This window comes from Lutra lutra, chromosome 1, assembly GCF_902655055.1.
Source record: "Lutra lutra chromosome 1, mLutLut1.2, whole genome shotgun sequence".
Taxonomy (NCBI): Eukaryota; Metazoa; Chordata; class Mammalia; order Carnivora; family Mustelidae; genus Lutra; species Lutra lutra.
In genome coordinates, this window is record NC_062278.1 from 47,303,357 (window position 1) to 47,375,445 (window position 72,089).

At 37.9% G+C, this 72,089-nt stretch overlaps 2 protein-coding genes across 2 annotated transcripts; one reads left to right on the forward strand and one right to left on the reverse strand.

Moving 5' to 3' along the window:
- Positions 1 to 29,192: 29,192 nt before the first annotated feature.
- LOC125096054 (olfactory receptor 5K1-like) lies at positions 29,193 to 30,122 on the reverse strand. The gene has a single exon (XM_047722684.1). The coding sequence runs from the start codon at positions 30,120 to 30,122 to the stop codon at positions 29,193 to 29,195; it is 930 nt and encodes a 309-aa protein (XP_047578640.1).
- Positions 30,123 to 58,355: 28,233 nt separating this feature from the next.
- LOC125095447 (olfactory receptor 5K1-like) lies at positions 58,356 to 59,825 on the forward strand. Its single transcript, XM_047721894.1, is given in 4 exon segments — positions 58,356 to 58,894; positions 58,897 to 59,212; positions 59,214 to 59,270; positions 59,801 to 59,825. Coding segments are annotated over 4 exon segments (912 nt in total). The 5' UTR covers positions 58,356 to 58,380.
- Positions 59,826 to 72,089: the final 12,264 nt, after the last annotated feature.

The window sequence follows — 72,089 nt, forward strand, 5'->3', positions numbered from 1 at the left end:
CTCAGGTAATAGTCCAAACTGATCTGAGACTCTCCTCGGCTCATTTTATATTTTATGCACAGGATAAAGAACAGAGTTCTAAAAATGATGTCAGTTACATAAGAATCAGCAAGATGATCATCAAATCATGATTTGACTTTAGCAAAGGTCATTTACTTTAACCTCATTGTCTCACAGGTCATCTTTAATTTATGTCACAGAGTTAATATGTTTTGGGAACTGAATCTCCCCATAGAAATACACTGATGTAATCATAGGAAAGTCCCATAAGCATTTAATGGAAAGTTTAATTTTGCATTGAAAGAAACATAATTATTGACACTGACTTATTAGTTGTCTCCCAGATTTTCATTCTTTTAAATCCCAAATGTTTCTGAGAAAAAAATTATATCCTGAAATTATATGAGACTTCGCACCACACAGACACACACAAAACCAATATGTTGTTATAAAACTCTTCTCACAGCATTCAGGTAAAGGAAGTATTCAGATTTATCTTTACCTTACTATTAGTGTCCATAAGTATTGTTTATCTGAATTAGTTAGCATTTTTTAATATTCTCAGGTCTCAACTTCTCATCTTTCTAGGTCTTCCCACAGCTGAAGGCAATGGCAAATCAGCATGAGATTTGAACTCAGTTCATATCAACCTTTTCTGATTATAAGGTAGATCTTCAAACCATACAGGTAAGGATTCAGCTTAATTATGTTACATAATTCAGGCAAGTACATTGAAAGCTAATTCTAACATAGCTGAATAATTAAATGACTTATCTTTAGTACTTTAAACAAGAAAGTGAAACGTTCAGCCTGTGATTTTATTTTGATGTTTTGAGTATGGAAAAAGAAACCCATTTTAACCACAGAATTTACATAATTAGACACACTGGTCAAAATATCCTAAGGGAATCCCTAAGTAGTAATAGAAGATAGCCTTTGAGGTAAAACAAAATTTGTTCTCAAAAATCATATTTATTTTTAAGATTTTTTTTCATTTATTCATTTGAGAGAGAGAGCCAGAGAGAACTCAAGCAGAGGGGGAGGCAGAGGAGAGGAACAAGGAGAATTCCCACTGAGTTGGGATCCAGATATGGGGCTCAGTCCCAGGACCTGGAGAATCATGACCTGAACCAAGGGAAGATGCTTAGATAATTTAGCCACCTAGGCAACCCATCTCAAAAATCATATTAAGATTTAAGATTTTTCTCTTTCTCTAAGTGTTATAAAACTAAAATATACAGGCAAGCTTATGTTTATTAGCTTTCAAACTACTGCGATATACTTCAGAAAATATTACATAAGTTTCTTAGGAAGCAGGAAAATAGTAGCTGGGTGACTTCCAGTAAAAGAATGATGCATAAGATTTTTCATGATAAATTTCCTAGAATTTCCTTTGTAGCCTGTTCTTCAAAACTAGCAGTCTCAATTTGTGGAGACTAAAGAGGTCACTAAGGATCAGTGATAGTAGTATACTGACAACAAGTTCACCTGTCTCAGGTCTTTATTCTTTGAAGCTAGGACTGGAATCAATATCCCCCCCGTCTATAGCATTAAATAACTCTTATGAGAAGTAGAAGTCATAGCTGAAGTCAAATGACTACAATTCTAATAAAGAAACTATACATGCATACTTTAAAAAAAAGCCATGTGTATTTTACATAAACAACTCTAGATTGTGTTCAGTATATAGGGTATGCTTGAGAATGCAAGAAGTGAAAATCAGTGTGGTCTAGAGCATTTAGTTAAAGCTTTCTTAAGTAGCATAATATGTAAACTATGCTTTACATAAGGGTGGAAAGGGTGTAGATATTGGGGAAAAAGCAACAGGAATGATGGCATGGACAAAATCAGTTTTTATGGAAATGGGTCTAATACCGGGAACAGGGATGAGAGAGGTGAAAATACATAGATATTTATTTCCTTGGATATCCCAAGAATTTCATTTAAAGATTAAAGTCCTATTCTTAAATCTTTGTGATTTTCATACAATTCCTAAGGTATAAATTTAAGATATCTGTTGTATGCTCTTTTCAAGCATTCATTCCACTGGAAGAGTATATGAAAACTTTTTGTTCAGTTAAAAAAAATGTGTATACATGAAAATTGATAAATCTTTGTGTCAGACATCATGTAAAATATCCCACCATATCTATTTTTGTGATGTTTCCTCATGAGTAGATTAGGTTAAATAATTCAGCTATCACAAGTGTGCTGTTTTAAGGTGAGGCCTATGAAATTAGCTTGCCTTGTTAACTGAAGCCATTTACTGATTACTTCATTAAGGTAGTACCATCACCATCTGCTCTACAATAAAGATAACATATTTCTGGGGCGCCTGGGTGGCTCAGTGGGTTAAGCCGCTGCCTTCGGCTCAGGTCATGATCCCAGGTCCTGGGTTTGAGCCCCACATCGGGCTTTCTGCTCAGCAGGGAGCCTGCTTCTTCCTCTCTCTCTGCCTGCCTCTCTGCCTACTTGTGATTTCTGTCAAATAAATAAATAAAATCTTTAAAAAAAAAAAGATAACATATTTCCTTCCTATGAAAATCTAATCTGTAGGGTGGTACCTGGACACCAAGTGAATTTCTTGTTCCCTAATAATTTTTCATTAACAGTTTTAGCATCCAATGATAATAATTTTTTGAATAAATTATTATCATTGGAAGCATAAAACTGGTGATTGTTTTTCTCCAAGTGCTCTCTGGCTGCATTCTGAGAAAGACATTTAAAAAAATTTTTTTTTGAACAGTTTTGGATTTATAGAAAATAATATAGTATAGAGAATTCCCATATCTGACACACCCATTTTCCTATGTGATTAATATCCTACATTGGTATGATACTTTTGTTATAATTAGTGAGCCCATATTGATACATTGTGATGAAGTGAAATTCATACTTGATTCAGACTTGCATAGTTTAATCTAGTGTCCTTCCATCCAGAATCCCATTCAGCATATCACTTTATATTTAGTCATCACGTCCCTTTAGACATTAGTTGTCTGCGATAGCTTTTCAACATTCCTTGTTTTTGAAGTCCTTGGTAAGTTTTGAGACGTTCTAATCAGACATTTTGTAGAAAGTCCCTCAACTGGGATCCTTCTGATGTTTTTCTCATGATTAGACTGAGGGGATAGCTTTTGAGGAGAAAGGGCCCGGGGGTAAATCACCATTTTCATTACATCCTGTCAGTGGAAACTACTGTCCTCATCACTTGTAACTCTTGATGTTGACCTTGACCACCTGGTTGAGGTAGTGTTGTTAGGTTCCTCTGCAGTGAAGCTGCTTTTTCTCCACCCCTCTCTTCCTGTGTTCTGTGTAAGGAAGTAACTATCCACAGTCCACACTTACAGAGAAGAAAGAAATGGACCACCTCCCTGGGGCAAAATATCTATATAAACTGGAATTCTTCTGAATGGAAGATTTATCTAGTCACCTCACTTATTTATATTTTCCATCCTCTATTTACATAAGTATGGGATCATGGATATTTATTTTATACTTCAATAAGATTACACAGTACTTTATTAATTTTGCTGCTCAAATCATAGGAGTTTTGGACACAGGGAGCTGTTTCCATTGGCTCCTTTGTCCCTTTGACATACACACATCATTGTGTATACAGGGTGGTTTTGTGTTTGTTTGTTATTTAGCTTTTGTGTTTTGTTGTTGTTGTTGTTGTTTTCTGGCATTTCAAGATGTTCCAGGCTCATCTTGCATATTTACCTCATGCCCTAGTCACTCTATCAGCTACTTCTACAAATAGATCTAATTCCTTTGCCTGGAAAATGATATTAAGAACCAAAATCTGGGGGGTTGAGTCAAAATGGCAGAGGAGTAGCATGTTGAGATGACATCAGGTAGCAAGAGATCAACTAGATAGTTTATCAAACCATTCTGAACACCTACAAATCCAAGAGGAGATTGAAGAGTAGAAGCAGCAATTCTAGAAACAGATAATCAACCACTTTCTGAAAGGCGGGACCTGCCAAGAAGTGAATCCAAAGCCACAGGAAGATAGACCATGAGGGAGTTGCTGTCTCCTGGCAAGTAGCAGAGCCATGGAGCACAAAATTAGAACTTTTTAAAGCCTGCTCCACTGATGGGCATCACATGAGAGGCTAAGCCGGGGTGAAGCCAACGTGGGGACATCATGTTCTCACGTCCCACGGGGTCAGAGAAGGATCAGGGGTGTCTGAGTGTCTCAGAGCTCACAGGTATTAGAGTGGGGAAGCCGGCTACAGAGACGAATCCTAGGAGTGAGCTCTCAACTCAGGGGTACTTTAAACTGTGGTCTATGGCATGATCAGGCCATTGCTCTGTGAACAGGGACTTCACAAGATCTGGGAAGTAGAAGAAGAGCAAAGCGATCTGCTGGGTTTGGAGACTCCAGGCTGGTAGTGTGCCAGAGACAGATGCTTGGTCACAGGCTAGGTGAGCTCGGTGTGCGGATGGAGGCTGGGGAAACTGGAGTGATTGAGTGTTTTTCTTCTAGGGCACACTGAGAAGGGGGGCCCTGAGCTCTCGGCTCTTCCAGGCCAGCTATGTGGAGGCCACCATTTCCATTCCCATCCTCCAGAACTCTTCGGAATGCGTTCAGGAAACAAAAGCTCCCGCAAGCAAACATGAGCATATTGCTTAGCTGGCCCCTGGTAAGGGTGGTGCAATTCCGCCTCAGGCAAAGACACTTCAGAATCACTAGAACAGGCCCCTCCCCCAGAAGATGAGCAAGAAATCAGGCCAAGACCAAGTTTACTTACCAAGGAGAAAAGCGGAATTCCAAAGGAGGAGAAAGCAAAGCATGGAATTCATAGCTTTCTCCCAATGATTCCTTAGTGTTTCAAAGTTAAATACTTTTTTTCATTTTTTTCTTATGCTTCTTTTTTTTAACTTTTACTCTTCCCTCTTTTAAAGTTTTTTCACTAGTTTATCTTAACAATACCTTTCATAAAAAAAAATCTTTTTGAACATTCATTTTTATAGTCATATATTATCCTTCATTGTATCTAATGTGTTTTGGTTTGGTTTGGTTTGGTTTTGTACGCATATAGGGTTTTTTCTTCTAAAAAAATTTGGAATACAACTTCTTCTAACAGATCAAAATATACCCTAAATCTGGCACACGGCTTTGTTCTAGTCTTGAGCCTGAGCAAATTCTCTCCACTTTCTTTTTCTTTATTCTCCCAACTAACTTATCAACTCCATTTTTAGAAATATTTTTTAAAAATTTTCAACTGTACAGTCATATTCCACCCCTTTCTTGTGTTTAACTTAATTTCATGTGTATAAGTGTGTGTGTGTGTGTGTGTGTGTGTGTGTATAGAGAGAGAGAGAGGGAGAGACAGAGATAGAAATATAGAAGTTTTTCATTCTTTAAAATATTAGAAGTTAATTTCTCCTAAGAGACCAAAATACTCCCAAAATAAAGTGGGTGACTCTGTTCTATTCACCGTCGAATATATATATTTTCTTTTTTATATTTCTTCTTTATTTTTTCTTTTTTAATTTTTTTTCTTAACTTCTTTTTACCCCCTTTCTACTACCTCATGATTTGGGGTCTCTTCTGATTTGGTTAAGGTACATTTTCCAGGGTCTTTCACAGGCTTTTAGTATTTTATTTGCTCCTTCATATATTCTTATCTGGATAAAATGACAAGGCAGAAAAAATCACCACAGAACAAAGAACAAGAGGAAGTACCTAAGGCTAAGAAACTGATCAATACAGACATTGGTAATATGTCAGATCTAGAGTTCAGAATGACAATTCTCAAGGTGCTAGCTGGGCTTGAAAAAGGCATGGGAGATATTAGAGAAACACTGTCTGGAGAAATAAAAGCCCTTTCTGGAGAAATAAAAGAACTAAACTCTATCCAAGATGAAATTTAAAAAGCTATTAAGGAGGTGCAATAAAAAACAAAGGCTCTTTCCATAGTTTGGCTATTGTAGACATTGCTGCTATAAACATTCGGGTGCATGTGCCCCTTCGGATCACTAAGTTTGTATCTTTAGGGTAAATACCCAGCAGTGCAATTGCAGGGTCATAGGGTAGTTCTATTTTCAACATTTTGAGGAACCTCCATGCTGTTTTCCAGAGTGGTTGCACCAGCTTGGATTCCCACCAACAGTGTAGGAGGGTTCCCCTTTCTCCGCATCCTCGCTAGCATCTGTCATTTCCTGACTTGTTAATTTTAGCCATTCTGACTGGTGTGAGGTGATATCTCATGGTGGTTTTGATTTGTATTTCCCTGATGCCGAGTGATATGGAGCACTTTTTCATGTGTCTGTTGGCCATCTGGATGTCTTCTTTGCAGAAATGTCTGTTCATGTCCTCTGCCCATTTCTTGATTGGATTCTTTGTTCTTTGGGTGTTGAGTTTGCTAAGTTCTTTATAGATTTTGGACACTAGCCCTTTATCTGATATGTCATTTGCAAATATCTTCTCCCATTCTGTCAGTTGTCTTTTGGTTTTGTTAACTGTTTCCCTTGCTGTGCAAAAGCTTTTGATCTTGATAAAATCCCAAAAGTTCATTTTTGCCCTTGCTTCCCTTGCCTTTGGTGATGTTCCTAGGAAGATGTTGCTGCGGCTGACGTCGAAGAGGTTGCTGCCTGTGTTCTCCTCGAGGATTTTGATGGATTCCTTTCTCACATTGAGATCCTTCATCCATTTTGAGTCTATTTTCGTGTGTGGTGTAAGGAAATGATCCAAGATGTCCATCTACAGACGAATGGATAAAGAAGATGTGGTATATATACACAATGGAATACTATGCAGCCATCAAAAGAAATGAAATCTTGCCACTTGCGACGACGTGGATGGAACTAGAGGGTATCATACTTAGCGAAATAAGTCAATCGGAGAAAGACAACTATCATATGATCTCCCTGATATGAGGGAGAGGAGATGCAACATGGGGGGTTGAGGGGGTAGGAGAAGAGTAAATGAAACAAGATGGGATTGGGAGGGAGACAAACCATAAGTGACTCTTAATCTCACAAAACAAACTGAGGGTTGATGGGAGGAGGGGGTTGGGAGAGGGGGTGGGGTTATGGATATCGGGGAGGGTATGTGCTATGGTGAGTGCTGTGAAGTGTGTAAACCTGGCGATTCGCAGACCTGTACCCCTGGGGATAAAAATATATGTTTATAAAGCTGTAAAAAAAAAAAAGAAAGAAAAAAGAAAGGATGAATCCCCAAGTTTTGTAGCAACATGGACAGGACTGGAAGAGATTATGCTGAGTGAAATAAGTCAAGCAAAGAGTGTCAATTATCATATGGTTTCACTTATTTGTGGAGCATAACAAATAGCATGGAGGACAAGGGGAGAAGGAAAGGAGAAGGGAGTTGAGGGAAATTGGAAGGGGAGGTGAACCATGAGAGACTATGGACTCTGAAAAACGATCTGAGAATTTTGAAGGGGTGGGGGGTGGGAGGTTGGGGGCACCAGGTGGTGGGTATTGTAGAGGGCACGGATTGCATGGAGCACTGGGTGTGGTGCAAAAATAATGAATACTGTTATGCTGAAAAAATAAAAAAATTAAAAAAAAATAAAAAATAATAAAAAAAAAACAGAGGCTCTTACTGCTAGGATAAATGAGGTAACAGAATTACTGATATAGAAGACCAAATGACAGAGAATAAAGAAGCTGAGCAAAAGAGAGACAAACAACTACTGGACCACAAGGGAAGAATTCAAGAGATAAATTATACCATAAGATGAAACAACATTAGAATGATCGGGATTCCAGAAGAAGAAGAAAGAGAGAGGGGAGCAGAAGGTATATGGAGAGAATTATTGTAGAGAATTTCCCTAATATGACAAAGGGATCAAGCATCAAAATCAAGGAGGCACAGAGAAACCCCCTCAAAATCAATAAGAGTAGGTCCACACCTCATAATCTAATAGTAAAATTTACAAGTCTTAGTAACAAAGAGAAAATCCTGAAAGCAGCCTGGGACAAGAAGTCAGTAACATACCATGGTAAAATTATTACATTGGCAGCAGACTTACCCACAGAGACATAGCAGGCCAGAAAGAACTGGCATGATATATTCAGAGCACTAAATGAGAAAAACATGCATCCAAGAATACTGTATCTAGCTAGGCTATCATTGAAAATAGAAAGGGAGATTAAAAGCTTCCAGGACAAACAAAAACTGAAAGAATTTGCAAACACCAAACCTGCTCTACAGGAACTATTGAAAGGGGTCCTCTAAGCAAAGAGAGAGCCTAAAAGTAGTAGATCAGAAAGGAACAGAGACAATATATAGTAACAGTCACCGTACAGACAATACAAATGGCACTAAATTGATATGTCTCAATAGTTACCCTGAATGTAAATGGGTTAAATGCCTCAATCAAGAGACACAGGGTAGCAGAATGGATAAAAAAGAAACCCCATCAATATGCTGTCTACAAGAAACTCATTTTGGACCCAAAGGCAAATCCAGATTTAAAGTGAGGAGGTGGAAAACAATTTACCATGTTAAAATGGACATCAAAAGAAAGCAGGGGTGGCAATCCTTATATCAGATTAATTAGATTTTAAGCCAAAGACTCTAATAAAAGATGAGGAAGGACATTATATCATACTCAAAGGGTCTGTCCAACAAGAAGATCTGACAATTTTAAATATCTATACCCCTAATGTGGAAGCAGCCAACTAAATAAACCAATTAATAACAAAATCAAAGAAACACATCAACAATAACACAATAATAGTGGGGGACTTTAACACTCACCTTGCTGAAATGGAAAGATCATCTAAGGAAAAGATCAGCAAAGAAAAAAAAGACCTTAAATGACACACTGGACCAGATGAACATCACAGATCTGCTCAGAAATTCCATCCCAAAGCAACAGAATACACATTCTTCTCTAGCGCACATGGAACACTTTCCAGTATAGATCACATCTTGGGTCATAAATCAGGTCTCAACCAGTATCAAAAGATTGGGATCATTCCCTGTATATTTTCAGACCACAATGCTCTGAAGCTCGAACTCAATCACAAGAGGAAATTTGGAAAGAACCCAAATTCATGGAGACTAAAGAGCATCCTTCTGAAGAACCAATGGGTCAACCAGGAAATTAAAGAAGAATTGAAAAATTTCATGGAAACAAATAATAATGAAAAGAACAATGGTTCAAAATCTGTGGGACACAGCAAAGGCAGTCCTGAGAGGAAAATATATAGTGATACAAGCCTTTCTCAAGAAACAAGAAAGGTCTCAAATATACAGCCTAACCCTACACCTAAAGGACCTGGACAAATAACAACAAAGAAAACCTAAACCCAGCAGGAGAAGAGAAATAATAAAGAGTAGAGCAGAAATCAATAAAATAGAAACTCAAAAAAACAATAGAACAAATCAACAAAACTAGGAGCTGGTTCTTTGAAAGTTTTAATAAGATTGATAAAATCCTGGCCACTTATCAAAAAGAAAAGAGAAAGGACCCAAATAAATAAAATCATGAATGAAGGAGGAGAGATCACAACCAACACCTATGAAATACACACAATTATAAGAACATATTATGAGCAAATATACACAAGCAAATTTGACAGTCTGGTGGAAATGGATGCATTCCTAGAGACACATAAACCACTACAACTGAACCAGGAAGAAATAGAAAACCTGAACAGAACCATAACCAGTAAGGAGATTGAAGCAGTCATCAAAAATCTAACAGGGCCACCTGGATGGCTCAGTGGTTTAAAGTCTCTGCCTTCAGCTCAGGTCATGATCCCAGGGTCCTGGGATCGAGCCCTACGTTTGGCGCTCTGCTTAGCGGGGAGCCTGCTTACCTCTCTCTCTCTCTCTGCCTGCCTCTCTGCATACTTGTGATCTCTGTCTGTCAAATAAATAAATAAATAAAATCTTTTAAAAAAATCTCCTAACAAACAAGAGCCCAGGGCCAGATGGCTTCCCAGGGGAATTTTACCAAACATTTAAAGAAGAATTAATTCCTATTCTCCTGAAACTATTCCAAAAACAGAAAGGGAAGGAAAACTTCCAAACTCATTTCATGAGGCCAGAATTACATTGATCCCAAAACCAGAATAAGATCCCATCAAATTATAGACCAATATCCTTGATGAACACAGATGCAAAAATTTTCACCAAAATACTAGCCAATAGGATCCAGCAGTACATTAAAAGGATTACTCACCATGACTAAGTGGAATTTAGTCCAGGGCTGCAAGGATGGCTCAACATTTGCAAATCAATCAATGTGATACAATACATTAATAAAAGAAAGATCAAGAACCATATGATCCTCTCAATAGATGCTGAAAAAGCATTTGACAAAGTACAGCATTCTTTCCTGAACAAAACTCTTCAAAGTGTAGTGATAGAGGGTACCTAACTCAATATCATGAAAGCCTTCATGGAAAACCCACTGCAAATATCATTCTCAATGGAGAAAAACTAAGAGCTTTTCCGCTAAGGTCAGGAATACGGCAGTGATGTCCATTATCACCACTGCTATTCAACATAGGACTAGAAGTCCTCGCCTCAGCAATCAGACAACAAAAAGAAATTAAAGGCATCTAAATCGGCAAAGAAGACATCAACTATCACTCTTTGCAGATGATATGATACTATATGTGGAAAACTTGAAAGACTCCACTCCAAATCTGCTAGAACTTGCACAGGAATTCAGTAAAGCGTCATTGATATAAAATATAATATAAAATCAATGCACAGAAATCAGTTGTATTTCTTTACACCAACAACAGGACTGAAGAAAGAGAAATTAAGGAGTCAATCCCATTTACAATTGCCCTTAAAACCATAAGATACCAAGGAATAAACCTAACCAAAAGGCAAAGAATCTATACTCAGAAAACTATAAAGTACTCATGAAATTAATTCAGGAAGACACAAAGAAATGGAAAAATGTTCCATGCTCCTGGATTGGAAGAATGAATATTGTGAAAGTGCCTAAGCCACCTAAAGCAATCTACACGTTTAATGCAATCCCTATCAAAATCCAATCCATTTTTTCAAGGAAATGGAACAAATCATACAAAAATTTATATGGAACCAGAAAAGACCTCAAATATTGGAGGAATATTGAAAAAGAAAGCCAAAGCTGGTGGCATCACAATTCCAGATTTCAAGCCCTATTACAAAGCTGTCATCATCAAAACAGTATGGTACTGGCACAAAAACAGACACATAGATCAGTGGAACAGAATAGAGAACTCAGAAATAGACCCTCAATGCTATGGTCAACTAATCTTTGACAAAGGAGGAAAGAATGTCCAATGGAAAAAGGACAGTGTCTTCAACAAATGGTGTTGGGAAAATTGGACAGCCACATGCTGAAAAATGAAATTGGATCATTTCCTTACACCACACACAAAAATAGACTCAAAATGGATGAAGGACCTCAATGTGAGAAAGGAATCCATCAAAATCCTTTCCACGAGCACAGACAGAAACCTCTTTGACCTCAGCCACAGCAACTTCTTCCTAGGAACATCACCAAAGGCAAGGAAAGCAAAGGCAAAATGAACTATGAGGACTTCATCAAGATCAAAAACTTTTGCACAGCAAAGGAAACAGTTAACAAAACCAAAAGACAACTGACCCAATGGGAGAAGATATTTGCAAATGACATATCAGATAAAGGGCTACTATCCAAAATCTGTAAAGAACTTATCAAACTCAACACCCAAAGAACAAATAATCCAATCAAGAAATGGGCAGAGGACATAAACAGACATTTCTGCAAAGAAGATATCCAGATGGACAACAGACACATGAAAAAATGCTCCACATCACTCAGCATCAGGAAAATATGAATCAAAACCACAATGAGATACCACCTCACACCAGTCAGAACGGCTGAAATTAACAAGTCAAGAAATGACAGATGCTGGCGAGGATGCGGAGAGAAGGGAACCCCCTCCACTGTTGGTGGGAATGCAAGCTGATGCAACCACTCTAGAAAACATGGAGTTTCCTCAAAAAGATTAAAATAGAGCTACCCTACAACCCAGCAATTGCACTCCTGGGTATTTACCCTAAAGATACAAATGTAGTGATCCAAAGGGGCACATGCACCCAAATATTTATAGCAGCAATGTCCCCAGTAGCCAAACTATGGAAAGAACCTAGATGTCCAGCAACAGATGATTGGGTAAAGAAGAGGTGGTATATATACACAATGTAATACTATGCAGCCATCAAAAGAGAGGAAATCTTGCCAGTTGCAACGACATGGATGGAACTATAGGATATTATGCTTAAGGAAATAAGTAAATCAGAAAAAGACAATTATCATATGATCTCCCTGAAATGAACGAACTTGAGAGGCAACGTGGGGGTGGGGTTAAGGGGTAGGAAAAGAATAAATGAAACAATACGGGATTAAGAAGGAGACAAACCATAAGAGGCCCCCCCTTTTTTTTTAGATTTTATTTATTTATTTGACAGAGATCACAAGTAGGCAGAGAGTCAGGCAAAGAGAGGAGGGCTCCCCGCTGACCAGAGAGGCTGATGCAGGACTCGATCCCAGGACCCTGAGACCATAACCCAAGCCAAAGGCAGAGGCTTTAACCCACTGAGCCACCCAGGTACCCCATAACAGACTCTTAATCTCACAAAACAAATTGAGGGTTGCCGGGGGGAGGGAGGAGGGAGAGTGTGGTGGGCTGTGCCAGTAGGGAGTGGGGAGGGAGAGTGTGGTGGGGTTATGGACATTGGGGAAGGTATGTGCTATGGTGAGTGCTGTGAAGTGTGTAAACCTGGCGGTTCACAGACCTGTATCCCTGGTGCTAATACATTATATGTTAATAAAAAAATAAACATAAAAAAGAACCAAAATCTGGGCCATAGCTATGCTAATTGCTTCTGCAAAGTCATTGCTTCTGTGCTCTCTCAGCTGAGAGAGTGAGGGTGTGTATGTTTCTATCATCCATATTCTTGCCAGCAACAGGTATTTATTTTCTTAATTTTAGCCAATGTTTTACATATACCATTATTGTATTAATTTGCAATTTTCTATGGCAAACACTGTGGACAGATTTCCACCTGCTTATTTATCATTTATATTTCTTCTTTGATAAAATGCTTGTTCAGATCTTTTGCCCAATTTTTATTAGATTGTTTGTAGACTTTCTGTTCATTGCTTATTATTGTTTATCAACAAACAGCTTGGATCTTTTCCTACAAGTCTTTTATCAGAAACATGTTTTCCTGGTATACCCAAAAGCACATACTGAGGCACTTAATGCTGGCTTTATTTCTCTGAGGGTATGTGCATATCTCCTCATTCTTTTTTTCCTTCCTCCTTTGGATTGCATACTCTCTGTTGATAAAACTTCAATTTCACAGATCTTTCTTCTGTCAGTTTAAATCTACAGTTGAATTTCTTCAGTGATTTTTTTTTAAATTCAGTTGTACTTATCAACTACAGAATGTCCACTGCGTTTTTTCTTTAAACTTTCTCTTTATTGATAGTCGCTGCTTCATATAACACTGCGTTCATACCTTCCTTTATTTATTTAATCCTGGTTTCCTTTAGTCTGTGACTATTTTTGTCATGATTATTTTTAAGTTAAGTCCATATATGATTGCTCTCAAAGGCAGTTTATGTTTTCTGTTAATATTCTGATGGATGGGTGACAGTTTTTGCCCATATCATGACTTTTTGTTGTTGAGAACTGGGCATTTAAGATAATATATGGTAGAACTCTGGATACTCATTCATCCTTGGGTCTTGTAATATTTTTGTTTGTTCAGTGACTTGGTGGAGTGTGTGTGTGGGTGTGTGTGTGTGAAGTCCATTTCCTCTGCAGTGTAAAGCCTCTGGTGTTGCACTTCCAAGGATGCAGCATGCACACAGTCCCTTGGGATGACCATGACTTTATCAGAAATTCTCTTATCTCCTTCTTTGAACACATCCAGTCTTAGGCCCCATGAACTCCCAGTAGTACCATGAGCGTGCTCTCTCTCTTTTTAATGTCTTGGGGAAGAAGTTGTTCCACATTCACAAGCAATTAAATTTAGGCCCCTTTGAAACATGGTTTTTGAGGCTAATGCTTGAGGGTCTTTCTGATTCAAGGCAAGCTCTTCCTTATTTTCTCCCATCTGGCATTTTTCTAGGTAAACCAGCTGGATGTTACACCAATAGTTCCACCATTCTCCCACTAATCATCTTTTGCCAATAGAATCACTTTCTTTGAGGGATCCTTTGTAGGTCACTGTTCTTAACACCTTTCTTCCCTTTGGGGTAAAATCTCTGAGACTCAACTTTTAGACATGGGAGTAGTGATAGTGACCCACTTCCCTCCATGTCATATCCCTGCTATCGAAGTCATACCTAAGATAGAGTCTCTATCATCAGAGTGTGGACTGAGTAGAAGGGATCCCCAAACTCTTGATTACAATTGCCTAGAATTTAACTTCTATAATACATAGCTGCAAAGAGGTGAGAAAAGCTGTTGGGTGTGGCCCTCCTGGGAGGTAACACAGTCAACTACTAGGAGGTAGAGGGGTTGCAGGGAGGGAGTTTTTTGTTCTTGTCTGCACCTGAAAAAGTGGGCCTTTCCTCACACTGATCTGCGAAGGGTATGATTCAAATGCTGCAGATTCTCACTGTTCTTACCAAATTTTAATACATTTTCTTGAATGAATGTTTCATTTGCTGCATACCCTAGGACAATTTCCAGTCAGAGACTCTTTTCTTCCTTCCTTTTTAAATTTTTAATTTTTTTTTTGGAGGAAATAAATACCCACAGTCCAGAACATCATCCACTTGGTGCCAAAAAAAACCTGTAGGCCGTGGGAGGGATGCAGACACCATGAGCTTACCCAGACTGCTATGGCCTGAAAGCAGAGTGGCCATAGCTCCAGGTCTCAGCTCATGAGGAAGTGTGAGGTTTGCAGAAATCCCTGATCTGGGAGTCAGGATCCCTAAGATGGAATAGCATAGATATGGACTTGCTACTGCTCTCAGGTGAGTCCTGTGCTCACAATACTTCAGCTTTCACAGCTTAATGTGGGCACAGAACCTAAAGCACAAGCCTTTCCTGGCCTCTGATGAGCACAGGTGTGTAGAGCAAAGCAGGGGTAGGCGCCGTGTTGATCTCCATCCTCACCTTGCTGTTGATATCAGTTAGCCCCATGTTGCCATACTTCTCCTGGTGGTAGTTCTCATCATAGTGTAGGCTCAGCTGCATCTGCAGGGGGCCCAGGGGAAAGCCAGAGGTCAGCACATTCCCCCCGCACTGGATGCAAGCACGTTTTTGAGCATGCAGAGCATGCACATTATTGTAATATATAGTAGCTGCTCTCTTCTACCTCCTCCTTATACATGGGTGTATGCACCCACCAGCTCATCCTAGGAGCCCCAGGCCCATGGGGGACACCGAGCCAGTCCTCACCACCCTGTGGTGCCCTGGCCCCTGTCGTGCGGTCCTGTGGCAGCACCACCTCCGGGTTGGGAACCAGCCAGAGCACTAGCACTGTCGCCTTCACTTCCCAAAGATTTTTAAATCATGTATTTTAACATAAAATTGTCACCATTGATACTGTTCTGTTGGGAACTGAGCCATGGAACTTCTCATACTGCCATTCAGAAGTCGACCTACGCTATGGCTTTTTCAGAAATTTTTCAGGAATTTGAAAAATTCCCCTTCTAGCCTAGCTTACTGACTGGTTTTTACTCTGCTCTAGTTCTCCCAACCTTTCCCTGCATCTCAACCTACGTTCTGTCACTTACAAACTGTGGCATATTGGGCAGCTCATCCTTGCTCTTAATTATAAGTATTCATTAAATATCTCATCTACTTATTCAAGATCACTTTATCCCCATAAAACTTCACAGTTTTTAATGAAGAAATATCAATTCTCACACCACTTTCATATCCTTTATCTGTCCTTTGGTTAGACATGTCTGAGCTTTTAAATATGTTTAGGTTGCTATTTGTTGATGTTTTTAAATGACTTTTTAAAGTTTTTTTTTGACAGAAAGCATGAGTAGGGGTGAGGGGCAGAAGGAGAGCATGAAGCAGACTCCCCCCTGAGCAGGGAACCTGACAAAGGACTAGATCTCAGGACATTTGGTTCATGACTGAAGCCCAAACCAGGGGTTAACCAAGTGAGCCAACCAAGGGCCCTTTATTTGTAACTTTTGATACAAATGTGGGGATCCAAAGGGGCACATGCACCAAACGTTTACAGTTGCAATGTCATCAATAGTCAAACTATGGAAAGAACCTAAATGTCCATGAACAGATGAATGGATAAAGAAGATGTGGTATATGTATACAATAGAATACTATACAATATCAAAAATTGAAATCTTGCCATTTGCAATGACCTGGATGGAACTAGAGGGTATTATGCAAAGGGAAACAAGTCAATCAGAGAAAGACAATTATCATATGATCTCTCTTACATGAGGAATTTGAGAGGCAGGGCACAGGTCGTCGGGGGTAGGGAGGGAAAAAATGAAACCAGATGGGATCAGGAGGGAGACAAACTAGAAGAGACACTTACTCTTAATCTCACAAAACAAATGGAGGGTTGCTAAGCGTGGAAGTTGAGGAATAGAGTGACTGGGTTATGGACATTCAGGAGGGTCTGTGCTGTGGTGAGTTTTCTAAAATGTGTAAGCCTGATGATTCATAGAACTGTACCCCTGGGGCAAATAATACATTATATGTTAATGAAAAAAAACATAAATGTACACCAAAATAGTTTGAAATATCTTCTCTAGTGAAGCCATCAACTATCTTTCATCAGTAGTTGAAAGATAGTTGAAAACAGAGAGTAGACAAGATAATATGGGGAAAACTCTAGAATAAAAATAGAGGGAGGTTGGGGCGCCTGGGTGGCTCAGTGGGTTAGGCCTCTGCCTTCGGCTCAGGTCATGATCTCAGGGTCCTGGGATCGAGCCCCACATCGGGCTCTCTGCTCACCAGGGAGCCTGCTTCCTCCTCTCTCTATCTCTGCCTGCCTCTCTGCCTACTTGTGATCTGTCAAATAAATGAATAATATCTTTAAAAAAGAAAAAAAAGAAATTACTTCTCCTACCGTGTCTCTTATTTAAAAAAAAAATAGAGGGAGGTCAAGGAACAATCAGAAGGAAGCATCATTATGGGCAAAGAGTGAAACATGAACTAGTGTGAAATACTGAGATGCAGCTATCAAGAAGATAGAAGCAGAGAGGGTTATCATAAGAAGCCAGAGAGGACTTTAATAGTACCAATCACTACACTTGGTTAGGAAAACGATTAAATATTCTTTACTTTTGGCATTTAAATTTAGTTGTGACCTTGGAGAGAGGTTTTAATGAATTGGTAAAGCAGAGAAAATATGCAAAGGAATCAAACAGGACATTTTCCAATCTCTTTTCCTATTCCTTTTATGTTACCTGTTTTGTCTCCCTGTATCATGTATGAATAAACTTGAGGCTTTTTAGCTTACTATCCATTTTTTAAAATTTGGTCTGTCTCTTTTAAGACTACAGGTTTTTATACATGTTTTCCTCAGTCTACTGCTTTTCCTCATGTTCTTCCCCAATTCTTACCTTGCATATCTTATAAAGTTATCTGAAATTATACTTCCACTGGGGAACATTTCTTTCTTCATCCTGGTCACTATTCACTTCCCTCACTATATTTTTACACAACTTGTTTACACTTCTTATATACTATAGGCTAAATTGAACACTGGTTAGCAATGTATGTGCCTTTCTTTCTCCCCATGAGAGGATGAACTTATTGTCAGCAGCCATATATAAAAACTAGGAAATTATCCCCATCAGTCTCACATCCTGTGCACACACTTTCCATTGTCTTTTTCAATACCCTGCATATAGAAAGTACTTGATAAAAGGTAAGCAGAATGGTAATGTTAGCAGTTAATGCAGCAGGATCCAGCTCAGTTTGTAGTCAGTTTCTCAGAAAGATGCATGACATGATTGGTGACTTAATATGCAGTCAAGACTTTTACAATCAAGACACATATGAGTCACACGTGATATGGAAGTGAATGCATCATAAAAGCAGTGAAGTATCATGTAAATCAGGAAAGGAAAGAATCAATTCTATTTGAAGGACCTAGAAAAGTCCTCATGGAGATCTGATTTGAGTTCAAGGATGAGTAGTACTGAGATGGAAGGAAAGAAAGAAGGAGTTTTAGTTGAGGGAAACATTGAAAGGCAATTAGTTGAAGCAACTGCCAATAGGCCTGTGAAGGAATGCACATGGCCAAATGCCCTGATGTAGGAGGAGAAAAGAAAGGGATAGATAAGACACAGGTTGACTGTGGAGCATCTGGAATACCAAAATAAGAGAATGGATTTGGGGGTGCCTGGGTGGCTCAGTCAGTTAAGTGTCTGCCTTCAGCTCGGGTCATGGTCCCAAAGAGTTGAGGGTCTATTTCTGGGCTCTTTATTCTGTTTCATTGATCTATGTGTCTATTTTTGTGCCAGTACCATACTTTCTTGATGATGACAGCTTTGTAATAGAGCGTGAAGTCTGGAATTGTGATGCCACCGACTTTGGCTTTCTTTTTCAATATTCCTTTGGCTAATTGAGGTTTTTTCTAGTTTCATATAAATTTTAGGATTATTTGTTCCATTTCTTTGAAAAAAAAAAAGGATGGGATTTTGATAGGGATTGCATTAAATGTGTACTTTGTTTTAGGTAACTTACACATTTTCACAATATTTCTTCTTCCAATCCAGGAGCATGGAACATTTTTTCATTTTTTTTTTTAAAGATTTTATTTATTTATTTGTCAGAGAGAGAGAGAGAGAGAGCGAGCACAGGCAGACAGAATGGCAGGCAGAGGCAGAGGGAGAAGCAGGCTCCTTGCTGAGCAAGGAGCCCGATGCGGGACTCGATCCCAGGACGCTGGGATCATGACCTGAGCCGAAGGCAGCTGCTTAACCAACTGAGCCACCCAGGCATCCCCATTTTTTCATTTCTTTGTGTCTTCCTCAATTTCTTTCATGAGTACTTTATAGTTTTCTGAGTATAGATTCTTTGCCTCTTTGGTGAGGTTTATTCCTTGGTATCTTATGGTTTTAAGGGCAATTGTAAATGGGATTGACTCCTTAATTTCTCTTTCTTCTGTCCTGTAAAGAAATGCAACTGATTTCTGTGCATTGATTTTATATCCTGACACTTTACTGAATTCCTGTACAAGTTCTAGCAGATTTGGAGTAGAGTCTTTCGGGTTTTCCATATATAGTATCATATCATCTGCATAGAGTGATAGTTTGACTTCTTCTCTGCCGATTTGGATGCCTTTAATTTCTTTTTGTTGTCTGATTGCTGAGGCTAGGACTTCTAGTCCTATGTTGAATAGCAGTGGAGATAATGGACATCCCTGCCATATTCCTGACCTTAGCGGAAAAGCTCTCAGTTTTTTTTCCATTGAGAATGATATTTGCGATGGGTTTTCCATAGATGGCTTTGATGATATTGAGGTATGTACCCTCTATCCCTACACTTTGAAGAGTTTTGATCAGGAAAGGATGCTGTACTTTGTCAAACCTTTTTTTCAGCATCTATTGAGATGATCATATGGTTCTTATTCTTTCTTTTATTAATTCTTTCTTTTATTAAAGTGGTGTATCGCATTGATGGATTTGTGGATGTTGAACCATCTTGCAGCCCTGGAATAAATCCCACTTGGTCGTGGTGAATAATCCTTTAATGTACTGTTAGATCCTATTGGCTAGTATTTTGGTGAAACTTTTCCCATTTTGTTCATCAAGGATATTGGTTTGTAATTATCTTTTTAATGGGAACTTTGTCTGGTTTTGGGATCAAGGTAATGCTGGCTTCATAAAATGAGTTTGGAAGTTTTCCTTCCATTTCTATTTTTTGGAACATTATCAGGAGAATAGGAATTAATTCTTCTTTAGATGTTTCATAGAATTCCCCTGAGAAGCTGTCTGGCCCTGGGCTCTTGTTTTTTGGGAGATTATTGATAACTGTTTCAATCTCCTTACTGGTTATGGTTTCTATTTCTTCCTGGTTCAGTTGTGGTAGTTTATGTGTCTCTAGGAATGCATCCATTTCTTCCATATTGTCAAATTGGCTGGCATATAGTTGCTCATAATATGTTCTTATAATTGTGTGTATTTCATTGCTGTTGGTTTTGATCTCTCCCCTTTCATTCATGATTTTATTTATTTGGGTCCTTTCTCTTTTCTTTTTTATAAGTCTGGCAAGGGGTTTATCAGTCTTATTAATACTCTCAAAGAACCAGCTCCTAGTTTTGTTGATTTGTTCTATTGTTTTTTGGGGTTTCTAATTTATTGATTTCTGCTCTGATCTTTATTATTTCTCTTCTCCTGCTGGATTTAGGCTTTCTTTGTTGTTCTTTCTCCTGCTCCTTTAGGTGTAGGGTTAGGTTGTGTATTTGAGACCTTTCTTGTTTCTTGAGAAAGGCCTTTGTCACTATATAATTTCCTCTCAGGATTGCCTTTGCTGTGTCCCACATATTTTGAGCTGTTGTGTTTTCATTATCATTTGTTTCCATGAATTTTTTCAATTATTCTTTAATTTTATGTTTGATGCATTCATTCTTTAGTCTGTTTAGTCTTCATATTGGAAGGAACTCCATATATGGGTTCTTTCCAAATTTCCTTTGTGATTGAATTCTAGCTTCAGAGCATTGTGGTCTGAAAATATGCAGGAATCATCCCAATCTTTTGATACCGGTGGAGACCTAATTTATAATCAGGATGTGATCTATCCTGGAGAATATTCCATGTGCACTAGAGAAGAATGTGTATTCTGTTGCTTTGGGATGGAATGTTCTGAGCAGATCTATGATGTCCATCTGGTCCAGTGTGTCATTTAAGGCCTTTATTTCCTTGTTGATCTTTTGCCTGGATAATCTGACCATTTCAGTGAGGGGAGTATTAAAGGTGCTACTATTATTGTATTATTGTCAGTGTGTTTCTCTAATTTTGTTATTAATTGGTATATATAGTTGGCTGCTCCCATGTTAGGGGCATAAATATTTAAAATTGTTAGATCTTCTTGTTGGACAGACCCTTTGAGTATGATATAATGTCCTTCCTCATCTCTTATTAGAGTCTTTGGCTTAAAATCTAATTGATCAGATATAACGATTGCCACCCCAGCTTTCTTTTGATGTCCATTAGCATGGTAAATTGTTTTCCACCTCCTCACTTTAAATCTGGTGAGTCTTTGGGTCTAAAATGAGTTTCTTGTAGACAGCATATTGATGGGTTTTGTTTTTTTATCCATTTTACCCATTTATCCATTCTGCTACCCTGTGTGTTTTGATTGGGGCATTTAGCCCATTTACATTCAGGGTAACTATTGAGAGATATGAATTTAGTCCCTTGTATTGCCTGTAAGGTGAGTATTACTGTATATTGTCTCTGTTCCTTTCTGATCTACTACTTTTAGGCTCTCTTTGCTTAGAGGATCCCTGTGGGTAATCTGCTGCTAATCTAATAATTTTACCATTGTATGTTACAGCCTTCTTGTCCCAGGCTGCTTTCAGGTTTTTCTCTTTGTCACTATGACTTGTAAATTTTACTATGAGATGAGGGTGTGTGGACCTATTCTTATTGATTTTGTGGGGGGTTCTCTGAGCCTTCTGGATTTTGACGCTTGTTCCCTTTGCCATATTAGGGAAATTCTCTACAATAATTCTCTCCAATATACCTTCTGCTCCCCTCTCTCTTTCTTCTTCTTCTGGAATCCCAATTATTCTAATGTTGTTTCATCTTATGTTATCACTTATCTCTCGAATTCTCCCCTTGTGGTCCAGTAGTTGTTTGTCTCTCTTTTGCTCAGCTTCTTTATTCTCTGTCATTTGATCTTCTATATCAGTAATTCTCTCTGTTGCCTCATTTATCTTAGCAGTAAGAGCTTCCATTTTTATTGTATCTCATTAATAGCTTTTTTCATTTCATCTTGGTTAGAGTTTAGTTCTTTTATTTCTCCAGAAAGGGCTTTTATTTTCCAGACAGGGTTTCTTTAATATTTTTCATGCCTTTTTCAAGCCCGGTTAGCACCTTGAGAATTGTCATTCTGAACTCTAGACCTGACATATTACCAATGTCCATATTGATTGCATCCCTAGCCCTTGGTACTGCCTCTTGTTCTTTTTGTCTGTGTGTATGTGGTGAGTTTTTCTGCCTTGTCATTTTATGCAGATAAGAATATGGAAAGAAGCAAATAAAATACTAAAAGGGTGCCAAAGACCCCAGGAAAATATACTTTAACCAAATCAGAAGAGACCCAAATCAAGGGAGGAAAAAAGGGGGTAAAAAGAAGTTCAGGAAAAAAATGTAAAAAAGGAAAAGAAAGAAGAAGTATAAAGAAGAAAATATATATATTAGACTGGTGAATAGAACAGAGTCACACAAATAAATTTGGGAGAATTTTGGTCTCATAAAAGAAACTACCTCCAAAATTTTAAATAATGAAAATATGTGTATATATATATGGTAAACACGATGAAGGGATAGAATATGACTATAAAGATGAAAATTTTCAAAAAATATTTCCAAAAAAGGAGTTGATAAGTTAGTTGGGAGGATAAAGAAAAAGAAAGTGGAGAGAATTCGCTCAGGTTGGAGACTAGAACAAAGTCCTGTGTTTTTTTGTTTGTTTGTTTGTTTTTGTTTTTTGTTTTTTTTTTTTTTAGGGTATATATTGATCTATTAGAAGAAGTTGTATCCCAAATTTTTAGAAGAAAAAACCCTATGTGTATACAAAATATAAAGTTAGATACATTGAAGGATAAAATAGGACTATAAAAATGAAGGTTCAAAAAATATTTTTTATGAAAGGTATTGTTAAGATAAACTAATGAAAAAACTTTAAAAGAGGAAAGAGTAAAAGTTAAAAAAATATTAACTTAAGAAAGAAAAATAAAATTTAAAACATTAATTAACTTTGAAAGACTAAGGAATCATGGGAGAAAGCCATGAATTCTGTGCTTTGCTTTCTCCTCCTCTGGAATTCCACTGTTCTTGGTAAGTGAATTTGGTCTTGGCTGGATTTCTTGCTGATCTTCTAGGGGAGGGGACCGTTGTAGTAATTCTCAAGTGCCTTTGCCCGATGCGGAATTGCACTGCCATTACCAGGGACCGGGCTAAGTAATCTGCTTGGGTTCGCTTTGGGGAGCTTTTGTTCCCTGAACGTTTTCCTTAGAGTTCTGGAGGATGGTTAATGAAAATGGCAGCCTCCCAATCTCTGGCCTGGAGGAGCTGAGAGCTTGGGCCCCACTTCTCGGTGCGCCCTCAGAGAAAAGCCCTCAATCATTCCTGTCTCCCTGGTGTCCAGCCATGCTCCAAGCTTACCCAGCCTATGACCAGACATCTCTTTCTCTGTCACATAGCCCTGCCTGGAGTCTCAAACCCAGCAGATTCCTGCACTCTTCCAGGGGGACTCCCAGGATCTTGTGGGTCTCTTCTCAAAGAACAATGGCCTGACTGTGCCACAGATCACAGTTTAAGGTACCCCTGAGTTGAGAGCTCACTCCTCTACTCCACCTCTGTAGCCAGCTTCCCCACTCTAATACCTGTGAGCTCTGAGACACTCAGACACCCCTGATCCTTCTGTGACCCTGCGGGACCTGAGACCATGCTGTACCCACATGGGCTTCACCCCGGCTTAGCCTCTGGAGCTATGCCCCTCAGTGGAGCACACTATAAAAAGTTCTGATTTTGTGCTCCGTTGCTCCAGCACTTGCAAGAAGCCAACCCGTCCCACTGAGGTCTATCTTCCTGTTGCTTTGGATTCACTTCCCCGCAGGTCCTACCTTTCAAAAAGTAGTTAATTTCCTCTTTCTACATTGCTGCTCTTCTTTGATCTCCTCTTGGATTTGTAGGTGTTTGGAATGTTTTGATAAACTATCTAGCTGATGTCCTGCTACCTGATGTCATCTCAGCCTGCTACTCCTCTGCCACCTTGACCCCTCACCCCAAGATTTTGTTTCTTAATATCATTTTGCAGGCAAAGGAATTAGATCTACTTGGAAAAATAGCTGGTTCACTGACTAGGGCAGGAAGTAAATATGCAGGATGAGCCTGGGACATCTTGGAATGCCAGAAAACAACAACAACAACAAAACACCAAAGCTAAACAACAAACAAACACAAACTCACCCTGCATACACAGTGATGCGTGTATGTCAAACGGACAAAGGAGCCAATGGGAACAGCTCCCTGTGGCCAAAACTCCTATGATTTGAGCAGCAAAATTAATAAAGTACTGTGTAATAAAAGTACTGTGTAATCAAAGTATAAAATAAATATCCATGATCCCATACTTATGTAAATAGAGGATGGAAAATATAAATAAGTGAGGTGACTAGATAAATCTTCCATGCAGAAGAATTCCAGTTTATATAGATACTTTGCCCCAGGGAGGTGGTCCATTTCTTTCCTCTCTGTAAGTGTGGACTGTGGATAGTTACTTCCTTACACAGAACACAGGAAGAGAGGGTGGAGAAAAAGCAGCTTCACTGCAGAGGAACCTAACAACACTACCTCAACCAGGTGGTCAAGGTCAACATCAAGAGTTACAAGTGATGAGGACAGTAGTTTCCACTGACAGGATGTAATGAAAATGGTGATTTACCTCTAGGGCCTTTCTTTTCAAAAGCTATCCCCCCAGTCTAATCATGAGAAAAACATCAGAAGGATCCCAGTTGAGGGACATTCTACAAAATGTCTGATTAGAACTTCTCAAAACTTACCAAGGACTTAAGGAATGTTGAAAAGATATTGCAGACACCTGATGACTAAAGGAACGTGGTGACTAAATTTAAACTGATGTGCTGAATGGGATTCTGGATGGAAGGACACTAGATTAAACTATGCAAGTCTGAATCAAGTATGAATTTCACTTCATCACAATGTATCAATATTGGCTCACTAATTATAACAAAAGTACCATACCAATGTAGGATAGTAATGACATAGGAAAATGGGTATGTCAGATATGGGAATTCTCTATACTATATTATTTTCTATAAATCCAAAACTGTTCAAAATTTTTTTGTAAATTCTCATTTCTCAGAATGCCGCCAGAGAGCACTTGGGGAAAAACAATCACCAGTTTTATGCTTCCAATGATAATAATTGATTCAAAAAATTATTGTCATTGGATGCTAAAACTGTTGATGAAATATTATTAGGGAACAAGAAATTCACATGGTATCCAGGTACCACCCTACAGATTAGATTTTCATAGGAAGGAAATATGTTATCTTTATTGTAGAGCAGATGGTGATGATACTACCTTAATGAAGTAATCAGTAAATGGCTTCAGTTAACAAGGCAAGCTAATGTCATAGGCCTCACCTTAAAACAGCACACTTGTGATGGCTGAATTATTTAACCTAATCTATTCATGAGGAAACATCACAAAAATAGATATGGTGGGATATTTTACATGATGTCTGACACAAAGATTTAAACATTTTTAAATGTCATGAAAGAAGAAAAAAGCAAGAGGTTTGTTCTAGATTACAGGAGATTGAAAAATGATAATACACCAAGTAGTGGCATTTAATTGAATTCTTGATGAAAAAATATATTTCCAAGTAGGACAATTTGGGCAAAATTTTAGTGTGAACATCATAGTAGGTGATGTTAAATTTCTTGGGGGTAATAATGATATGATGGGATACCTGGGCGGCTCATTCAGTTAAGTCTCTGCCTTTAGCTCCAGTCATGATCCTGGGGTCCTGGGATCAAGTCCCATGCACCGAGGGCTCCTGCTTCTCCCCTTCCCACTTGTGTTCCCTCCTACTCTCCCTTGCTCGCTCTCTCTCTCTCAAATAAATAAATAAAATCTTTAAAAAACGATATGACAGTGTAGGAAATGTCTCTGTTCTTTTGAGAAATACATTGAAGAATTTTGGGTAAACTATCATAATCTCATATATATGTATACTCACATATACATACCTGTATTCAATATGTATGTATACACGTTTTCCAGGTGGATTGTTAGGCAAATGTGGTGAAATGTCAATAACTACTAATCATGATTGTCAAAATTCATGGGCATTTTCTCAACTTATCTGTAGGTTTGAAATTTTTCCAAAACAAATCTGGAGGAAAATGTCATTGATTCACATTTTTCTTGACTCTCTGCCCTGTTTCTCTATCCACTTAACAGCTTAGTTTCTTGAAAGTTTTCCTCTTGTGCTACTTTCACTTCTCTACGTTGTGTACAATATGACTTAGTGGTTAAGAACATGGACTTTGGATTGGATCCCTCAATTTGATCCCTGAGCTCCACCTTAATATTTCTGTAGACAAATTAGGAAACCTCTTTGTTCCCCATTTTTTTCAGTGGGGCTATAGGAAATTAAAATATAGAAGTCAAAGTAAAAAATTTAAGAGATTTGCTGAGTAGTTAAATGGATGGTGATGAAATGTTATTTACAAGCTAAAAGGGTGTCTTAGAATTAATTTAAAATAAAGCCAAAATGAAAGATGAGACAAGAGGCATAAATGTACCTGTTAATATTTATTTATTGGCATTAAAAGCATTTTTACAAACAAGGATAACGGTAAGGAGATCTATTGGATTTTGAAATGAGAATGCGTGCTAATTCCAGAAACCCTGGGTCTGTTTCTCTGTGATTCCCTCAGCTATGCCCTCCATGTGTATTGACTTCACTTCTGGCTGGTGTCTCTTTTGATGGCAAAAAGGTTGTAGACTGTGCCAGATTTCATATCCACAAAACATGACATTCAGAGAAAGACTACTTTTTTGTGGATCTCTTAAAACCAAGAAAACGTATTTCCCGGGAATTTCCATAAAATTCCCTCTTTGGTCTCACTGGCCTCAAATAAGTCACAGACTCTTCCCTTAGCATACCTCTAGGCTTCAGTGTTACAAAGGGTTATCAGTGTGTGGTGCAGAAATATGTAAACGGAACTTGTGGTATGCTTGGAAAAGGGAAAGGGATCAATGCATGTGAACCAAAAATATCCGCTACAATAGAGAGTGGATACAAACAAACAGAATTCATCAAACTCAGGTATCTGAATTCCTTTACACCCTTAAAAAAAGTGTTTAGGATCCTGTAAAGCTTTGTTTCTGTGGGTGATATCTAACAGATATCTATCTTGCAATATTATAAATTAAAACCAAGAAATTAAAAAATATTTATTAACTTGTTAAAAATAAAAATAGCAAACTTACTACATATTAACTTCAATGTATATTAAGCAAATGGCTAGTGAATGGCCAATTGTGTGAGGTACATTTTTAAGTATTAGTAAAGGAAATAAGTTATAACATGATTGGTACTCTCAGAAGAAAATAGGCCTTCATTTTATTATCCAATAGTTATAATTCATTATTTTCCTTTAAAATGTTGCTTATATCTGAGCACTCCTCCCCTTTTATCCTCCAATTTCAACTCTCATCACCTAGTATAAGAATTCTTGAAGTTAGCCTTATTTCTTCTAGCATCATTCCGATCACCAGATTACTCTTCTCAAAAAATACAATCATATTACCTGGTTCTAGGAAGTATTCAGTGTCTGAGTCCTCTGGGGTAAATTCAGATTCTTAAGGGTTGGCTTTGAAGATTCTTACTAACCTGATTCCCTCCCACCCTTATTTCCCATATTCTGCAACAGCTTTTAACAAAAGTTTTGTCAAATTTCTGACTCTGTCCATGGTTCACCTCCTTCACCCCAGTTCCCAATGTCACACTAATTTCCATAAACATTGACTGTAGTCATACTCATTCGTTTTTTCTCCTCAAAACATCATATTTTAAAATCATTTTCAAGGCACATGTCACTTCTGATGCTGAATAAGGTCTAAGTAGCCCAGGGGATAAGCATCTCCATTTTCTGAACTCCCAAGCATCATTGATACAAATTCTAGCTCAATCTCAGTCATCTGGCTGAACTTGAGCAAGCCACTCAATGTTTCAAAGTATGAGGATTTTACTGAGAAGATACATGAAAAATCATTTCTAACCAATTGGTAGGTAATATATATGAAAGGTATAGTTTTGTGCCTAGCAGATAACATGTTCTCAGTAATATATGGTTTTCTTTTATATTTGCATATATAAATGACCAATAAATATTTTTGTTTATGAATTTAGAATTGTCACTATTTTGTGCCTCATTTATGCTTTATAGCAACTCCAACTTTTTGTTATTGCTGAGAATGTATCAGTAATTTACACTGGAATAAGTACAGGTTGGTGGAATTCCTAGTAAAACCAAGATAAGTAATATCAGAGAGAAAAATGCCTTGGTTCAATTTAGTGTATTCAGGAATACACTGCATTTTTGATGGACACCCTAATCAAATTATATGAAAACAGCCAAATCCATATGAATATCCAGTCCATAAATACCATTTATGGCCTACAGAGTGCTACATCACCAGTATACAGATACTCTATTTCAGAGAACTTGAAAGTAAAATTGACTAACACTAAAGATGAAAATAGTCTTTTTTTATTGTACATTTTTACTAGCCTTCTTTTCTTGGTTTCAACATTTCTTAATTGTGGTAAAATATATATAACAAAATTTCCCCTTTTGAAGGTGAACATATTCTTGATTTAAGAATATTCTGTGTGAACTAATATTCAAATATCTTCTCTTGAATAAACTCAAAGAAATTTAAGAATCAAAGATATACAGTTTAATTCGGACAGTTGGTGTTGTTTAAGAAGGGATTAATTCTTGAGAACCTGGAATGTGCCAGAGATTGTAAGATTATGCTTTAGAATTCCAGAAATTTGTCAACAATATTATTTTTTTTAATTTTTTCAGTGTTCCATCACTCATTGTTTTAAATTAATTTAAATGGAAGTGATCTTTATCTAACTGACTTTTATTCATATATTTGTTGTATTTGTTGAAAAGTGTAATTCATTACCCATCGAAACTGTTAGCTAATAATTTAACTAATTTCTTTGAGACACAGTGTGTGACCTGAAGAATTATCCATTTCATTCTTGCTGGGAGCTAAAGCTTAGATTTTACAATACATTGTAGCAGAAACTCTCCTTGTTGAACTTATTATCTGACTCCTAAATATCATGTTTTAGTAATTGAAAATTCTATGGGCAGAGTGGTTCTTTTCTCCTTTCTCAATATTACATGATTTTGAAAAACATATTATCAAATTTAAGCTAATTTTTCACAGAGGATGATATATTTTTTAGGATGTTATAAAATATTCCTTATAATTTTTTTCATAGCATTTATTACTTCCTTATTTCTTAGACTATAAATAAAGGGGTTTAGTAATGGGATCACTAGAGTATAAAATACAGCACCAGGTATATCTTCATCCTCTTCATTAACTGCGTGTGGGCGAAGGTACACAAAGAGAAGAGAACCATAGAATATTGAGACAGAGAGAAAGTGGGATGCACAAGTAGATAAGGCTTTGCCTCTTCCCTCTTTGGATTTCATTTTGAAAATAGTAAAAAGAATGTAGAAGTAAGATATTAACACACTACCGATGGTGAAGACTTGAACTGAACCTGAAAAGATAAATATCATCAATTCATTGATATAAGGGTCAACACAGGAAAGTCTGTATAATGGGAAAACATCACAAAAAAAGTGATTAATTTCATTTGACCCACAGAAAGTTAACCTAAAGAGAAACCCCACATGAACTATGGAATGCAGGTTTCCAGCTATGTAGGCCCCTGTAGTCATCTGAATGCAGAGTTTCTTTGACATCATGGTGTGGTACTGCAGAGGGCTACATATGGCCACATAGCGATCATAGGCCATTGTTGCCAGGAGAAAGCAGTCTGTAGTTTCAGCAAGGCAGAGAAAATAAAATTGTGCCATGCATTCATAAAGGGAAATCATTTTGTCCTTAGAAAAGAAGTTCTCTAACATTTTGGGGGTAATGGCACAGGAACAACAGGAATCCATCAAAGCCAGGTTGCCCAGAAAGATGTACATTGGTGTGTGAAGACGATGCTCCATAAAAATCAATGTCACCAGGCCCAGATTCCCCACCATAGTGATTACATAGATAGTGAGAAACACCACAAACAGGAGGGTCCTCAACTGTGGGTGGTCTGTAAATCCTATGAGGATAAATTCAGTGGTCGAGGAGTAGTTATCCTCAGTCATATCCACCTTCTCTGTTGAGATAGGAATTCTGGAGATATAAGATTCTTATTTAGAGTGTGTATAACTTTCCTTCCAAATTTTTCTTTATACAACAAAGAGAGAAGCTAATTCAACTTCCCCTCAGTATCTCTGGATATAGACACAAAAACATCTAGGGAATAATCATTCCCCTAATAATGTCAGTTTTATAAGCTCAACTCCAAAAATCAGCATTCCCACAAATACTTTTGTAATTCCAAGAAGAATGCTTATAGAGGAAAAGGTTTGTCTTCATGAATTCATGTATGAATAGTATAGAAATCTAGCATTCGCATATTTGGTTCAATGCTCACAAACAATATCAGTGTCAGTTTTTGTATTAAAGATCCTTAAAATAAATTTGCTGTCAATCTTCATGTATACACATTTTTTTAACTGAACAAAAAGTTTTCATATACTTTCCCCGTGGAATGAATGCTTGAAAAGAGCATACAACAGATATGTTAAATTTATATCTCAGGAATTCTATAAAGATCACAAAGGATTACAATAAGACTTTCATCTTTAGAGAAAATTACTTGGGATATCCAAGGAAATAAATATCTATGTATTTTCACCTTTCTCAACCCTGTTCCGAGTATTAGATCCATTTCCATAAAAACTGATTTTGTCCATCCCGTCATTCCTGTTGATTTTTGCCCAGATTTCTAAATCCTTCCCATCTTTATGTAAGGCATAGTTTACATATTATGCTCCTTAAGAGAGCTTTAACTAAATGCTCTAGACTACACTGATTTTCACTTCTTGCATTCTCAAGCATACCCTATATACCCAACACAAACTAGAGTTGTTTATGTATAATACACATGGCTTTTTAAAAAATATGCATGTACAGTTTCTTTATTAGAATTATAGACATTTGATTTCAGCTATGACTTTTACTTCTCATAAGAGTTATTTAATGCTAGGGCGCCTGGGTGGCTCAGTGGGTTAATCTTCTGCCTTCAGCTCAGGTCATGATCTCAGGGTCCTGGGATCAAGTCCCGCATTGGGCTTCCTGCTCCACAGGGAGCCTGCTTTCTCCTCTCTCTCTCTGCTTGCCTCTCTGCCTACTTGTGATCTCTATCTGTCAAATAAATAAATAAAATCTTTAAAAAAATAAAAGGAGTTATATAATACTATAAAGGGGGGAAAAAAAGTATTGATTCCAGTCCTAGCTTCGAAGACCTGAGATAGGTGAACTTATTGTCAGTATACTATCACTGATCCTTAGTGACCTCTTTAGTCTCCACAAATTGAGACTGCTAGTTTTGAAGAACAGGCTACAAAGCAAATTCTTGGAAATTTATCACAAAAGACCTTATGCATCATTCTCTTACTGGAAGTGACCCAGCTACTATTTTCCTGCTTCCTAAGAAACTTATGTAATATTTTCTGAAGTATATCACAGTAGTTTGAAAGCTAATAAACATAAGCTTGCCTGTATATTTTAGTTTTATAACACTTAGATAAAGAGAAAAATCTTAAATCTTGATGTGATTTTTGAGATGGGTTGCCTGGATGGCTAAGATATTTAAGCATCTTCCTTTGGTTCAGGTCATGACTCTCCAGGTCCTGGGACTGAGCCCCATGTCTGGCTCCCAGCTCAGTGGGAATTTTCCTTGTTCCTCTTCCTCTGCCTCTCCCTCTGCTTGAGTTCTCTGGCTCTCTTTCTCTCAAATGAATAAATGAAAAAAAAATCTTAAAAATAAATATGATTTTTGAGAACAAATTTTGTTTTACCTCAAAGGCTCTCTTCTACTACTACTTAGGGATCCCTTAGGATATTATGACCAATGTGTCTAATTATGTAAATTCTGTGGTCAAAATGGGTTTATTTTTCCATACTCAAAACATCAAAATAAAAGCACAGGCTGAATGTTTTACTTTCTTGTTTAAAGTACTAAAAATAAGTCATTTAATTATTCAACTATGTTAGAATTAACTTTCAATGTACTTGCTTGAATTCTTTAACAGAATTAAGGTGCACTCTTACCTGTATGTTTTGAAGATCTACCTTATAATCAGAAAAGGTCGATTTGAACTGAGTTCAAATCTCATGCTGATTTGCCATAGCCTTCAGCAGTGGGAAGACCTAGAAAGGTGAGAAGTTGAAACCTAATAACAATTTAAAAATGCTAACTAATTGAAATAAATCAATACTTATGAACACTAATAGTAAGGTAAAAATAGTAGGTAAGGTAAAGTATAGTAAGGTGAAGATAAATCTGAACACTTCTGTTACCTGAATGCTCTGAGTTTTATAACATCATATTGGTTTTGTGTGTGTCTGCATGGTGTGAAGTCTCATATAATTTCAGGATATAATTTTTTTCTCAGAAACATTTGGGATTAAAAGAATGAAAATCTGGGAGACTATACTAATAAGTCAGTGTGAATAATTGTGTTCCTCACAATGCAAAATTAAACTTTCCATCAAATGCTTATGGGACTTGCCTATGATGACATCAGTGTATTTCTATGGGGAGATTCAGTTCCCAAAACATATTAACTCTGTGACATAAATAAAGATGACCTGTGAGACAATGAGATTAAAGTAAATGACCTTTGCTAAAGTCACTAAGTCATGTGATGATCATCTTGCTGATTCTTATGAAACTGACATTTTTTTCTAGAATTCTGTTCTTTACCTGTGCATAGAATGTTAAATGAGCTAAAGGGACTCTCAGGTTAGTTTGGACAGTTACCTGAGAGAATAATAGGGTTTATGAATGATGATTAGCATTTAGAGAGGAGAACAAAAATTGTGGTAGTGTTAGCTAGTGTCATCAACTCCTTCACCCTGAGCTGAAGTTGTTCCTATGTATTGCAAAATCTTCATGGGAACTTGGCAGTTACCCTTTAGCCACACATATGATTTACTGAGTCAATTGGTGTTCTTTTCAGTTCACACCAATTCCTTTACCTTTCTTACCCTATTTCCCCCCTGTGTTGGAATACCACCGGGATCCTCACCAATGTGACTGGGGTCCTGTCGAATCCTGTGAGAAAACTCCAGGAAACGGAGGGCAAGCGTCATCCTCGGCCCACACCAGGAATAAACGTGGGAGGATCCCTGGAGTGTTTTCTTGTCCTCCTTTAGATAGATCTGGTAAGTGTGGAGAATCCTTAACATTCTCTGGTCATTTAAAGCTAAGAGATATTGTTATTTAAAGCTAAGTGATAATCATTATTGTTCACTTGTCACACTTGATTGCCTGCACGTAAATCACATCCCACATGTAGCCCATGCCCTGCACATAAATCTATATCCTATTTCTAATGGGATCTTAGGGAAGGTATAAAAGAAGTGATTGTAAGAAATAAAGATATCTACTGATCATCAGTCGGTAGTTCCCCCATCACGCAGGCTTTGATCACCAGGATCCCCACCTCGGGAAGGTGACAAGTGGCACCTGAACAGGGAACTGAAATCAAGGAAGAGTCACGCAGGGATCCAGAAATCCTCACAGAAGGAGGTAAATGAGAACAATGGGGCAGAATCAAAGTTGCCCCCAGCCTTTTCTAGCATTAGTACAACACCTTTTATCTCAGGAAGGTGCTCGAGTATCCAGATGTCAATTAAGAACTTGTCTGGGTGTTATTAGCAAATATAATCCTTAGTTTCCCGATGAAAGAACCTTGGAAAAGACAATTTGGTAGTGCACATGTGGTAATGTGGAAAAGGCCTCTAGACAAGGTGCAAAAATTCCTGTGGAGTTTTGGGTTACACGGACGTTGGTTTAATTCTTAGCGGGGAACGTAACGAAGAGGATCTTAAGGCTGAAACAGTGCCTCTCTGCATACATATGAATTAGATGATGAAACGACTCAACAAATTCAAACCGAAAGTAAAAAATTATTTTTTGGCAAAAAGGACAAATCCATGTTTCTCCTTTGGCCACCGCACCTTGATTTCCTACGGGGATGAGGACAAGGAAAGAGCAGCAGACCTCTTTGGGAATGAGGGAAGTGAACTGGGTTGGATGATAATTTATGCATGTTACAATTAGGACCAATAAAATCTAAAAAACAAAATTCTATTTCTACACCGTCTCACCCCCATGAGCTTCACTTAGTTTTCCCTGTAACTTTTCATACTAACAGGCCAAATACTTACGATAGGATGCTGATGGAGACTGTAAGAGAATTGAAAAGGTATGTTCCATGTAGGGGCCTACTTCTTCTTATTGTTATAAATATTTATCCAGTTGGAGCAATAATGCCCGCTGGATTCCCTATGATTTTCAACTCATAGCTAAAATGCTATTAACCTTTTCTGAATTTCCACAATGGAAGATGTGGCTTTCAGAGGAGGCCACATGAAAAGGTCAGGAGTTTAGGACAGAAAGGGAATGTAGATGCTGTTACTTATGATATACTCTTGGGAACAGGAGTTTGGATGACTTCTAATCATCAAAGTCATAACATCCCTCCTGCAGCCCTTCCGCACGTATATGATGTGGCCTTACAAACCTGGCAAAAAATTAATTCAGACACCGATTATACTGCCAGGTATACAAAAATACAGAGGCCTAAAGAGCCGTACATTGATTTTATCTGCAGGTTACAAGAATCATTGGAAAAACAGATAAGAGGAGAACAAATTCAGGAAATACTCTTAAGACAACTAGCATATGATAATGCTAATGAAGATTGTCAGGCCCTGATTCGACCTCTTAGAGAATCTGGCGATGTCATGGATTATTTAAAAGCTTCTTGTAATGTAGGACCCTTTAAAACTCAGGCCCGAATAACAGCGTTAGAAACCATGGCTGTTCAAAAGCAATTGCAGACAAAATGTTTTAATCGTGGACAAACAGGACACATAAAAAAACAATGCTGTGGGCACCTGGGTGGCTCAGTTGGTTAAACAACTGCCTTCGGCTCAGGTCATGATTCTGGAGTCCCAGGATCAAGTCCCACATCAGGCCCTCTGCTCATCAGGGAGCTGGCTTCTCCCTCTGCCCTCGCCCCTTTCATGCTCTCTCTCTCTCAAATAAATAAAATCTTTAAAAAAAAATGCTGTCTCCCTCCCTTTACCACCCATCCTCCTTTCCCACCAATCCCCTGAATAAATCCAAGATTCAACCGCCTAATGTTTGTCCCTGCTCTCGATGAGGCAAACACTGGGCCAAGGAATGTAAGTCTAAAAACGAGAAAGATGGAAATCCTTTGGGGAACCCTCATCAGGGAAATTCCCTAAGAGGCCAACCCGAGGCCCCAATAAATATGGGGTCATGGAACTATCCTATTCTCTTTGTACCCAACAGTGACTCTCAGTAATGGACTTAGTCCCTGCTACTCAGGGACTAGGAGCGCTGCTCTTGATATCCCTCTCTCTAAGGCTTGCTTTATACATCCATCTCAGTGCCCTTATAAATTGTCAACAAACCTATATGGACCTGTACCCCCAAATACGGTTGGTCTCCTGCCTGGACGGAGTAGTTTAACTATGAAAGGAGTTAGAATACATACTGGAGTAATAGACTCTTGATTATTATGGTGAGATTCAAATTATGGTTTCTGTCACTGTTCCTTGGATCTTTTCAGCAGGTGAATGAGCCGCCCAACTTTTCTACTTCCCTATATTATGCCTACTCAATATTCAAATTTTAGGGAAGGAGGATTCGGCAGTACTAATAAAAAGATTCCTTTTCTAAGAAACTGTTTGAAGGAAGTCAACCTCAAGTGAAGCTCTCTTATTGAGGAATGAATATTTGAAGGGCTTTTAGATTCTGGAGCAGGTATCTCTCTCATTTCTTATCAATGTTGGCCACGCCAATGGCCTACAATGCCTGCTGATTATGCCTTTGAGGGTCTTGGCTATGTAACTACTCAGCAGTTGAGACAAAGCAGCCAACCTCTGCCCTGTAAGGGCCCAGAGGGATTACTAGGTCCTATTCAACCTTACATTGCCCCCATACCTATTAATCTCTGGGGATGAGATTTATTACAACAATGGGATGCTGAAATTCACATACCTACATCCTCACTTATAAAAAACATGATGAAAAACATGGGGTATATTCCTAGGAGAGGCTTTGGTAAAAACTTACAAGGAGTGCCTGAACCTATAGATCTTAACCCTAATGATACTTGTGTTGGGCTGGGTTTTATACAGGGGCCATTGGGGTTGATAAAGCCCTTTCACCAATTCCAATCACCTGGAAAAGTAACGAGCCTATTTGGACACCCCCAGTTGGCCCTCACATTAGAAAAACTGAAGGCTCTAAAAGTTTTAATTCAAGAACAATTAGAAAATGGATATATTGAACCTTCTTTTTCTCCTTGGAATTCTCCATTTTTTCTGGTAAAGAAAAGGTCAGGCAAATGGAGATTATAATAGATCTCTGCAATATTAATGCTGCCATGGAAACTATGGGTTCATTACAACCAGGACTTCCTGCTCCCTCTTGTATACCTACTAAATGGCCTTTAGTAGTTTTGGATTTACAAGACTGCTTTTACACTATTCCTATCCACCCCTCAAACAAAGAGCATTTTGTGTTTTCAATTCCAACAGTAAATCAACAAGAACCTTTACAAAGATTTCACTGGGAAGTTCTCTTTCAAGGCATGACTAACTCTCCTATGATGTGCCAGTTTTTGTCGGAAAGATTCTCGATCCCATTTGACAATTATAACCCACATGTCATATTTGCCATTACATGGATGAAATCTTACTAGCAGCCCCAACCCCAGAGGTCTCACATCAACTGTTTCCAAATACACAATAATACCTACAAGGGGCAGTCTTATAATAGCTCCTGAAAAGGTACAATTTACTCCACCCTTCTTCTATTTAGATCGTATTAAAGACCGTATCACTGTTAGTCCTCAGTTTTCCATTCCTTGAGACACTTTAAGTACTCTAAATGATTTTAGAATTTATTAGGAGATATTAATTGGTTATGCCCAGTGTCAGGTACTCCTACACATCAACTTACAAATCTATTTGCCACTCTTGAGGGAGACCCTAACCTTGATAGTCTTCAAAGCTTAATGCTGCAGGCTGAACAGGAACTTCAGTTCCTTGAGGAATGCCTTCATCAAGTGTCCTTGTGTCTATATGATCCTGTGTTACCATTACTATTATTTCTTTTCCCTACTTCCCATTCACCTAATGGGGTGATAGCGCAACAAGACTGTCCTTTAGAATGCATCTACTTGAATCACTGAGCTCCTAAGGATTTAACTGCATATGTTGACCTTCTTGAAACCTCATTATCCTTGGCCGAACCAGATGTCTTCAGATACTGAGATACGACCCACATGTTATCATTCTTCCTATTTCTATAAAACATTTTTCTTCCCTATTTCCCTTGAATGATCATCTCCTTAATGCTTTAGCAAGATATTCTGGAACCATCGGAAACCATTACCCTGTGGGTAAATTCTGGAATTTCCTTAAAAAGTCATCATTTGTAATTTCTACTATCTGTGAAACTAGTCCAGTTGTAGGTGCTCCCATGTATTATATTGATGGCTCCTCGACTGAAAAACGCAGTATACATGGACCTGGCTTAAACCTCTCAATTCAAGTGAGTATGCATCAGTACAACAAACAGAAATATTCGTTCTTACTACTCTGTTAATTTATATATCTTCTGCACTTACATCGTTTCTGATTCTGTTTATGTAGTTGATCTCTTTCCCACCATTGAAACAGCTCAGACATCTACAACACAAAAATCCATATTACACCTCACAAAACTACAGTCCCTTGTACAATCCTGTTCCCATCCTCTCTATGTCACCCATATTAGGCCCATTCTTCTCTCCCAGGACCTATTGGTAGAAGGTAACCATCAAGAAGATATCCTGACATGTCTTATTTTCACATAACCTGCAAATGAACCCTCGGTTTTACATACTAATGCTAATCGACTGCACAACCCTTACCACATTCCTCTTCAAAAGACATATAACATTTTTCAATCCTGTTCTGTTTGTGTGCCTTTGCACTGTTGCCCACACCCTTCAGGAGCCAATCAGCATGGCTTACAAACCAATGAACTATGGCAAATGGATGTAACTCATTTCCAACTCTTTCCTCGTTTACCTTATTTACATGTTATTGATACATTTTCCAAAATTCTTTGGGCAATTCCTTAATTTTCCAGTTCCCTATCTGCTGTCCACTGTACTCAATTGCAATGTTTTAGTGTTATGGGGTCCCTACTATCATAAAAACTGGTAATGCACCAGTTTACACGAGACACAAATTTACTGCCTTTTGTTCTCATTGACAGATTCATCATATTATGGTATACCTTATAACCCACAAGGACAAGGTATAGTTGAACGAGCTCATCATACACTTAAACTACAATTATTAAAAGAAAAACATCCCACAAGGATGTTTTAGCACTCTCTTTATTTACTCTTATTTTTGGAAATTACCCCAAGGCGACATTCAGACAGCAGCAGAAAAACACATCTCACAATCACAGTAATCCCTTGAAGCATCTATTCCTATTTGTTCATATCTTTTAATGAATGGCTCCCTGGACTCCTATTAAGGAAAGGCAGAGGATCTGCTCTTATTTCCTCTGATTCCAATGATGGACCCTTCCGAAACACTATGGCTTTCTCTTCGGCTCATCAGGCCCAGAAAATCAATGACCCAGCTGATAACCACTGCATCTGTGATCTATGAGAAAGATGCAGAAATACAAGAGACACAGGAGGTCACTCACAAGATACATGTGCTATCCCTTCGTAAGAGCAGACCCCGACCATATCAACGTAGGGCTGATCCACCCACATGGGGTCAGATTAAGGCCCTGTCAGCTAAAGGAGAAGCAGTTTTATGATCTACCTAAAGCCCACAGACCCCTGAGAACTTGTTTTTGGCTATAGTTGCTCTTCTGACCTGTACATCAGTGGGTACTGTCTCCTAAATGATGAGTGAACAAATAACAGGCATCGAGCTTGGAATTGGCTCTTATGATGTTGCAATTAAAAAAACAAAAAAAGGGGAATTGTTGAAACACAGCCCAGATCCTCACCAATGTGACTGGGGTCCTGTCAAATCCTGTGAGAAAACTCCAGGAAATGGAGGGCAAGCGTCCTCCCAGGCCCACGCCTGGAATAAACATGGGAGGATCCATAGAATGTTTTCTTGTCCTCTTTTAGGAAGATCTAGTATATATGAAGAATCCTTAACTTGCTCTTGTCGTTAAAAGGTAAGAGATATTGTCATTTAAAGCTACGCGATAATCATTGTTGTTCACTTGTCTCACTTGATTGCCTGCATGTAAATCACATCCCACATATAGCCCACACCCTGCACATAAATCTATATCCTGTTTATAATCGGATCTCAGGGAAGGTTTAAAATAAGTGATTGTGAGAAATAAAGACATCTACTGATCATCAGTTGGTCGTCTCCCCCATCACATTGGTTCTGATCACCAGGATCCCCACCTCGTGAAGGTGACACCCCTTCACTCCACTAATCATATAAATATACCATATATTTAACAAAATTTAATTTAATAAAAATACCATATAAAGAATGTCTATAATCCATCACTTGTTGCCTGCTGCTAGCATTAGCTATAGACATAAGAGGGAAGGGATTTCTCTGTTATGTTCATTACTTCATTTCATTCCTTCATTTTTAACACCTTGAACAGTGTTGGAAATGAAGGAGTGTTAGAAAAGAAGTGTGAAGCACTACTCTGTAGTGCTTAACAAATATTTGTTGAATGATTAAAACAATGATAGTCTACCATTCAGGAATTCGTAGCGGTCTCTGATTAGATATCAAACCATATCCATTTTTCTTTTTTTTATGGTTTTTGTAAAATTTTCTTTAGTTTTTTTTTTTTAATTTTACTTATTTACTTCAAAGAGAGTAAGTGAGAGAGTGAGAAGGAGTGGAGGGATGGGAAGAAGGAGAAGGAGAGAGAGAGCTGGACAGTGGTCCTGAGGCTTGATCCCAGGACCTCAGGCTCATGACCCAAGCTGACACTTAACTGACTGAGCCACCCAGGTACCCCCAAATCCATTTTTCTTATTTGGGTGTTCCAGATTCTCCACAGCCAGACTGTGTCTTATCTATCACTTTCCTTTCTTCCTCTTACATCAGGGCATTTGGCCATGTGCATCCCTTCACGGCCCTTCTGGGCAGTTGCTTCAACTAACTCACTTAACAATGTTTCCTTCATCTAAAACTCATCTCTGTCCTTCCATCTCAATACTACTCATCTCTGAACTCAAATCAGATCTCCTCCATGAGGACATTCCTAGGTCCTTCAAATAGAATTGATTCTTTCTTTCTTTTCCTGATTTCAGAACTGCATTCACCACCATATCAAGTGTGACTCATATGTGTCTTGATTATAAAAGTCTTGACTACATATTAAATCACCAATCATGTCATGCATCTTTCTGAGAAACTGACTACAAACTTAACTAGATCCTGCTGCATTAACTGCTACTATTACCATTCTGTTTAACTTTCATCAAGGCCTTTCAATATGCAGGGTATTGGAAAAGACCATGGAGAGTATGTGCACAGGATGTGAGACTGATGGGGTTAATTTCCTAGTTGTTTATATATGGATGCTGACAAGAAGCTCATCCTCTCATGGGGAGAAAGAAAGGCCCTTACATTGCTAACTAGTGTGCGATTTAGGCTGTAATAGAAAAGAAATGTAAACATGTTATCTTAAAAAATATAGTGAGGGAAGTGAATGGTGACCTGGAGGAAGAAAGAAACACTTCCCAATGGAAGTACAATTTCAGATAACTTTACAAGATAAGCAGGATAAGAATTGGGGAAGAACATGAGGAAAAGCAGTAGACTGAGGGAAACATGTATAAAAGCCTGGACTCTTAAAAGAGCCAGACCAAATTTTTTTAAAATGGATAGTAAACTGAAATGGCTGAAGTTTATTCATACATGACACAAGGAGACACAACAAGTAACATAAAAAGAATAGGAAAAGAGATTGGAAATTGTCCTATTTGGTTCCTTCACCTTTATTGTTTCTGCTCTGCATATTCATTAAAACCTTCTCTCTCCAAGGCCACAACCAATTTTAAATGCCAAAAGTAAAGAATATTTAATCATTTTCCTAACCAGGTATAGTGTTTGGTACTATTAAAGTCTTCTCTGGATTCTTACAGTAACCCTCTCTGCTTCTGTCCTTGATTGCTGCATCTCAGTGTTTTATACTAGCTCATGTTTCCCTCTTTTCACTGAATGATGCTTCTTTCTGATTATATCCTTGACCTCCCCCTTCTTTCATTCTAGAGTTTTCCCCATATTATCTCATCTACTCTTGTGTTTTCAACTATGTTTCATGTACTCATGGCTTCATTAGAGAAGATATTTCAAACCATTCTGGTGTACATTTATATTTTTTTATTAACATAAAATATATTATTTGCTCCAGGGGTACAGGTCTGTGAATCATCAGGCTTACACATTTCAGAACACTCCCCACAGCACATACCCTCCCTGATGTCCATAACCCAGCCACCCCATCCCTTTCTTCTCACCCCTCAGCAACCCTCAGTTTGTTTTGTGAGGTTAAGAGTCTCTTATGGTTTGTGTCCCTCCAGAACCCATCTTGTTTCATTTTTTTTGCTTCCTACTGCCCAAGGCCCTCTGCCCTGCCTCTCGAATTCCTTATATCGGAGAGATCATATGAGAATTGTCTGATTGTCAGAATTGTCAGAATTTTTCTCTGATTAACTTGTTTTGCTTAGCATAATACCCTCTAGTTCCATCCAGGTCATTGTAAATGGCAAGATTTCATTTTTTGATGCTGCATAGTAAGATCTTTATCCATTCATCTGTTCATGGACTTTTAGGTTCTTTCCATAGTTTGGCTATTGCGGACATAGTGGTATAAACATTTGGGTGCATGTGCATCTTCAGATCTCTACATTTTTACCTTTAGGGTCAATACCCAGTAGTGCAATTACTGGATTGTAGGGTAGCTCTATTTCAAACTTTTTAGACACCTCCATACTCTTTTCCAGAGTGGCAGCACCAGCTTACATTCCCACCAACAGTGTAGGAGGGTTCCCCTTTCTCCGCATCCTCAGCAACATCTGTCATTTCCTGACTTGTTAATTTGAGCCATTCTGACTGGTGTGAGGTGGTATGTCACTATGGCTTTGATTCTCATATACATTCATATTAATAAGATCATTTGCAGTATAATCTAAATATATATATATATATTCTTACCTACAAATTTAGGTAGGTGTACCACTATACTAAACTATTATGTATTATAAGATATGAAAGAGAAATTTTTAAAAATTAGACTAAAGTATTGGTATTAAAATTTTTAACTTTATGTATTAATAATATTAAAACACTGTTTCCTTCCCACTAACACTATTATATAATTAAATAATAATCTTTTTCAGAAAAAATGTGATATATGGCTTATTATTTAAATTATAGCTTAGCACTGTAATATTGCAATTCAAGAACTTGATTAAATCTCTTTCCAAACATCTCTCAATGTCCTACAAAGTTGAAAAGATACTATACAGAGATAGATTCTCCAATGGGAGAAGAATGCAAGTTTTGAGTGGGTTTCACAACAAGAACGTGCTCTTCAGCCAGTTCACACTGACCAAGAAGGCCCATAACATAAGAAATATCCGAGTTTGAATTTATGGAAATAAATTGGATATAGAATATCCAGGATTAGAATTTATGGAAAACTCTAATAGGAAAAACACAATACATACCCTTCTGGTTTTAGAACAAGACTTTGTTTTCTACGGAGAATAAACTATTCAAAAAATAACTTCTTGCTCTGCTATAAACTCTGCTAGAGGAAGACCTCCTAATCTTGGGACAATATGTGAACAAAAGGCCAAAATTGACTTCTTGAGCTGGAATTAGTCAGACTAGTAAGTATAAGATTGAGTAGGGAAGGAACAAAGTGGTGGTGAACAGACATTTCTGCAAAGAAGACATCCAAATGGCCAACAGACACATGAAAAAAAATGCTCAACTTCACTCCACATCAGGGAAATACAAATCAAAACTACAGTGGGAAAAAACAAACAAACAAAAAAAAACCTGCACTGAGCTACCACCTCTCACCAGTCAGAACGACTAAAATTAGCAAGTCAGGAAAGGACAGGTGTTGGCAAGGATGTTGAGAAAGGGGAACCCTTCTACACTGTTAGTGGGAATGCAAGCTGGTATATCCCCTCTGGAAAACAGTATGGAGGTTCCTCAAAAAGTTGAAAATAGAACTACCCTATGACCCAGCAACTGCACTACTTGGTATTTACCCCAAAGATACAAGTATAGTGATCCAAAGGGGCATGTGCACCTGAATGTTTATAGCAGCATGGTCCACAATAGCCAAACGATGGAAAGAACCTAGATGTCCATCAACAGATGAATGGATAAAGAAGATATGAAAATATATATATATTGCAGCCATCAAAAAACAAACAAACAAACCCAAATCTTGCCATTTTTAAGGATGTGGATGGAACTAGAAGCTATTATGCTAGCAAAATAAGTCAATTGGAGAAAGACAATTATCATATGATCTCACTGACATGAGGAATTTGAGAAACAAGACTGAGGATCACAGGGCAAGGTAGGGAAAAATGAAACAAGATGAAACCAAGAGGGAGACAAACTATACAAGACTTTATCTCAGGAAATAAACTGAGAATATTTGGAGGATAGGTTGGTGGGAGGGATGGGGTGACTGGTGATGGACATTGGGGAGGGTATGTGCTATGGTGAGTGCTGTCAATTGTGTAAGACTGATGAATCACAGACCATGCCCCTGAAACAAATAATAAATTATATGTTAATTTTAAAAAATTGAGTGGGCCGAGAGTAATTCATTGGAAGATGAAAGAGGTACATCCAAGGATCTGGCATGAACAGAGTCTGAGAACAAAACAGGCTGTACAAACATGTTACTGAGACCTCTGTATAATCCTCCCCCATTGAACTGACCTCTTGCCTTCTTCCCACATGTCTGACCTCAAAAAGCCAAGTTGATTCTTAATTAATCAGCTTGGTATGTTGAGGCAAGCCAAGATGTATTGCTGCTGAAGTCTAGATCCACCCAGAATGACCTTAAAAGGTGAAAATAAGGGGAAATCTTCCATTAAAGTAGGCCCTGATATCTATATTCATTGTACAGAAAGAAGTGGTCCAAAGTGAGAATGTATAGATGCATAGTAGAGATAACAGCTTGGATGTTGGTGAATAGCCTAGAGGCCGATAGATTAAGAGGCCAGTGACTAGGAAATCTGAGGAAAGGTCATACAGATGGATGTACTGGAATGAATATGAAGTGTGGACTTCTTTATATTACATGTAAATGTATACTAGAGAGCATCTATCATCAAAAAACTACTAAACTACCAAGTACACTGAATGATAGCCCGCGGAGGCCATGCAATATTGTTCATCTGCCACCCCAGTGCTGGCCCAATTGGCACATGAATGATGTGCTATAGTGGCTGAGATAGAGGCATGCATGTGCCTGATAGCATAGGCTCCAACTTTTCAAGGCTATTCCAGCTACTGTTCTTGCCAGGTTCTAACATGCCAAAAACAGATCATTCCAGAGTCCCCCATCACACAACATCCACTTTGCAGCTTTGAACCTGCTCCATTCTGAAAGGTGCAGTAATTCATCTTCTTTGATTTCAACATAGTCCAAATATTGATCATCTTTCCAATCTACAAGGCTCATGAAGAAGTACTCTCTGAAGCTGGTAGAATGGGGCATTATGTTGCTCTTGAGCAGGAAATCTAGGTTGAGGTAAAGGAGGTATGGTCCTGGGCACAATGATTCTATTCTATTTCACACCTCCTGGAAGCTGCTGGCTTAATGAGTTAATAAAATGGCCTTTGACAGATATAATTAAGATGTCAGGACTCTGCCCTCCAGGGTGCACTCTCCATCTGAAGTTGGTGAACATTATACAGTGCCATGCCTTCAGAAGTTGGAACAGCTCAATCCAGGACTTGTCAAGTGATCTGCTTGGGGAATTTGCAGTCTTGTTCCTACATTCCTGAGCTGTACGGGGCTAGAGGTTCTGGTACTCAAAGGGGATATGTTCTTGTCAGAGAATGCAACAAGAATTCCATTATACAGAAAGATACAGCTGCCAGCCAGTCACTCGAGATATTTTTGTCCCAATAAACCAGCAGCCAAGGAAAGGAATCCATAAGGATTACAGGGGTAATTCACTGTTATCAGAAAGAGATAGGGCAGCTCTTATGCAATGGGAGCCGGAAGAAGTATGTATGGCAATGAGGTGGTCCATAGGCATCTGTTGGTACTCTCTTGCTCAACAGTAAGACATATACAACCACTGGGACTGAAAAGGGCATTGTGATGAAAGGCTCAGATTTCCTGGTGATCTCATTCCAGATGTGCCCACTATATTAGTCACCTGGACCAGGAGAGGTATTAGAAAATGGTGAAGGTAGTCAAAAGGAGGGAGAAGATGGATGTCAGTGTAGTCACGAGATTTAACAGTGGGAACTGCAGGTGTCCCATTAACCTTCATTTTGTAAGATCCTCCAGGTCAAGAAAAAGACTCAGATTGTGGTGGGCTTATCCCTAGATGTTATTACAAAAAATAAGTAGCTATGAACAGTATAAAAAGTAGCTAGTAATGGATCTATGGTCCAGAGCCAAGATCCCCAGCAGTGAGCGGGCCAATAGCTGATAGTTCTCAACTGAATCCCTTATCAGGAAGTATGCTTATCTGAAGATAATTATCTTATGAAGGTCATATTCCTTCAATGGAAGCAACCTACATTTAATGACTGTTGCATGAAAAGTATAAATTTCAAGTCCCTGCCTTGGGCATGGGAACATCAAAGGGACATCCCAAATTCTTACTTCTTCACCAGATTGGCTAAAGTCTTTATTGTGACTATAGTCAACTCACTGTTCTTAGTTCTTCCTCTCCATCAATAATTAGTGAGACTCAGAGCATTCTCCATCAACCTTCTTACATGCACTTCTCCATCTCAGATTTTTTGTTTTTCTATATCTCAACCAAGTTTTTACAGAAACAAAAGAAAATCACAGGGACAGACTACACAACTAAACCTACCTCTCAGAGATAAACTATCTATTAAAGAAATAGTGTATCACTATATCAACAGAAGAGACAATTTCCAAAGTAGCAACTTCTTAAACTATAGCACACCCTCATGTAACTGTCCCTCAGAACAATGTACTACTTAAAATATAACCTAGGAGAAATTATACTAGTAACCAAGCATGCTTAGATATAGCCTTAAGAAAAATATGTACTGGCAATAGTCCTCTGGGGGAGAAGACGATATATATCCTTGAAGCTGAACAGCTGGGAACTCCCGGCCCACTCAGCGTGGAATGCCTACTGCTTCATTTTTCCTTTATCTCCCCCTTCCCAGAGAATGCCAGCCGTTAGTCAGATAATCCTTTTTTTGGGGGGTGCTTATAGGTTATGTACTTTGTAACCAGATATATTTGGCCTTTCTTCTTATGTATTACAAGACTCATGGTCAATGTGTAATCCATCTTCTTCAGTTATTAAAGAGTTTCTAATAAATATAAGACTGAGGAGTTGTTCTGGGTGACGTCTTTTTACTGTTGACCCCTGCTCCCTTTCTCTTGCAGCTGACTTGTTTGTGCCTCATTCTTCTCACATGTGCTGTCAGGAGGTTGCACCCTCACTCTTGCTAAAAAGATTATCTGTCATTACTGATCAGAAATATAGTAGGCATTTAAAAATAGGAATGTGGAGCATTCACATATAAGACATCAGTTGCTTTCTTATACACTAACAATGAAAGCATAGAAAGGGAAAATAGAGAATTGATTCCATTTACTATACCACCAAGAACCATAAGATACCTTGGAATAATCCTAACAAAAGATATAAAGGATCTGTACTCAAGGAACTACAGAACACTCATGAAAGAAATTGAAGAAGAAAGAAAAAAGATGGAAAAGCATTCTATGCTCACAGATCAGAAGCATAGACATTGTTATAATGCTATTCTGCCCAGAGCAATCTACACTTTCAATGCCATCTGGATCAAAATTTCACTGACATCATTCAAAGTGCTGGAACAAACAATCCTAAAATTTGTATGGAACCAGAAAAGACCCAAGATACCAAGGAAATGTTGAAAAAGAAAAACAAAGCTGGGGACATCATGTTTCCTGATTTCAAGCTATATTACAAAGCTGTGATCACCAAGACAGCATGGTACTGGCACAAAAACAGACACATAGGTCAATAAAATAGAATAGAGAGCCCAGATATGGATCCTCAACTCTATGGTCAACTAGTCTTCAACAAAGCAGGAAAAAATATACAGTTGAAAAAAGACAGTCTCTTCAATAAATGGTGCTGGGAAAATCAGACAGCTATGTATAAAAGAATGAAACTGGACCATTCTCTTACACCATACACAAAGGTAAACTGGAAATGGATGAAAGCCCTCAACATGAGGCAGGGATCTATCAAAATCCTAGGGGAGAACATAGGCAGTAACTTCTTTGACACTGGCCATAGCAACTTCTTTTAAGGCATGTCTCCAAAGGCAAAGGAACCAAAGCAAAAATGAACTTTTGGGGCTTCATCAAGATCAAAAGCTTCTTTACAGCAAAGGAAACAGTCAACAAAACAAAGAGGCAGCCCACGGAATGGAGAAGATATTCACAAATTACATTGCAGATAAAGGGTTCTTATGCAAGATCTATAAAGAACTCCTCAACCTCAACACCCATAAAACAGATAATCATGTCAAGAAATGGGCAGAAGTCATGAACAGACATTTCTCCAAAGAAGACATACAAATGGCTAGCAGACACATGAAAAAATGTTCATCATCATTTGCCATCAGGGAAATTCACAATAAAACTATATTGAGAAACCCTTACCACAGTTAGAAAGGCCAAAATTAACAGGAAAAGAAACAACAAGTGTTGGGGAGAATGTGGAGGAAGGGGAACCCTCTTATACTTTTGGTGATAAGGCAAGTTGTTGCAGCCACTTTGGAAAAGAATATGGAGATTCCTTAAGAAATTAAAAATAGTGCTACTCTATGACCCTGCAACTGCGCAACTGGGTATTTACCTCAAAGTTACAGATGTAGTGAAAAGAAGAGCTATATGTACCCCAATGTTCATAGCAGCAATGGCTACAATCGCCAACCTGTGGAAAGAACCATGATATCCTTCAAAAGACCAATGGATAACGAAGATATAGTCCATTTATACAATGGAATAGTACACAACCATCAGAAAGGATGAATACTCAACTTTTGTATCAACTTGGATGGTACTAGAGGAGATTATGCTGAATGATATAAGGCAAGCAGGGTGCCTGTGTGGCTCAATAGGTTAATCCTCTGCCTTCAGTTCAAGTCATGATCTCAGGGTCCTGGGATCGAGTCCTGCATTGGGCTCTCTACTCAGCAGGGAGCCTGCTTCCTCCTCACTCTCTGTCTGCCTGCCTCTCTGCCTACTTGCGGTCTCTCTGTCTGTCAAATAAATAAATAAAATCTCTTTAAAAAGGCAAAAAGAAATAAGGCTAGCAGAGAAAGTCAATTATCATATGTGTTCACTTACTTGTGAAGCATAAGGAATAACATGGAGGACATTTGGAGAAGGAAAGGAAGAGTGAAGTGGGGTAAATCAGTGGGGGAGATGAAACACGAGATAAAACAGGAGAGCATGTGGACTATGAGAAAGAAACTGATGGTTTTGGAGGGGAGGGGTGTGGGGGGAAGGGTGAGCCTGGTGGTAGGTATTTAGGAAGGCACGTACTGCATACAGCACTTCGTGTTATACATGGAGAGTGAATCTTGGAACACTACATCAAAAATTAATGACATAGTGTATGTTGATCAACACAACATTATAAAAAAAGATAAATAAATAAATATCAAACCTCGATGAAATTCTTTGGAAGGTAATTTTTTAATGTAGGTCATAAAATTCTGTTTCTAAGCTTCTTTTTTAAAAATTCATGTCCAATCAAAAAAAAAAGTCTCTTCAACAAATGGTCTTGGGAAAATTGGATAGCCACATGCAGTAAAATGAAACTGGGCCATTTCCTTACACCACACACGAAAATAGACTCAAAATGGATGAAGGACCTCAGTGTGAGAAAGGAATCCATCAAAATCCTTGAGGAGAACACAGGCAGCAAGCTCTTTGACCTCAGCTGCAGCAACTTCTTCCTAAGAACATCACCAAGGGTAAGGAAGCAAGGGCTAAAATGAGCTATTGGGACTTCATCAAGATCAAAAGTTTTGCACAGCAAAGGAAACAGTCAACAAAATCAAAGGACAACTGACCCAATGGGAGAAGATATTCGCAAATGACATATCAGATAAAGGGCTAGTATCCAAAATCTATAAAGAAGTTATCAAAGTCAACACCCAAAGAACATCCAATCAAGAAATGTGCAGAGGACATGAACAGACATGTCTGCAGAGAAGACATCCAGATGGCCAACAGACATATGAAAAAGTGCTCCACATCACTCAGCATCCAAGAAATATAAATCAAAACCACAATGAGATACTACCTCACACCAGTCAGAATGGCTGAAATTAACTAGTCAGGAAATGACAGATGCTGGCGAGGATGCGGAGAGAGGGGAACCCTCCTACACTGTTGGTGGGAATGAAGCTGGTGCAGCCACTCTGGAAGAGTATGGAGGTTCCTAAAAAGTTTGAAATAGAGCTATCCTACAATCCAGTAACCGCACTACTGGGTATTTAACCTAAAGATACAAATGTAGGGATCTGAAGGGGCACATGCACCCAAAAGTTTATAGCACAATGTACACAATAGACAAACTATGGACAGAACCTAAAAGTCCATGAGCAGATAAATGGATAAAGATATGATATATATATACACATACACACACACACACACACAATAGTATACTATGCAGCATAAAAAAATGAAATCTTGGGCACCTGGGTGGCTCAGTGGGTTAAGCTGCTGCCTTCGGCTCAGGTCATGATCTCAGGGTCCTGGGATCGAGTCCCACATCGGGCTCTCTGCTCAGCAGGGAGCCTGCTTCCCTCTCTCTCTCTCTGCCTGCCTCTCCATCTACTTGTGATCTCTCTGTCAAATAAATAAATAAAATCTTTAAAAAAGAAAAAATGAAATCTTGCCTTTTGCAATGACCTGGATGGATCTAGAGGGTATTATGCTAACCTAAACAAGTCATTCAGAGAAAGACAATTATATGATCTCTCTGATATGAGGAATTCAGAAGGCAGGGCAGAGGGCCTTGGGTGGTAGGGAGTGAAAAAAAATGAAACAAGATGGGATCTGGAGGGACACAAACCATAAGAGGCTACTAATTTTTTTCAAATATTTTATTTATTTATTTGACAGACAGAGATCACAGGTAGGCAGAGAGGAAGAAGAGAGGAAGAAGCAGGCTCCCTGCTGAGCAGAGAGCCCAATGTGGGGCTCAATCCCAGGACCCTGGGATCACGACCTCAGCCAAAGGCAGAGGCTTTAACCCACTGAGCCACCCAGGCACCCCAACCATAAGAAACTCTTGATCTCACAAAACAAACTGAGGTTTGCTGGGGGGAGGAGAGAGGGGAGGGATAGCGTGGCTGGGTTATGGACACTGGAGAGGGTACGTGCTATGGTGAGTGTTCTGAAATGTGTAAGCCTGATGATTTACAGTCCTGTACCCCTTGGGCAAATAATATATTTTATGTTAATAAAAAATATAAATGTACACCAGAATGGTTTGAAATATCTTCTCTAGTGAAGCCATGAGTACATGAAACATAGTTGAAAACACAAGAGTAGATGAGATAATATGGGGAAAACTCTAGAATGAAAGAAGAGGGAGGTCAAAGATCAATCAGAAAGAAGCGTCATTCAGAGCAAAGAGGGAAACATGAGCTAGTATAAAACACTGAGATGCAGCAATCAAGGACAGAAGCAGAGAGGGTTACCATAAGAATCCAGAGAAGACTTTAATAGTACCAAACACTACACTTTGTTAGGAAAATGATTAAATATTCTTTACTTTTGGCATAAAGTTTGTTGTGGCCTTGGAGAGAGAAGGTTTTAATGAATAGGCAGAGCAGAGAAAATGAAGGCAAAGGAACCAAATAGTATAATTTCCAATATCTTTTCCTATTCTTTTTATGTTACCTGTTGTGTCTCCTTGTATCATGTATAAATAAGCTTCAGCCATTTTAGTTTACTATCCATTTTAAAAAAATTTGGTCTGGCTCTTTTAAGAGTCCAGGCTTTTATACATGTTTCCCTCAGTCTACTGCTTTTCCTCATGTTCTTCCCCAATTCTTATCCTGCTTATCCTGTAAAGTTATCTGAAATTATACTTCCACTGGGAAGCATTTCTTTCTTCTTCCAGGTCACCATTCATTACCCTCACTATATTTTTAACATAACATGTTTACACTTCTTTTCTATTATAGCCTAAATTGCACACTAGTTAGCAATGTAAGGACCTTTCTTTCTCCCCACTAGATGATGAGCTTCTTGTCAGCATCCATATATAAACAACCAGGAAATTATCCCCATCAGTCTCACATCCTGTGCACATACTCTCCATTGTCTTTTCCAATACCCTGCATATTGAAAGGCCTTGATAAAAAACAGAATGGAAATGTTAGCAGTTAATGTAGCAAGACCTAGCTCAGTTTGTAGTCAGTTTCTCAGAAAGATGCATGATATGATTGGTGACTTAATAAGCAGTCAAGACTTTTACAATCAAGACACATATGAGTCACACTTGGTATGGTGGTGAATGCATTATAAAAGCAGTGAAGTATCATGTAAATCAGGAAAAGAAAGAATCAATTCTATTTGAAGGACCTAGGAATGCCCTCATGCAGGAGATATGACTTGAGTTCAAGGATGAGTAGTACTGAGATGGAAGGAAAGAGAGGAGTTTAAGATGAGGGAAACATTGCTAAATGAATTAGTTGAAGCAACAGCCCAGAAGGGCTGTGAAGGGATGCACATGGCCAAGTGCCCTGATGTAAGAGGAAGAAAAGAAACTGATAGATAAGACACAGTCTGACTGTGGAGAATCTGGAATATCAAAATAAGAAAAATGGATTTGGGGGTGCCTGGGTGGCTCATTCAGTTAAGCATCTGCCTTTAGCTTGGGTCATGATCTTACAGTCCTGGGATCAAGCCCCAGAGCCACATGTCCGGCTCTCTGTTGAGCAGATAGTTGGCTTCTTTCTCTCCTTCGACCTATCCCTCCACTCATTCTCTCTCACTTACTCTCTTTCAAGTAAATAAATAAAATCTAAAAAAAACACACACACACACACACATACACACACACACAAAACAAAACAAAACCAAAAAACTAAACAAAATATTAAAAAAAAACCTTTAAAAAAGAGAAAAATGGATTTGGTTTGAAATCTAAACAGAGACCACTGCAAATTCCTGAGAGGTAGACTATCATCTTTTTAATCATTCAACAAATATTTGTTAAGCACAGTGCTTAACACTTCTTTTCTAACACTCCTTCATTTCCAACGCTGTTCAAGGTGTTAGAAATGAAGGAATGAAACAAAGGAATGAACATAACAAAGAAATCCCTTCCCTCTTATGTCTATAACTAATGGTAGCAGCAGGCAACAAGTGATGGATTATAGACATTCTTTATGTATAGTATTTTATTAAATTAAATTTTATTAAATATACAGTATATTTATATGATTAGTGGAGTGAAGGGGTGTCACCTTCCTGAGGTGGGGAACCTGGTGATCAAAGCCGATGTGGTGGGGAGACTACCGACTGATGATCAGTAAATTTCTTTATTTCTTACAATCACTTCTTTTATACCTTCCTTGAGATCCGATTATAAACAGGATATAGATTTATGTGCAGGGTGTGGGCTACATGTGGGATGTGATTTACATGTAGGCAATCAAGTGAGACAAGTGAACAACAATGATTATCGTGTAGCTTTAAATGACAATATCTCTTAGCTTTTAATGACAAGAGCAAGTTAAGGATTCTCAACACTTACCAGATCTATCTAAAGGAGGACAAGAAAACACTCCAGGGATCCTCCCATGTTTATTCCAGGCATGGGCCTGGGAAGACGCTTGCCCTCCATTTCCTGGAGTTTTCTCATAGGACTCGACAGGACCCAGTCACATTGGCGAGGATTGGGGTTGTGTTTCAACAATTCCCCCCTTTTTTTGTTTTTTAATTGCAACATCTTAAGAGCCAATTCCCACCTCCATGCCTGTTATTTGTTCACTCATCATTTGAGGAGACAGTACCCACTGATGTACAGGTCAGAAGAGCAACTATAGCCAAAAACAAGTTCTCAGGGGTCTGTGGGCTTCAGGTAGATCATAAAACTGCTTCTCCTTTAGCTGACAGGGCCTTAATCTGACCCCATGTGGGTGGATCAGCCCTACGTTGATATGGTCGGGGTCTGCTCTTACGAAGGGACAGCACATGTATCTTGTGAGTGACCTCCTGTGTCTCTTGTATTTCTGCATCTTTCTCATAGATCACGTATGCAGTGGTTAACAGCTGGGTCATTGGTTTTCCGGCCCTGATGAGCTGAAGAGGAAGCCATAGTGTTTCAGAGGGTCCATCACCGGAATCAGAGGAAATAAGAGCAGATCCTCTGCCTTTCCTTAATAGGAGTCCAGGGAGCCATTCATTAAAAGATATGAACCAAATAGGAATAGATGCTTCAAGGGATTACTATGATTATGAGAAGTGTTTTTCTACTGCTGTCTGAATATAGCCTTGGGGTAAATTCCAAAAATTAAGAGTAAATAGAGTGCTGAAACTTCCTTGGGACTCCCCCCCTTTTTTTTAATAATTGAAGTTTTAGTGTATGATGAACTCATTCAACTCTAACTTGTCCTTGTGGGTTATAAGGTATACCTGTAATATGATAAATCTGCCAATCAGAACAAAAGGCAGCAATTTGTGACTTGTGTAAGCTGGTGGGTTATCAGTTTTTATGGTATTAGGGACCCCCATAACACTAAAACATTGCAATAGAGTAGAGCAGACAGCAGAAAGGGAATTGGAGGATTAAGGAATTGCCCAAAGAATTTTAGAAAATGTATCAATAACATGTAAATAAGGATGATGAGGAAAGAGTTGGAAATGAGTTACATCCATTTGCCATAGTTCATTGGCTTGTGAGCCATGAGGATTAGCTGCTGAAGAGTGTGGGCGACAGTGCAAAGGCACACAAATAGGATAGGATTGAACAATGTTATGAATCTTTTGAAGTGAAATGTGGTAATAGTTGTGCAGTTGATTAGCATTAGTATGTAAAACCAAGGCTTCATTTGCAGGTGATGTGAAAATGGACATGTCAGGATATCTGCTTGATGGTTACCTTCTACCAATGGGTCCTGGGAGAGAAGAATGGTCCCTAATATGGGTGACATAGAGAGGATGGGAACAGGATTGTACAAGGGACTGTAATTTTGTGAGAAGGTGTAATATGTTTTTTTGTGTTGTAGATATCTGAGCTTTTTCAATGGCAGGAAAGAGACAAACTACATAAGCAGAATCAGAAATGATGTTAAGTGCAAAAAATATACGAATTATGTGGAAAACCCAAAAGACTCCACTCCAAATCTCCTAGAACTTGTAGAGGAATTCAGTAAAGTGTCAGGATATAAAATCAATGCTCAGAAATCAGTTGCATTTCTTTACACCAACAACACAACAGAAGAAAGAGAAATTAAGGAATCAATCCCATTTATAATTGCACCCAAAACCATAAAATACCTAGGAATAAACCTAACCAAAGAGGCAAAGAATCTATATTCAGAAAATTATAAAGTACTCATGAAAGAAATTGAGGAAGACACAAAGAAATGGAAAAATGTTCCATGCTCATGGAATGGAAGAACGAATATTGTGAAAATATCTATGCTACCTAAAGCAATCTGCACATTTAATCCAATCCCTGTCAATATCCTATCCACTTCTTTCAAAGAAATGGAACAAATCATCTTAAAATTTATATGGAACCAGAAAAAGACTTCAATAGCCAGAGGAATATTGAAAAAGAAATCCAAAGGTGGTGGCATCACAATTCCGGACTTCAAGCTCTATCACAAAGCTGTCATCATCAACACAGCGTAGTACTGTCACAAGAACAGACACATACATCAGTGGAACAGAATAGAGAGGCCAGAAATTGACCCTCAACTTTATGGTCAACTAATCTTCTACAAAGCAGGAAAGAATGTCCAATGGAAAAAAGACAATCTCTTCAACAAATGGTCTTGGGAAAATTGGACAGCCACATACAGAAAAATGAAACTGGACCATTTCCTTACACCACACACAGAAATAGACTCAAAATGGATGAAGGACCTCAGTGTGAGAAAGGAATCCATCAGAATCCTTGAGGAGAACAAAGGCAGCAAGCTCTTCGACCTCAGCCGCAGCAACTTCTTCTAGTAACATTGCCAAGGCAAGGAAAGCAAGGGCAAAATGAACGATGGGGATTTCATCAAGATCAAAAGTTTTGTGCAGCAAAGGAAACAGTTAACAAAACCAAAAGACAACTGACAGAATGGGAGAAGATATTTGCAAACAAAATATCAGATAAAAGGATTTTGCAATACATGGGAACAACTTCAACTCAGGGTGAAGCAGTTGATGAGACTAGCTAACACTACCACAACTTTTGTTCTCCTCTCTAAATGCTAATCATTATTCATAAACCGTATCATTCTCTCCAGTAACTGTCCAAACTGACCTGAGACTCTCTTAGGCTCATTTTATATTTTATGCACAGGATAAAGTACAGAATTCTAGAAATGATGTCAATTATATAAGAAACAGCAAGATGATTATCAAATGACTTAATGACTTTAGCAAAGGTTATTTACTTTAACCTCATTGTCTCACAGGTCATCTTTAACTTATGTCACAGAGTTAATATGTTTTGGGAACTGAATCTCCTCACAGAAATACACTGATGTCATCATAGGCAAGTCCCATAAGCATTTGATGGAAAGTTTAATTTTGCATTGTTAGAAACATAATTATTGACACTGACTTATTAGTAGTCTCCAAGATATTCACTGTTTTAATCCCAAAGGTTTCTGAGACAAAAACTTATATCCTGAAATTATATGAGAGTTAACACCATGCAAACACACACAAAACCAATATGATGTTATAAAACTCTTCTCAGAACATTCAGGTAAAGGAAATATTCATATTTATCTTTACCTTACTATTACTGTCCAGAAGTATTGATTTATCTGATTAGTTAGCATTTTTTAATTGTTCTCAGATTTCACCTTCTCACCTTTCTAGGTCTTCCCACAGCTGAAGGCTCTGGCAAATTAGCATGAGATTTAAATTCAGTTCATGCCAACCTTCTGATTATAAGGTAGATCTCAAAACATCCTGGTAAGAATACAGTTTAATTCTGTTACATAATTCAGGGAAGTTCATTGAAAGTTATTACTAACATAGTTGAATAATTAAATGTCTTCTCTTTGGTAATTTAAAACAAGAAAATAAAATATTCAGCCTGTGCTTTTATTTTTATGTTTTGAGTATGGAAAAATAAACCTATTTTGACCATATAATTTACATAATTAGATACATTGGTCAAAATATCCTAACGGATCCCTAAGTAATAAAGAAGATAGCCTTTGAGGTAAAACAAAATTTGTTCTCAAAAATCATATTTATTTTAAGATTTTTTAAAATGTATTCATTTGAGAGAGAGAAACAGAGAGACAGAGAGAGCTCAAGCAGAGGGAGAGGCAGAGGGAGAGGAACAAGGAGAATTCCCACTGAGCTGGGAGCCAGACATGGGGCTCAGTCCCAGGACCTAGAGAATCATGACCTGAACCAAAGGAAGATGCTTAAATATCTTAGCCATCCAGGCAACCCATCTCAAAAATCATATCAAGATTTAAGATTTTTCTCTTTCTCTAAGTGTTATGAAACTAAAATATACAGGCAAGCTTATTATTATTAGCTTTCAAACTACTGTGATATACTTCAGAAAATATTGCATAAGTTTCTTAGGAAGTGGGAAAATAGTAGCTGGGTCGCTTCCAGTAAGAGAATGACACATAAGATTTTTCATGATAAATTTCCAAGAATTTCCTTTGTAGTGTGTTCTTCAAAACTAGCAGTCTCAATTTGTGGAGACCAAAGAGATCACTAAGGATCAGTGATAGTATACTGACATGTTCACCTATCTCAGATCTTTGAAGCTAGGACTGGAATCAACACTTTTTTTTTTTCCCCCTTGATAGCATTAAATACCTCTTACAAGAAGTAAAAGTCATAGCTGAACTCAAATGTCTACAATACTAATAAAGAAACTGTACATGCATATTTTTTAAAAACCCATGTGTATTATTCATAAACAACACTAGATTGTGTTGGGTATATAGGATATGCTTGAGGATGCAAGAAGTTAAAATCAGTGTGGTCTAGAGCATTTAGTTAAAGCTTTCTTAAGTAACATAACATATAAACTATGTTTTACATAAAGATGGAAAAGATTTAGAGATCTGGGCAAAAATCAACAGGAATGATGGCACAGACAAAATCAGTTTTTACGGAAATGGATCTAATACCAGGAACAGGGATGAGAGAGGTGAAAATACATAGATATTTATTTCCTTGGATATCCCAAGTAATTTTCTCTAAAGATGAAAGTCCTATCATAATCCTTTGTGATCTTCATAGAATTCCTAAGATAGAAATTTAACGTATCTGTTGTATGCTCTTTTCAAGCATTCATTCCACTGGGAGAGTATATGAAAACTTTTTGCTCAGTTAAAAAATGTGTATACGTGAAGATTGATAGTAAATTTATTATGAGGATCTTTAAACAAAAACTGACATGATATTGTTTGTCAACATTGAACCAATATTGGAATGCTAGATTGGTACACTATTCATGTATGAATTCATAAAGACAAACCTTTTCCTCTGTAAGCATTCTTCTTGGAATTACACACACATTCATGGGAATGCTGATTTTCAGAGTTGAGCTTATAAAACTAACATTTTTAAGGGAATGACTATTCCCTAGTGGTTTGGGTGCCTGAATCCAGAGATACCGCAGGGAGTTTGAAAAAGCTCCACTCTTTGTTGTAAAAAGAAAAATTTGGAAGGAAAATTATACACACTCTAAATAAGAATCGTATATCTCCAGAATTCCTATCTCAACAGAGAAGGTGGATATGACTGAGGATAACTACTCCTTGACTACTGAATTTATCCTCATAGGATTTACAGACCACCCACAGTTGAGGAGCCTCCTGTTTGTGGTGTTTCTCACTATCTACGTGGTCACTATGGTGGGGAATCTTGGCCTGGTGGCATTGATTTTTATGGAGCATCATCTTCACACACCAATGTACATCTTTCTGGGCAACCTGGCTTTGATGGATTCCTGTTGTTCCTTTGCCATTATCCCCAGAATGTTAGAGAACTCCTTTTCTAAAGATAGAATGATTTCCCTTTATGACTGCATGGTACAATTTTATTTTCTCTGCCTTGCTGAAACTACAGACTGCTTTCTCCTGGCAACAATGGCCTATGATCACTATGTGGCCATATGCAGCCCACTGCAGTATCACAACATGATGTCAAAGAAAGTGTGCATTCAGATGACCACAGGGGCCTACATAGCTGGAAACCTGCATTCCATTATTCATGTAGGGTTTCTCTTTAGGTTAACTTTCTGTGGGTCAAATCAATCACTTTTTTTGTTGATGTTTCTCCATTATACAGACTTTCTTGTGTTAACCCTTCTGTCAATGAATTGATGATATTTATCTTTGCAGGTTCAGTTCAAGTCTTCAACATCGGTAGTGTCTTAATATCTTACTTCTATATACTCTTTACTATTTTCAAAATGAAATCCAAAGAGGGAAGAGGCAAAGCCTTATCTACTTGTGCATCCCATTTTCTCTCTGTCTCAGTATTCTATGGTTCTCTTATCTTTGTGTACATTCAACCACATTCAGTTAAAGAAAAGGATGAAGATATATCTGGTGCTGTTTTTATACCATAGTGATCCCTTATTAAACCCTTTTATTTATAGTCTAAGAAAGAAGGAAATAATAATGCTATGAAAAAATTGTAATGAAATTTTTATAACGTTCTAAAAGAAATATCATCAGTGGAAAATTAACTTAATTTAATTTAATTTTAATTTAACTAATTAACTTGATAAAATGTTTTGAATCATGGAATATTGAGAAAGAAAAGGACCACTTTGCCCATAGAATTTTCAATTACTAAAACATGATATTATAGGACTCAAATAAGTTCAACAAGGAGAGATTCTGGTATAATGTATTGCAAAATCTAAGCTCTAGCTCCCAGCAAGATTGAACTATATAATTCTTCTTCAGGTCACACACTTGTCCAAAAATAATAGGTAAACTATTAGCTAACAGTTTCAATGGGTAATGAATTACAATATTCAACAAATACCAACAAATACTATGAATAGAAGACAGTTGATAAGATCACCTCCTTTAAATTCATTTAAAACAACAACTCTTGGAACCTGAAAAAATTAAAAAAATATAATATTGTTGACAACTTTCTGGAATTCCAAAGCATAATCTTACAATCTCTGGCACATTCCAGGTTCTCAGCATTAATCCCTTCTTAAACAACACCAACTGTCCGAAGTAAACTGTATATCTTTGATCTTAATTTTCTTGGAGTTTATTCAAGAGAAGATATTTGAATATTAGTTCACACAGAATATTCTCAATCAAGAATATGTTCACCTTTAAAAGGGGAAATTTTGTTATATATATTTTACCACAATTAAAAAATATTGAGACCAAGAAAAGAATGCTCGTAAAAATGTATAATAAAAAAAGACTATTTTCATCTTTAGTGTTAGTCAATTTTACTTTCAAGTTCTCTGAAATAGAGTATTTGTATACTGGTGATGGAGCACTCTGTAGTTGCCATAAATGATATTTATGGATTGGATGTCCATATGGATTTGGCTGTTTTCATATAATTTTATTAGGGTGTCCATCAGAAATGCAGTGTATTCCTGAATACACTAAATTAAATGAAGGGGTTTTTCTCTCTGATATAACTTACCTTATTTGTTACCAGGAATTCCACCAACCTGTACTTATTCTAGTATAAATTACTGATACATTCTCAGCAATAACAAAAAGTTGGAGTTGCTATAAAGCATAAATGAGCACAAAATAGTGACAATTCTAAATTCGTAAACAAAAATATTTATTGATAATTTATATATGCAAGTATGAAAGAAAACCATATATTACGAGAACATGTTATCTGCTAGGCACAAAACTATACCTTTCATATATATTACCTACCAATGGTTAGAAATGATTTTCATGTATCTTCTCAGTAAAATCCTCATACTTTGAAACATTGAGTGGCTTGCTCAAGTTCAGCCAGATGGTTGAGTTTGAGCTAGAATTTGTATCAATGATGCTTGGGAGTTCAGAAAATGGAGACGCTTGTCCCCTGGGCTATTTAGACCTTATGCAGCATCAGAAGTTAGATATGCCTAGAAAATGATTTAAAATATGATGCTTTGAGGAAAAAAATGAATGAGTATGACCACAGTCAATGTTTATGGAAATTAGTGTGACATTGGGAACTGGGGTGAAGGAGGTGAATCATGGACAGAGTCAGGAAGTTGACAAACTTTTGTTAAAAAAAAAAAAAGCTGTTATGGAATATGGGAAATAAGGGTGGGAGGGAGTCAGGTTACTGAGAATCTTCAATGCCAACCCTTAACAATCTGAATTTATCTCAGACGCCTCAAACACTGAATACTTCCTAGACCCAGGTAATATGATTGTATTTTTCAGAAAAGTAATCTGGTGATCAGAATGATGCTTGAAGCAATAAGGTAAACTTGAAGAATTCTTATACTACACGATGAGAGTAGAAATTAGAGGATAAAAGAAGAGGAGTGCACAGATATAAGCAACATTTTAAAGGGAAAATAATGAATTATAACTATTCAATAATAAAATGAAGGCCTATCTTCCCCTGAGAGTACCAACCATGTTATAACTGATTTCCTTCACTAATACTTAAAAAGTTACCTGACACATTTGGCCATTCACTAGCCATAACTTTTATATATTTTAAGATAATCATTTAAGTTAATATAATAGGTTTGTTATTTTTATTTTTAACAAGTCAATAAATATTTTTTAATTTCTTGGTTTTAGTTTATAATATTTCAAGTACTGCTAGATACTACCCACAGACACAAACTCTACATGGTCCTAAACACTTTTTAAAGGGTGTAAAAGAATCCAGACACTCGAGTTTCACGAATGCTGTTTCTTTGTATACACTCTCTATTTTAGGGGATATTTTCAGTTGCCAGATTCACATGCATTGATCCCTTTTCCTTTTCCAGATGTACTACAAGTTCTGTTTACATATTTCTGCACCACCCACTGGTAACCCTTAGTAACACTAAAGCCTAGAGGTATGCTAAGGGAAGAGTCTGTGACTTATTTGGGGCCAATGAGACCAAAGAGGGAATTTTGTTGAAGTTCCTGGGAAATATGTTTCCTTTGTTTTAAAAGAGATCCACAAAAAAGTAGTCTTCCTCTGAATGTCGTGTTTTGTGGCTATGAAATCTGGCATAGTCTACAACCATTTTGCCATCAAAAGAGACACCAGCCTGGAGGTGAAGTCAATACACAAAGGAAGGCATGGCTGAGGGAATCACAGAGAAGCAGACCCAGGGTTTCTGGAATTACCCATCCCTTCTCTTTTCAAAATCCAATAGATCTCCTTACTGTTAACCTTGTTTGGAAAAAACACTTTTAATGCAACTGAATAAATATTAACAGATACACATATGTCTCTTGTCTCATCTCTCACTTTTGCTTTATTTTAAGTTAATTCTAAGATACCCTTTTAGCTTATAAATAACCTTTCATCAGTATCTATTGTACACAACATAGAGAATTGAAAGTAGCAGGAGAGGAAAACTTTCAAGAAACTAAGCTGTTAAGTGGATAGAGAAACAGGGCAGAGAGTCAAGAAAAATGTGAATCAATGACATTTTCTTCCAGATTTGTTTTGAAAAATTTCAAACCTACAGAAAAGTTGAGAAGATGCCCATGAATTTTGACAATCATGATTAGTAATTATTGACATTTCACCACATTTGCCTAACAATCCACCTGGAAATTGTGTGTGTGTGTGTGTGTGTGTGTGTGTGTGTATAAAATACGTATGTATATGTGACTATACATATATATGAGATTATGATAATTTACCCAAAATTCTACAATATATATCTCAAAAGAACAAAGTCATTTCCTACACTGTCATATCATTTTTTAAAGATTTTATTTAATTATTTGAGAGAGAGAGAGAGAGCAAGAGAGAGCACAAGTGGGAAGGGGAGAAGCAGGAGCCCCCGGTGCACAGGGCTTGATCCCAGGACCCCAGGATCATGACTGGAGCTAAAGGCAGAGACTTAACTGACTGAGCCACCCAGGCATCCCATCATATCCTTATTGCCCCCAAGTAATTTAACATCACCTAATATGATGTTCACACTAAAATTTTGCCCAAATTGTCCTTCTTAGCAATATATTTTTTCATCAAGAATTCAATTAAATGCCACTACTTAGTGTATTATCATTTTTCAATCTCCTGTAATCTAGGACAAACCTCTTGCTTTCTTCTCCTTTCATGACATTTAAAAATTTTAAAATCTGTGTCAGACATCATGTAAAATATGCCACCATATCTATATTTTGTGATGTTTCCTCATGAGTAGATTAGGTTAAATAATTCAGCCATCACAAGTGTGCTGTTTTAAGGTGAGGTCTATGACATTAGCTTGCCTTGTTAACTGAAGCCATTTACTGATTACTTCATTAAGGTGGTACCATCACCATCTGCTCTATGATAAAGATAACATATTTCATTCCTATGAAAAGCTAATCTGTAGGGTGGTACCTGGACACCATGTGAATTTCTTATTCCCTAATAATTTTTCATCAACAGTTTTAGCATCCAAGGACAATAATTTTTTGAATCAATTACTATCATTGGAAGCAGAAATCTGGTGATTGTTTTTCCCCAAGTGTTCTCTGGCTGCATTCTGAGAAATGAGAATTAAAAAAAATTTTTTGAACTATTTTGGATTTATAGGAAATAATAAAGATAGTATAGAGTATTTTCATATCGGACACACCCATTTTCCTATGTCATTCATATCTTACAATGGTATGGTACTTTTGTTATAATTAGTGAGCTAATATTGATACATTATGATGAAGTAAAATTCATATTTGATTCAGGTTTCCATAGTTTAATCTAGTGTCCTTCCATCCAGAATCCCATTCAGCATATCACTTTATATTTACTCATCATGTCGCTTTAGTCATCAGGTGTCTGGGACAGATTTTCAACATTCCTTGTTTTTGAAGTCCTTGGTAAGTTTTGAGAAGTACTAATCGGACATTTTGTAGAATGTCCCTCAACTGGGATCCTTCTGATGTTTTTCTCATGATTAGACTGGGGGGATCGCTTTTGAGGAGAAAGGCCCCGGAGGTAAAACACCATTTTCATTACATCCTGTCAGTGGAAACTACTGTCCTCATCACTTGTAACTCTTGATGTTGACCTTGACCACTGGTTGAGGTAGTGTTGTTAGGTTCCTCTGCAGTGAAGCTGCTTTTTCTCCACCCCTCTCTTCCTGTGTTCTGTGTAAGGAAGTAACTATCCACAGTCCACACTTACAGAGAGGAAAGAAATGGACCACCTCCCTGGGGCAAAGTATCTGTATAAATTGGAATTCTTCTGCATGGAAGATTTTCTATTCACCTCACTTATTTATATATGCAAACCTCTATTTACATCAATATAGAATCATAGATATTTATTTTATACTTTCATAAAATTACACAGTACTTTATTAATTTTGCTGCTCAAATCATAGGAGCTTTGGCCACAGGGAGCTGTTTCCATTGGCTCCTTTGTCCCTTTGACATACACACATCATTGTGTATGCAGGGTGGGTTTGTGTTTGTTTGTTGTTTAGCTTTTGGTTTTTTTTTGTTGTTGTTGTTCTTGTTTTTTTCTGGAGTTCCAAGATGTTCCAGGCTCATCTTGCCTATTGCGTCCTGCCCTAGTCACTGAATCAGTTACTTCTCTAAGTAGATCTAATTCCTTTGACTAGAAAATGATATTAAGAACCAAATTCTGGACCATGGCCATGCTAATTGTTTTTGCAATGTCATTGCTTCTGGGCTCTGTCAGCTGGCAGAGTGAGGATATGTATACGTGTTCCTGTCATCCATATTCTTGCCAGTAACTGGTATTTATTTATTTTTTATACTTTTTTTTAAATTTCTTTTCAGGGGTGCCTGAGTGGCTCAGTGGGTTAAAGCCTCTGCCTTCACCTCGGGTCATGATCCCAGAGTCCTAGGATCGGGCCCCACATCGGGCTCTCTGCTCATCACGGAGCCTGCTTCCCTTCCTCTCTCTCTGCCTGCCTCTCTGACTACTTGTGATCTCTGTCTGTCAAATAAATAAATAAAATCTACAAAAAAAAAAAATTCTTTTCAGCGTAACAGTATTCATTGTTTTTTGCACCATACCCAGTGCTCCATGCAATCCGTGCCCTCTCTAATACCCACCATCTGGTTCCCCCAACCTCCCACCCCCTGCCCCTTCAAAACCCTCAGATTGTTTTTCAGAGTCCATAGTCTCTCATGGTTCACTTCCCCTTCCAATTTCCCTCAACTCCCTTCTCCTCTCCATCTCCCCTTGTCCTCCATGCTATTTGTTATGCTCCACAAATAAGTGAAACCATATGATTGACTCTTTCTGCTTGACTTATTTCACTTAGCATGATCTCTTCCAGTCCCATCCATGTTGCTACAAAAGTTGGGTATTCATCTTTTCTGATGGAGGCATAATACTCCATAGTGTATATGGACCACATCTTCCTTATACATTCGTCCTTTGAAGGGCATCTTCATTCTTTCCACAGTTTGGCGACCGTGGCCATTGCTGCTATAAACATTGGGGTACAGATGGCCCTGCTTTTCACTACATCTGTATCTTTGGGGTAAATACCCAGTAGTGCATTTGCAGGATCATAGGGAAGCTCTATTTTTAATTTCTTGAGGAATCTCCACACTGTTTTCCGAAGTGGCTGCACCAACTTGCATTCCCACCAACAGTGTAAGAGGGTTCCCCTTTCTCCACATCCCCTCCAACACATGTTGTTTCCTGTCTTGCTAATTTTGGCCATTCTAACTGGTGTAAGGTATCTCAATGTGGTTTTAATTTGAATCTCCCTGATGGCTAGTGATGATGAACATTTTTTCATGTGTCTGATAGCCATTTGTATGTCTTCATTGGAGAAGTGTCTGTTCATATCTTCTGCCCATTTTTTTTTAGATGATTGTCTGTTTTGTGTGTGTTGAGTTTGAGGAGTTCTTTATAGATCCTGGATATCAACCTTTTGTCTGTACTGTCATTTGCAAATATCTTCTCCCATTCCGTGGGTTGCCTCTTTGTTTTGTTGACTCTTTCCTTTGCTGTGCAGAAGCTTTTGTCTTGATGAAGTCCCAAAAGTTCATTTTTGCTTTTGTTTCCTTTGCCTTTGGAGACATATCTTGAAAGAAGTTGCTGCGGCTGATATCGAAGAGGTTACTGTCTATGTTCTCCTCTAGGATTCTGATGGATTCCTGTCTCCCATTGAGGTCTTTTATCCATTTTGAGTTTATCTTTGTGTACGGTGTAATAGAATGGTCGAGTTTCATTCTTCTACATATAGCTGTCCAGTTTTCCCAGCACCATTTATTGAAGAGACTGTCTTTTTTCCACTGTATATTTTTTCCTGTTTTGTCAAAGATTAACTGACCATAGAGTTGAGGGTCCATATCTGGGCTCTCTACTCTGTTCCACTAGTCTATGTGTCTGTTTTTATGCCAGTACCATGCTGTGTTGGTGATCACAGCTTTGTAGTAAAGTTTGAAATCCGGTAACGTGATGCCCCCAGTTGTATTTTTGTTTTCAACATTTCCTTAGCGATTTGGGGTCTCCTCTGATTCCATACAAATTTTAGGATTATTTGCTCCAGCTCTTTGAAAAATACCAGTGGAATTTTGATCAGAGTGGCATTAAAAGTATAGATTTTTAGCCAATCTTTTACATATGCCATTATATTTTAGTTTGCAAATTTCTATGGCAAATAATGTGGAGGAGATTTTCATATGCTTGTTTACCATCTATATTTCTTTTTTGATAAAATGCTTGTTCAGAACTTTTGCCCAATTTTTATTGGATTGTTTGTGTACTTTCTGTTCATTGTTTTTCAACAAACAACTTGCTTTTTTTAAAAATACAAGTCTTTTATCAGAAACATATTTTCCTGGTACTCCCAAAGCACATGCTGATGCACTTAGTGCATCAGCACTTATGCATTTATGTACTTATTTCTGAGGGTATGTGAATGTCTCTTCATTCTTTCTTTCCTTCGTCCTTTGGAATGCATACTCTCTGTTGATAAAACTTCAATTTCACAGATCTTTCTTCTGTCAGTTTAAATCTACAGTTGAGTTTCTTCAGTGATTTCTTAAAATTTGAGTTGTACTTTTCAACTACAGAATTTCCACTTCATTTTTTCTTAATACTTTCTCTTTATTGATAGTCTCTGTTTCATTAAACACTGCATTCATACCTTCCATTATTTATTGAATCCTGGTTCCCTTTAGTCTGTGACCATTTTTATCATGATTATTTTTAAGTTTTTTTTTTTTCTATTAAATCCAGTATATGATTGCTCTCACAGGCAGTTTATGTTTTCTGTTAATATTCTGATGGATGGGTGACACTTTTTGCCTATATCATGAATTTTTGTTGTTGAGAACTGGGCATTTAAGATAATATATGGTAGAACTCTGGATACTCGTTCATCCTTGGGTGTTGTTATATTTTTGTTTGTTCAGTGACTTGGTGGAGTGTGTGTGTGGGTGTGTGTGTGTGAAGTCCATTTCCTCTGCAGTGTAAAGCCTCTGGTGCTGCACTTCCAAGGATGCAGCATGCACACAGTCCCTTGGGATGACCATGACTTTATCAGAAATCCTCTTATCTCCTTCTTTGAACACATCCAGCTCTTAGGCCCCATGAACTCCCAGTAGTAGCATGAGCTCTCTCTCTCTCTCTCTCTCTCTTTTTAATGTCTTGGGGAAGAAGTTATTCCACATTCATAAGCAATTAAATTTGGGCCCCTTTGAAACATGGTTTTTGAAGCTAATGCTTGAGGGTCTTTCTGACTCAAGACAAGCTCTTCCTTATTTCCTCCCACCCGAGGAGGTACTTTATTATATTTTTTTCTTTATTTGTTTTCTTTTTTTAATATTTTTTTTTCCTGAACTTCTTTTTATCCCCTTTCTCCCTCCCACGATTTGGGGTCCCTTCTGACTTGAATAAAGCGCATTTTCCTGGGGTCTTAACCACCCATTGAGTATTTTATTTGCTCCTTCATATACTCTTATCTGGACAAAATGACAAGGCTGAAAAATTAACCACAAAAAAAAAAGAACAAGAGGCACTACCAAAGGCTAGGGACCTAATCAATACAGACATTGAAAATATGTCAGATATAGAGTTCAGAATGACATTCTCAAGGTTCTAGCCAGGCTCGGAAAAGGCATGGAAGATATTAGAGAAACGCTCTCTGGAGAGATAAAAGCCCTTTCTGGAGAAATAAAAGAACTAAAATCTAACCAAGTTGAAATCAAAAAAGCTATTAATGAGGTGCAATAAAAAATGGAGGCTCTTGGGATACCTGGGTGGCTCAGTTGGTTAAGCGGCTGCCTTCAGCTCAGGTCATGATCCCAGCATCCTGGGATCGAGTCCCACATCGGGCTCCTTGCTTGGCAGGGAGCCTGCTTCTCCCTCTGCCTCTGCCTGCCACTCTGTCTGCCTGTGCTCACTCTCTGACAAATAAATAAATAAAATCTTAAAAAAAATGGAGGCTCTTACTGCTAGGATAAAGGAGGCAGAAGAAAGAATTAGTGATATAGAAGACCAAATGACAGAGAATAAAGAAGCTGAGCAAAAGAGGGACAAACAGCTATTGGACCATGAGGGGAGAATTCAAGAGATAAGTGACACCATAAGATGAAACAACATTATTTTAATAATTGGGATTCCAGAAGAAGAAGAAAGAGAGAGGGGAGCAGAAGGTATATTGGAGAGAATTATTGGAGAGAATTTCCCCAATATGGCAAAGGGAACAAGCATCAAAATCCAGATGGTGCAGAGAACCCCACTCAAAATCAAAAAGAATAGGTCCACACCCCGTCATCTCTTAGTAAAATTACAAGTCTTAGCGGCAAATACAAAATCCTGAAAGCAGCCTGGGAAAAGAAGGGTCAACCAGGAAATTAAAGAAGAATTGAAAAAATTCATGGAAACAAATGATGATGAAAACACAATGGTTCAAAATCTGTGGGACACAGCAAAGGCAGTCCTGAGAGGAAAATATATAGTGGTACAAGCCTTTCTCAAGAAACAAGAAAGGTCTCAAATACAAAACCTAACCCCACACCTAAAGGAGCTGGAGAAAAAACAAGAAAGAAAGCCTACACCCAGCAGGAGAAGAGAAATAATAAAGATCAGAGCAGAAATCAATGAAATAGGAATCAGAAAAACAATAGAACAAATCAACGAAACTAGGAGCTGGTTCTTTGAAAGTATTAATAAGATTGATAAACCCCTGGCCATACTTATCAAAAAGAAAAGGGTAAGGACCCAAATCAATAAAATCATGAATGAAAGAGGAGAGATCACAACGAACACCAAAGAAATACAAACAATTATAAGTACATACTATAAGCAACTCTACCCCAACAAATTTGACAATCTGGAAGAAATGGATGCATTCCTAGAGACATATAAACTACCACAACTGAACCAGGAAGAAATAGAAACCTAACAGACCCATAACCAGTAAGGAGATTGAAACAGTCATCAAAAATCTCCAAACAAACAAAAACCCAGGGCCGGATGGCTTCCAAGGGGAATTCTATCAAACATTTAAAGAAGAACTAATTCCTATTCTCCTGGAACTGTTCCAAAAAATAATAATGGAAGGAAAACTTCCAAACTCATTTTATGAGGCCACCTTGATCACCAAACCAGGCAAGGATCCCATCAACAAAGAGAATTACAGACCAATATCCTTAATGAACACAGATGTGAAAATTCTCACCAAAATACTAGCCAATAGGATTCAACAGTACATTAAAAGGATTATTCACCATGACCAAGTGGGATTTATTCCAGGCTGCAAGGTTGGTTCAACATCTGCAAATCAATCAATGTGATACAACACATTAATAAAAGAAAGAACAAGAACCATATGATCCTCTCATAGATGCTGAAAAAGCATTTGACAAAGTACAGCATCCCTTCCTGATCAAAACTCTTCAAAGTGTAGGAATAGAGGGCACATACCTCAATATTATCAAAGCCATCTATGAAAAACCCACCACAAATATCATTCTCATGGAGGAAAAACTGAAAGCTTTTCTGCTAAGGTCAGGAATATGGCAGGGATGTCCATTATCACCACTGATATTCAACATAGTACTAGAAGTCCTAGTCTCAGCAATCAGACAACAAAAAGAAATTAAAGGCATCCAAATCAGCAAAGAAGAATTCAAAGTATCACTCTTTGCAGGATGATATGATACTATATATGGAAAAACGCAAAAGACTCCACTCCAAAACTGCTAAAACTTGTGTAGGAATTTAGATATAAAATCGATGCACAAAAATTAGTTGCATTTCCTCTAAACCAACAACAAAGACAGAAGAAAGAATATTAGGGAGTCAATCCCATTTACAATTGCACCCAAAACCATAAGATACCTAGGAATAAACCTTACCAAAGGGGCTAAGAATCTATACTCAGAAAACTATAAAGTACTCATGAAATTAATTCAGGAAGACACAAAGAAATGGAAAATGTTCCATGCTCATGGATTGGAAGAACAAATATTGTGAAAATGTCTATGCTACCTAAAGCAATCTACAGATTTAATGCAATCCTTATCAAAATCCCACCCATTTTTTTTCCAAAAAAAATGGAACAAAACATCCTAAAATTATATGGAACCAGAAAAGACTTCGAATAGCCAAAGGAATATTGAAAAAGAAAGCCAAAGTTGGTGGCATTACAATTCCGGACTTCAAGCTCTATTACAAAGCTGTCATCATCAAGACAGCATGGTACTGGCACAAAAACAGACACATAGATCAATGGAACAGAATAGAGAGCCTGGAAATAGACCCTCAGCTCTATGGTCAACTAATCTTCAACAAAGCAGGAAAGAATGTCCAATGGGAAAAAAACAGCCTCTTCAATAAATTGGTGTTGGGAAAATTGGACAGCCACATGAATAAAAATGAAATTGGATCATTTCCTTACACCACACACAAATAGACTCAAAATGGATGAAGGACATCAGTTTGAGAAAGGAATCCATCAAAATCCTTGAGAAGAACACAGACAGAAACCTCTTCAACCTCAGCCATAGCAACATCTTCCTAGTAACATCGCCAAAGGCAAGGGAAGCAAGGGCAAAAATGAACTATTGGGATTTAATCCAGATCAAAAGCTTTTGCACAGCAAAGGAAAGAGTTAACAAAACCAAAAGACAACTGACAGAATGGGAGAAGATATTTGCAAACGACATATCAAATAAAGGGCTAGTGTCCAAAATCTATAAAGAACTTAGCAAACTTAACACCCAAAGAAGAAATAATCCAATCAAGAAATGGGCATAGGACATGAACAGACATTTCTGCAAAGAAGACATCCAGATGGCCAACAGACACATGAAAAAGTGCTCCACACCACTGCCATCAGGGAAATACAAATCAAAACCACAATGAATTACCACCCTCTCACAGTCAGAATGGCTAAATTAACAAGCCAGGAAATGATAGATGCTGGCGAGGATGCGGAGAAAGGGGAACCCTCCTACATTGTTGGTGGGAATGCAGCTGGTGCAACCACTCTGGAAAACAGCATGGAGGTTCCTCAAATAGTTGAAAATAGAACTACCCTATGACCCAGCAGTTGCATTACTGGGTATTTACCCTAAAGATACAAACGTAGTGATCCAAAGGGGCACGTGCACCCGAATGTTTACAGCAGCAATGTCTACAATAGCCAAACTACTGAAAGAACCTAGATGTCTATCAACAGATGAATGGATAAAGAAGAGGGTGGTATATATACACATGGAATACTATGCGGCCATCAAAAGAAATGAAATCTTGCCATTTGCAACAACGTGATGGAACTAGAGGGTATCATGCTTAGTGAAATAAGTCAATCAGAGAAAGAGAACTATCATATGATCTCCCTGATATGAGGAAGTGGAGATGCCAAGTGGGGGATTACAGGGGTAGGAGAAGAATAAATGACACAAGATGGGATTGGGAGGGAGATGAACCATAAGTGGCTCTTTAATCTCACAAAACAAACTGAGGGTTGCTGGGGGGAGGGGGGACGGGAGAGGGTGTGGGGTTATGGACATTGGGGAGGGTATGTGCTATGGTGAGTGCTATGAAGTGTGTAAACTTGGCGATTCACAGACCTGTACCCCTGGGGATAAAATACATTATATGTTTATAAAAAAATTAAAAATTAAAAAAATAAAAATCTTAGAAAGGGATTGCTTGAACATATAGATGGTTTTAGATAGTATAAGATATTTTAACAATATTAATTCTTCAATAAATGAACATAGAGTATCTTTTCGTATATTTTTGTCTTCAATTTGTATCATTGATATCTTATAGTTTTCAGAATATAGATCTTCCCCCTTCCTGGTTAAATTATTCCTATTTTACTGTT

What these genes read in the sequence shown, in the direction of transcription:
- LOC125096054 (XM_047722684.1), bottom strand. Translation starts at nt 30,122, where the DNA reads ATGACTGAGGATAACTACTCCTCGACCACTGAATTTATCCTCATAGGA.